A 72,089-nucleotide genomic window follows, 5' to 3' on the forward strand; every position below is an offset into this window, starting at 1 on the left:
TTCGTTCAGCAGTGTGGTGGGATGCTTTGAAATCTGGGACAAGTAAATAAGTCGTGCGATGCTTCCTTTTTGAAGGTATTCACATACTCGTTTTGTTTCATTTGTGCGACGGGATGTTGAGAAAGTTCATTGCAGCTCAGACACCCGCTGCATTATCTTCCTCCTTGGTGTTGAAGTGTTAAGAGTTGATACTGCAGATATGATCAAAATCTTTACACATCTACAGAGGGAAGTATTATCTCTTTGATATCTGGGGGGACAGGTCAAGATAGTATAGGAACTGACATCGAAGGAAGTTTAACTCTATCAATTGATTGTTTCCTTTCCCTATTAATACGCTTCACGAATGACATTTTAAGTGCATATAGCGTCTAGTGCTCTGAATTACGACTAACTCGGAGCAAGCGTAGGCGGAAACATGGCGAATGTTTGCAGCCTCCTCCCCTCATCACAAAGAACGGAGAAAAACTGCACAAAATCACAAAGCTGTGAATTCGGCTAGACACTGGCTTTTGTTTTTGTTGTCACTAGTACCCTTTTATTGCTGACGAACAGAAGAAAATGAGTCAGTGGCACCCACATTACTTTTCGATGTAACAATAATACGAAAGGGGAAACATTTTAGGTATATTCTTCATTTTCTGACACCCTTCTCTGTTACACCAATAACGGCGGCAACGACGTCTTCGTTTACCAAGTTCTGAAAGCTTTCTAAAATGTGGGATGCATGTGACATATGTTCATGTAAACCACAGAATATATACCAGCATCAGAATCTAAAGAGACGAAACTGAGAGACTCTCAAACATACATTGATGACTTGCATACTCAGGACAAAGGTTAGACCTGACGTTAGCGGTCTGCCTAAAGACACGCACTGTATGGGTAACTGACGTGTTACATTTGGAGCGAATTAACGTCGCAGTGGAACAACGAAAGAACAATTACAGTCGCAGCGGAACTGCTAAAGAACGTAGAATGTACTCAGAAATTTTGTACACTTTCATACGGCAGCTCCATCTTCGTTCAGTGGAGATCAGTAACTGAGTGAAATTATATGGGATTGTGTCTATCAGTAAACGGTTTTGAGGATTTATCAGTCACGGTAGTCTCAATTAAGACGCTAAGTCTTTCCTTTCATTTTATCATGGAGTTTGGAAAGTGATTTACGCTTACAACGAATATTTTCAGTTACATGTTGCATACATTGCAAAGTGTGTCCTAGACACCATGTCCACTACGGTTCCCTCTAGTACCACGTAGGTTGTTACCTGAGGTCTTAAGACAGTTCCTAACATCCAGGTCCTTTCATATATTCTTAGCAGCCTACTTTATTTTCAGTACCTACGCAATACATCTCAAACGCTTCCGCTCTTTCTTCCCGCTTGACCCACTGCGTGTGGTTCACGTTCTTGCAATTCTGAGTTCCACACATACATTCTTGAAAATTTCATTCTCAAAGTAAGACCGTTGTTTGATATTAATATACTTCTTTTAGTGAGGAATGGTTTCATTGCCTGCGTTTTCGTGTGTCCTCCTTACTTCGGGCGTTGTGCGTTATATTGTTCCCAACATAGCAGAATTCCTTCATCTCTGACATGACCGTCGTTGTTGATGGTTAGTCCTGAATCTTAATTCTGCTATTTCAATCTTTGTCTGGTTTAGTCTCAACCCGTATTATGTGCTCAGCAGACTCATTGCTCCGTTCAACAAGTTCTGTAAGTCTTCCTCATTTTCACAGACAAACTCTCTGAAAGAACGTCAGTTTTTCGGCACAGGACTTGAACCCAGAGATTCACCCTACACGACGAAGCTATACGAAAGAGCCTCATGGTTGCACTTAAAAGTTCAGTCTGTTAGTATTTCTCCCTCATTGTTCCCAAATCCATGTTGTCAGACCGAAACCTATTATCGACCTGTGAAGCGTACCCGCACAGCTTCGTTGACAAGAGCAATGTTCACGAGAGTAACAGTCCAGGATAGTCGAGTGCCAGCATGGCAAACACTTGCAACCTGTTACCAAGTTTCATTATAGCGCAAACTCTGCTGCAGAGTGGAAGATTAAATCTGTAATCAAGTTCTGTGTTGCAATGATCTTATGCAAATGAGATAGGGTGACGGTCCCGTCATTCGATTACAGCAAAGAGTAATAGGTTTGTCTGTGTTACTGCAGCTGAACTGTAATTGAGAGTGCGGCAACAGCACGGAATGGCTTGTGGTGGTGATGCGAGCGTCACTGCATCGGGCAGAAGGTCACTGGTCGACAGCTGCGTAAACCCTGACATTTGCTCAGTTGGAATAACGAATTTGCACGTATAGGTGTTCCGCACGTAGTGGTCTCTTCCACTGCATCCATCAAAACTGTGAGTAGAGCTCGTAAGCCGATAAGGGTGGATAAATCCCATAAACCGTAATATTAAAAGATACTAATTTTCATTTCAATTTTAGATGTTCTGTGACCAGCAGTTCCGACTCATTGATGTTGGTCTTGTACTGATGTACGCTGTTATTTACACTGCCTTTCAGAGTCTTGTTTGTCGAATACGATTATAACTATATTAGCGCGACTGAAAATATCGACGGTATGTAGATGATTAATGAAGACTTCAACTGCATTATAATCCCTTTATTCTGGAATGGGAGCCACTCCACTCCAAACTCTGCGTTTTTTCTGTACTAAAACTAGTAACGATACATGTTTGTTGCTTACTGCTCCTTGCACTTGCATTAATTACACATACGTTCATTGTCCAGTAACATACAAATAATCAATCTCTTGCAATCACTATATTGGGGAACCCACTGTGCACACACTATACAGAGGTTGTTAAACTGACGACAATAAATGACTATTAGGAGGGATATATCTTGAGAGAAGGCAAGGTTGGTATTCTTACTTATCTTTTTTTCTTTTTTAAATGTTCTATTTAATGCAAATTATTTCATTGTTGCTTAGCTAATTTCGTTTCCTTGAGTAATATGAAGTATCATCTGATAAAAATTAAGTTTTATCCACCCATTTAACAGCAGGACATGTGGATAAACTGGAGCGTGTAGCGTACTTCTCACGTAATGTTACTCGATAATACCCATAAGAGTGAAATTAGGTAGTCACTGATTGTTCATTTCAAATAAAGTTGGAGCTTGACATCGGCAAATGACTTCTTTCTGGATATTTAAGGCAAACTGGGCAAGGAAAACAAAGCTATTACAGTGGAATAGACCGACACAAATCCTACGGATTCGAACACAAATAATAAATGTGAGCATTGAGGACTTCATCGCCCAGTGTTATCGGTGGAATAAATCTTCCTTTCGGACGGGAAATACAACATTTTCTCCTGTAAAATGTTTTCAAGGTATTCGTTTTTGAAGCAATGAGTCACAGCATACTCAGGGTCCAATACCACATTTCCAGCTTCAGCACATTCTGCAATAAAAGGTGAAGAATTCTAGCAGTCAGAAACGTGCAACAATACTAATTTCGTAGCAGATGAGACTACACATACTAAAGGAAGATTACAGGTAAACGTCCCGTCGCTGTTGGGGTCATCAGAGAAGTGAGAGAGTGAACGACTATAGAAAGAAAACCACACTTAACTTTTTTTTAAGGACCCCTACCCGTGATCCAAAAGGACGAATGTTTGGAATCATCTGTCCCCAGATGCACCATACCTCAGCTGGCTCAGCAGGGGTGGTACTATACTGTTAAAACAACGAGAGCTACACGACACTATAGAAAGCAACACTATAGAAAGCTACAATAAACACATCTGAGTCGATCCGTATGTATCCAACAAATATAGCAGGAGATACAATTTGACAGTGCATTACTATGAATGGAAAGGGCAACATATTTAATTAGAATGTTGTGTAATTTTGAAGTTGGAGTCACCTATAAAAAATTGGGGCATTTGCCCCAGATTATCTGGCCAGCAACGTAGTTTTGATAAGTATTTGTAAAGTTTGCGGCGTTGAATATGGAACAGTTTGAGTGAATCTGTTTATCAATAAATCCCTACCTCCGATTCACTAAGGAAACAAACTCCCTTGTATAAATAGACTTAGAGCGTTTCATTACAGACCGGTTAATATGTTAAATATTTCAGTTTAGAGTGTAAGCGAGAATATGCATAGAAAATGTTTGAAATTATGTTTAAAGTTTGTTGGACGTGGCTAAGTGGTATCAATATTAAACAACGGATGACTACAGTCCGGGTAATTTGCTCTCCGTTTTTAGCAGAAGCTAGTTTTCCCACCTCTCATTGCTGCTGACTTCATATCTCGTGAAATGTGAGTCATGCAATAACATAATTTAACAAATAAATTCAGTGCTATATGCGGGTAATTATGCAAAATGTGTTACAAACAGCGTTAGTAGTAAAGATGTAAGACATTAAAGCGTCATGCCTGAAGCGGAAGTTTCACTGCACACACAACTAAAATGGAAGAAGCGATAACCTTATCTCCTTTCTTCATATCATGGGAGTGGGAAGGGACGGAAGGTATCAGAGAGAAATAATTTCTGAAAGGTTGGAAATTATGAGTTAAATTTGATGGGAGTCGCTAAGTGCTCTCATTCTCAAATATTGGATGAATAAGTCCAGGAATTTGCACACCGTGAGTTACTCTGCCCAAACACAAGTATTACAGTTGATAAAATTTTTCTGGGTTTGTTACCGCATTGTCAATAAGCAAAACCACGCTAAAGAAGGTCACTTGCAACCGTGACGGAAACTTCGGTAGTTTTATATATTGATAACGCGATCACAAACCCAAATAAAATTTATTGACTGTCAAAATGGCCGCGGAAGCCTACGTTTATATACAAGTATTACAATTAGAAACCGTGTGTGTGACTGTAATTCGGTCTTACTGTGTTAAAATTTTAATAAAATATTATACCTGTTGTTGAGTAAATTATGACAGCCTTTTCAGATTCTAAATTAGGTCAGTAATTATGCGAAGTACTAAGAAATCAATTTCTTCTTGCCCCTGCGTTAGACAGGCAACCTGGAACTGCGGTAATGCCATATGAAACATGAATCGGGTTGCTCAATTAGTATAGAGAACACGCCAAGTATTTACGGCAAATGCGCCTCTAAATCACACTAGAAGCATTTATGGTAACTGCAAAATGACTTTTGATAATGATTTGTCGTAATATGGGTTAATCGAGTTACTAATAGGGAGGTACTTGTGGAACAACTTGACTAAGAAAAGTGATTGGCAGCATCAAGGAATAGTCCATTTGGAGAGAATTGTGGGGGGGATAGAAAGAATAAAGGGAGGTCATGGCTTGACCACAATAAGCACCTTATGCTGGAATGGGTTAGATCTCCATGGAGAACTGCATGGAAACAACCATCGAACTGCCGGCCGCGGTGGTCTCGCGGTTCTGGGCGCGCAGTCCGGAACCGCGCGACTGCTACGGTCGCAGGTTCGAATCCTTCCTCGGGCATGGATGTGTGTGATGTCCTTAGGTTAGTTAGGTTTAACTAGTTCTAAGTCCCATAGTGCTCACAGCCATTTGAACCATTTGAACCATCGAACTGATGATTACAAAACAACAACAAATTTGTGATCGTCTTCCCTGACTTGTTCTGCAAACATCAACATTGTTAAGTGCAAGTAAATCAACAACCACGAATAAACTGTGCATGTCATACTAATATGTATGATTTATGAAACATATATTACTATAACATTACGTGATCCAAAAAACTTAACAAGGATAAGAATCTACTTAATGCGTCAATATAAGTTATACTGTATGATTGTGACGTTATCCGTGCGATACGTAGAAGTATCCAAAAGATACACTAAGCTTTCCTCTCAAATGGTTATTTGGAATTGCGCAAAAACTTGTGAATGAGATGAAAAATGTTCCTTAGTCCTGTGACCAGGTGTTCACTTATGATAACATTTTTCCTATCCTGCCCACCAGCACCGAGTAAAGCTCGTTTAACATGTGCTCCGGTAATCCAGATAAACACATGATCCAAATTTTACTACGAATTTCGTTTGGGGACCTAGACGTTTGGTGAGCAACTCGTTTCGCAAGAAAAGCTATTTCTTAACATCCTGAGCCACTTGCCACGTCGTTAAAATCTCAGTCTAACCAAGTGACCTATTTCATATACACACATCAAAAAAGTTTTGCATCATCTCGGTTCCGAGAGTTCCGGAACCTGTACAGAAAACTGGAATAGAGATCAACATAAACATCATTTCCGTCCTTTTTGTTGCTCATGAAAACCACATATTGCGTGTTGTATCACCATACAGAGAGACCTTAAGAGGCCGTGGTCCAGACTGCTGTACACATCGGTACCTCTGATACACAGTAGTACGTCTTCTTGCACTGATACATGCCTGTATTCGTCGTAGCGTACTATCCACAAGTTCATCGAGGTACTGTCCAGATTGTCCCGCTCCTCAACGGCGATTCGGCCTAGATCCCTTAGAGTGGTTGGTGGGTCACGTCGTCCATAAACAGCCCTTTTCAATCCATCCCAGACATGTTCCATAGGATTCATGTCTGGAGAACATACAGGCCACTCCAGTCGAGTGATGTCGTTATCCTGAAGGAAGTCATTCACAAGGTGTGCACGATGGGGGGAGCGAATTTTCGTCCATGAAGACGAATGCCTCGCCCATGTGCTGCCGATATGGTTCCACCATCGGTCGGAGGATGGCATTAACGTATCGCACAGCCGTTACGGCGCCTTCCATGACCACCAGCGGCGTACGTCGGCCCCACATAATGTCACCTCAAAACAGCGGGGAACCTCCACCTTGCTGCACTCGCTAGACAGTGTGTCTAAAACGTTCAGCCTGGCTGGGTTGCCTTGTTGAAGGCATATGCGACAGTCATCGGTGAAGAGAACATGATGCCAATCCTGAGCGGTCCATTCGGCATGTTGTTGGGCCCATCTGTACCGCCCTGCATGGTGTCGTGGTTGCAAAGATGGACCTCGTCATGGATGTCAGGAGTGAAGCTTCATGTCACAAAGTAACAATGCGGACGCGATCGAACCGCGGTATTGACCTTCTAGGCATGGTTGAACTGCAGACAATACGAGCTGTGTACCCCCTTCCAGGTGGAACGACTGGAACTGATAGGGTGTCGGACTCCTCCGTCCAATAGGTGCTGCTCATGCAAGGTTGCTAACATCTTTGGGCGTTTTTAGTGCCACATCTGAAAGTCAAAAGGACTGTGTCTGTGATACAATGCCCACAGTCAGCGTCTATCTTCAGCAGTTCTGGGAACCTGGGTGATGCAAATCTTTTTTTGATGTGTGCATTTAAGCTTCTTCCTCACTTGCATTAACTGCTCAGCTGAAAGGCTGAATATTTCAACCTCTACTAAATGGCTGTTGTATCTGGAGTACAATAAGAGAAAAACATCCTACAGTCACGAATATTTCGCAACGACATTAAGGATGTGGCGTGAATTGAGTGCCTAGAAATACAGAGAATGATACTTGATATAACGCTACAGATTAATCGAAAGATTAATTATGCATACCTGAATATTGAAAGCTGAGGAATGGCGACTCGAAATTACTAACCACGACATGTACATCAATGTCTACTTAACTCCTCTGCGATTCACACTTAAGTGTCTCGCAGAGGGTTCAACGAACCACTTTCACATCCTATCTCTGCCATTCAACTATATAACAACGCACGGGATAAATGAACACTTAAATTTCTCCGTGCGACCTCTAGTTACTCTTATTTTATTATGTTGATCATTTCTCCATATGTAGGATGGGCGTGGAATTATAGCAAAAACGTAGATATAAATTCAGAATATAATATTTCGCAACGACATTAAGGATGTGGCGTGAATTGAGTGCCTAGAAATACAGAGAATGATACTTGATATAACGCTACAGATTAATCGAAAGATTAATTATGCATACCTGAATATTGAAAGCTGAGGAATGGCGACTCGAAATTACTAACCACGACATGTACATCAATGTCTACTTAACTCCTCTGCGATTCACACTTAAGTGTCTCGCAGAGGGTTCAACGAACCACTTTCACATCCTATCTCTGCCATTCAACTATATAACAACGCACGGGATAAATGAACACTTAAATTTCTCCGTGCGACCTCTAGTTACTCTTATTTTATTATGTTGATCATTTCTCCATATGTAGGATGGGCGTGGAATTATAGCAAAAACGTAGATATAAATTCAGAATATAAATAAAGAATTAAATAATATATTAATTAGTGTAAGCCACATTTGTAGGATGGGCGTGGAAATATAGCAAAAACGTAGGTATAAATTCAGAATATAAATAAAGAATTACATAAGATATTAATTAGCATGAGCGGTTGTATCGACTGTGGCGTGCAACCGCTGAAACATTAGAATAACTATTCTGTTCAGTTGTCTTGCCGAGAAGACGGCCCACGTTTTGTTCTGGAAGCCGTCTTGATCGGACGCATATCTGCCATCGCTGCAGATAATTATTTGGCACACCGCCATTATTATATGTAATGAGACGCAATCTCTCTAGGCGTCTTGATAGTTGTACACTTCAACAGAATTAATGTAAGTGTCTGTGTTATTCAATTTAGTATAATATTTTGTGAATACAGTGATATTAATTAATCTTGTGTTTCATTTACGTTGCAAGCTATTGTTCCATTTTAACGGCATCTTGATAAGGCTCAAGGTTCCGTGTTACAAATTATATCAAAGGTCCAGTATGAGCCAAACTTGGGAATTATTCAGCGTACGAAGTCGGATATAGAATCACACACGCTCAAACTTACAATGAACGGACCTTACGCAAAAAGCCATTGTCAAGCGCGCAAAGTCTGTGTAAACTGATCACTACTAGTATTAATAATTATTATTATTTATCTAATGTCTGATATTCACAAACCAGACAGGAAAAGCCACCGCCATTAAAATCGAAGTGACAAGAAAATATTTTTGCATTAAGAGGGGAACATTGGATATTGAAATTTCTTGTTATGATCTCGTCGCAACGAAAATCGTCTTTGCTTTTGTGATTGCCATCACATGTGTCATACCCGTGACACTGTCTCTCCTTTCGCGGCAGTACAAAACGATCTATTCTTCTTGGAACTTTTTCGCTGTCCTTTGTCAATCATGCCTAGTAAGGATCCGAAACTGTACAGCAGTACTCCTGCACAGGGCTGGACAAGTGTAATACAAGCAGTTTCTTCCGTAAAACCGTTGGATCTTCTATGTGTTTTTTCAATGAAGCGTAGTCTTTGGTCAGTGTTTCCCACAACATTATCTACGTGATCGTTGTTCGTAATTGAAATTTCCCGATATTTTGGTGAATTGACAGCCCTTAAATTTTTGTGGTTTGTCGTGTAACTGAACCTTAACGGATTCCTTTAGCACTTACTCGGACCATCTCACACTTCACATTATTTAGGGTCATCTGCCACTCATCACACTATGCAGACACCTTGACTTACTCATGCAGCAATGGTTTTGATCTTATGATGAATTTGGATGATCGGATTACGAGGTTACGAGTAGTACACTTAGCAGCTGTCTTAGTGACCGAAAGAATCGATGATATGTTTTATATAAATTGAAATGAGTACGACATTAGCCCTTGTTAACATTGAGTAACACGATCCCTGTGAACATTTTCTCACTTAGAAGAGAATGAGGTATATTTATCCACATAATGACACCAAAAATATCCCGTGTCGTCTCTCGTGGCTTCGCCTTCGATGCCGCCAACCCGCAACGCATCTATACTTAGCGGTTTTCGTCAGCTTGGCCCATGCGTTCAGGCAGGTTTCCACGGTGTCCGTCCCAGCCTCCAGAGGACCTGCCGGCAACCAACCAGAGGGACCAGAAGGGAGCAACAGGGGTCGCTTCAGACACGCACCTCTTGCTGCATCCGACAGCCAATACGAAAACTGTAATCATCCAGCACGCGAGTATTTCTGACGCCCTCTAGAGCTAGCTTCGTCTTCACCAGCAAGCGACTGCACTGTCACCTTATGGGCATCGCCTCGGACCGGACGTCGCCTTCGGCACAGGACGGTTGGGATCTCGCGACGTGTGCTCCGAAGATTGGTGTTCTACGCCGTGAAGTGCTGCTTGTGGGATACAACTATGAAGCCGTACTTCGTTTTGGAGACAGACTTATCGTTAGTCAAGTGAACGGAATCTACGCTCCAAAGAATCTATTTCCGTTTCGATTAAGAGCACTTGTTTACAACGTATTTTTCCTTCATATTACTGAGAAAAATTTCTAGAGAATATTTATTTTCTTTTGTTATATTACACCAGAAACATCAGACTGTGTTAGAAGCTCAGCTAAGTTTAATCACATCTACCTGTGATCTTGTGGGAGTATTCCGAATCAAGAATACTTCCTTCTGTATAGCAGATTACAATGGGGTATACCTTCTTTGGAAATAACATTTTGTCTTGAACTTCTGCATGTAGATTACTGTAGAAAAAGAAACCAACATCCGTTATTTCTCAGACCACATTGGAACATAGAAGTATCCAAGTATTTTCTACATTACTCAATTCTAAACCATTTTTTAAAGCAGTTGGTACTGCAAATCTAACCCTATTTACAAGTGACTTGGAGCTCCTGTTCAGTGCAAAGCATCACGTTATTCTTCGTCGAGAGACAATGGAAGGCAGAGACGAATTTTAGGCTCCTTGTGGTCTCCATTCTTCATTTCGCAGATTGGTTTCGTTAATCTCTTCACAGTAATCTGTCCCATGCAAACCATACCTCTACATAACCGCAACAACTTAAATCCATTTGAATCTTGTAGCAGAATTATTAATAAGTATCTCCAGGGTTGCAGAAGATGGTTGCCTGAAAAGAACAAGACACACAGAAAACTGACACTAATCAGTGGTTAGAGCATCTCTGGAAGTTGTTAACCCGCATTACACTTTTCCAGTATGGGCACCGTCGGTAATATGGCAAACATCAATGAGTGAGTGCAGTTTATTTAAGTAGTTGTCTCAAACTTCTCGGGAAAGCCCAAGGGCAACCCGCTTTGTAAATCTGTTGTCTGATGCTTACATTGAGGCACGAGCTAGTTCTATACGACATTGTGGAGTGGACAATCTTGCATGTTCTGAGACGCCTTCACTTCAGTATTCGCTATGGCGCACCTCAGAAATCGAAACATGGGATGATGTTACATACTCTGATACTTGTCATTTGTCTGTCTTGTATTTTTCGCACACTAGTCTTCTGAACTGTGGATATTGTTGAATAAACTTGTACTTGTTCCCCCTCTACAACAGCCCCTAACCCTTCTATTATTCCGTTGCAAAATTGACAACATAACACTTCTTTTAGCAATTTTGAGCTTCCTCATTATTTATACAAAATATTTGCCTAAACTTCAGCATTCTTCTGTAGCATCATATTTCTTAGCTAATATTCTCGCTTTGTCCCTACTGTTTGTAATCCACTCACTTCCAAATGACGTTACGCTTAACACAAATACATTCAGAACTTATCCGCTAGTTCGATGTGAATAAAACACATCTTTTTTCAGGAACGCGTTTCTTGCTATTTCAAGTATGTGGTGTGTTTCCTTCCAACTTCAGCCATAACCTGTTGTTTAGCTGTGCAAATCGTCAAACACGTCGGTGACTTCTAGTGCGTCATTTCCTAATCTAACGATATCAAAATTACTTAATTTCATTGGAGTACATTCCATTATCATCGATCTACTTTCGTTTGCATCGATTTCATGACCTCTTTTCAATAAACAGTCAACTGCATTCACATGATCTTAGCAGTCGTTTGCCACCTGTCATGTGAGTGTTTTCGATAAACCTTAAAGCTTCTCTTTCGGTTGAAGTTTAGCCCTTTTTCCGAGTATCCGCTTGCCTTTCTGTACTGCTTAGTGAGTAAACAGATTAACATGGGATACAAGTCATAATCCTGTGTAGCACACTTCTCAATTACTGCTTCCCTTTTTTGCCCGTCAGCTCTTATAACGCAGTATGGTTTCCTTATAAGTTACATCCAGCCTATTACTTCTAGTTTGTATAAGTTGATAATTTCGAAGAATGTCCTCCACTCTGAGTATGCACGAAAAATTTAAAAACTGTCGATAAGACGACTATTATTTCTACAAAATATTATTATCTTTTCATAACAGCCTCAGTTATCAAGTATTAATAGACATTTAAAAGTTTCAGTAGTATGGCTGTAAATATTGGCATGTAATCCCCAAGCAGCCAAGTTTTTCATTTGGTTCTGAATAGAGAGAAATATAAAAATTTGGAGTGCACAAAATATAAGTGAACAGAGAGAAATGTAAGATCTTGGAGTGCTCATAAGTCATATAAGTTAATAGTAACCATTACTCTGCTGAAAACTGCGTACTCCTTGATGCCCCTGGTGGTGTCTGTCAGCCTACCCCATTTTGTAGCCAAGTTGTGCCGTAAAGCTCTTTCCTGAACTTTCAGATGTAGTACGTCGTTACCAGTTACTCGATCTGCCAACTTCAAAAAAGTGCGAGTGAAGAACAAGCTTAAGTATATAAAATAAGTCGCTTGCATAAGCTGATATTTTAAAGGACGTGGCAAGTGGCTCAGGACATTAAGAAATAACTTTTCTTGCTAAACGAGTTGCTCACTCAACGTATAGGTCCCCCTATGAATTTCGTAGCTATATTTGGGTTAACTATCTATCTGGATTACCGGAGCACATGTTAAAAAGGTTTAACTCGGTATCTGATGAACAGGATAGGAAAAAGTTGTGTAAAGGCAACAGATAGTGACTGCACTAATGAACATCTTTCATTTCATTCACAAGTTTTTGCGTAGTTACAAGAACCATTTAACAGGAATAACTTAGTGTATCTTTTGGATACTTCTACGTATCACACAAATAAAGTCGTGTTGATAGAAGGTAACTCACCCTGATACATTAAGTAGACATTTATAATTGCTAAGTTTTTTGGATTACGTAATGTTATAGTAACGTATGTTACATAATTCATACAAATTACAAAGACATGCACTTCACTCCAAATTAAGTTCTTCTTGATGCACCCAATCAATCCTTTTAGTCACGTTATGCCATTTCAGATCTTGTTACCACAGTTATATTCCATACCTCTCCATTAATTACTCGATTAACCCACATAACCTTCAACATTCTTCTGTAGCAACAAACCTTCTCTGTACTCTCGACAGTGATTTCCGTATAACTTAAGGCATACTGCCGTGTTCTGAAGTTGCAGGTCGCCAAATGTACCCATCACCTGAAAGTCCCTTAATACAGTACTGAGCTGGCGTACCAAAACACCATTTCTGATATTTTCAAGTCCATAAGCTATAAGAACGTAAAATTACGCTCTGATCATTGTTTTCCTGTTTATGACGTTAACAGAGTCCAATATTTTCTGGCTGTCTAGGAAGAGTTTCTTGATCACGTCTTATTCCGAAACAGTTCCTGTCATTCTTCCCCTTGAGATGTTAACGTCAGCTTTATTTGCAGATGCTCTTTTGGAACGAACGGACCTGAATTTGCATTATTTGTTGCGGTAGACCACTGCTTTATAGTTCAGAAACTTATTTTCACCTCATAGCTTGGGAACAGTTTAAATATATGTAAACTTCAGACAATAATTCTCAGTTTTCTTCACGCATATTGACTATCTTCGAATTTCGTTTTCACATACTGGGTAGCTTTAAATTTTTTGTATCAGTATTAGCTATGCAGTGGTGGTTGCTCCTGTGGATGATTAAGTTGAACCACTAGTAAGCTCTAGGCAATTATACGTCGAGATATTGCAAGGATATCAAGAATTCTAGTTTCGCTAGGTTCAAAGTAAAATTTTAAATGCTGATGACTACAGAAGAAAGACGTGCTTCAATAGTCTGCGGTTAACATAATGACACCGTTATTATTAGATATTATTATGAGAGTAGGACCGAAAATATCTCTTAAGAAAAGTTGCAGTGAGGCTTTTTGTCGCCCTGTGTACTCACCACGTTGTCAGATGAAAATAGGTAACTAAGAAAATGTGTGAAATGCGCACGTTATCAGAATCCAAATAAGTGGAACCAACCGCACTACACGAATCCGCTAGTGCATGAGGCTCACGGTAAGTAGATTTAAGTATGAACCCAACACATATCACCACAAAGCACGATTATCCTACCTAAACGCTGCAAGTGACGAATAGTTTTCAGTTAAGGCCTGCCGTGACTTTATACCCCTGGACGGGTCTCACGACTTGAAAACGTTATATTTTAGTCAGAGAAACGGTCTGTTTAATACACTACAGCGGTTCTTTTGGGCGGCAACGCTTTGTTCCGTTTTTAGCAATGTACGGCCTGAAAAACTCTACTAAGTACGTAGCGTTTTAATTCTGAAACATTTTTTATATGAAATGCGGCAGAATCCACTGATATAGCGGCTTGCTCTCACGCTCGGCTTGGCTGCAGTGAGGTCAGCGAGGCAAACTTCAGAGGGGCAGCCAGCGAGGCAAAAGAGAGGAAAATTAAAGCGGGCCCTGAGTAAACGCTGTTACACTGTATTCCATAGGGGCGGCTAAAGTAGAGTGTCGCTTAGCGAAACTCGAAGGTTAGAACAGAGTTTTTTTTTTTAAAAAAAAAGAAAAAGAAATCCATTTTCACCATTGTCTACCAGTTTTCTGTGGCCACTTGTTCATTTTACTGACAGCAGGTTTCACTGTAGAAAAGCGTGAGTGCGATTCTGCGGCGACATTGTCCATCAGAAACAATGAAGGGCATGTGTAGCCCGCGACAGTAAGTGGATCTATTTGTTAATATAGTTATCCGTTGCAAGTACTGTGACTCAAAAACACCTAAATATAGTTCTGCCATGTTTAAACATGATGAATATCGTACTACTTTATTAACAGTTTGTGTGGATAACTGGCTACAGCTGTGAGATCTCTATAGAAAATCAATTTTTATTGGCCATCAGTTGCATAAATTATATTTATTCTTGACCGGTTTCGGTTGTTTCAACCATCATCAACTGGATGAATGAACAACCAGAAAAAATTATATTTAATATACACTGACGAGTGTCGAAAAATTATCATACCTCTGAATATCAACATCATACACAGTACTTACAAAACTGTAAAATCTGTTGTTTTATAAACGCTTGTTTAACATAGAAGACACTTTCATATACCAAATGTAACAATGACAAAATGAGGAAAACTGCATAACCTGATTTTGAGTAAATATTGAAATGCTTAGATAAAGTGCACATACACTCCTGACAATTAACACGCGACTCCCATTTCAGGCCTGTGTACCCTCAGATGACCAAAGAGTGTACTGCCACTGAGTAAAAATATAAGATGACCTATAATATGCAATCACTGGTGAAGTCAGAGGGAACAATAGTTAACAAGATTAATTTCACCATTGGGACTATGCGGTACTGCCAACAAACAACTTTCTTATGAGTGTATCATACGGAAACAAAGACTAAATTACGTTAACTGCAAAACATATCAAACAGATAAAAATGTACACTCTAAAATAATGTGTCGCAAAAGCCTTTTAATGGTACAATACTTGAGCTTGTCATTGAATGAGGATATTTCAGAATTACAAATTTGTATTACAGTACCATGTGTCATATTTATCGCCAATAAAATAACAGGTCAGCAACCATGAAATATAATGCATGAGAATTTTTTGTCAAATCACATGTTAGATGAGAAAATGAGATTCTATATAAATTTATGAAAGCAAAATATTTGTTTGCACCTTTGATATCGAGTGCTCAAAAGAACGACATTACACTACTGTATGCATAATACAAAGAGTTTACATACAAATTATGTTTGATAATACACTAACATTATAGACCAATAATACATGCACGTGGCACAACGTAGGCCTTAGGCTACAATTTACATGAGGCTAAGACCTCAGGCTACCAGTAACATGAAACCTATACTCTAGGCCACAGCTGTACTATACATTAGATGTACCTGATAATAAATCACAACAGCAACATTTACTTAACATTGGTATCAAAAACAGAAGCATGTAAGTGATAATACATAATTGTGTCAATTACAAACAAACCACATCTGAAGAATAAAATTGTATACAAATAAAAATACAAACAAGTGTATGATAAGATCCTTAAGTTCAGCGTCGTAGTGCAAAATTTACACATACCGTGCGCTACATATAACTCCATATTAAACATACAATAACAGCGACCAGTTTGTATCAACCATGCGGTGGCAGAGGACATATCCAGGGGTGCTACAGCACTGTGACGTTGTAATCCAAGACTAATGAAATTTTTTCTACCCACCCCAACCAGCAATTCCGCCTTCATAACCACCATACCACCACCTCTGAAGCGTAGCGGCTCCTTTCACCAGCAGGTTGCACTAGTATATTACTTGCGGTCGTAGGTACACGTGCTACTTGCACCAAAACACGACATGATATAACGCCGTATAATCAAAAGTATAGAGTTAATCAACATTAGAGACGTAAAAATGTTACATTAACATGTATCTTTGACTAACTATGCGGTTCGTGCGATGAACTTTATGATACTTACTTAAATTTAAAGTGTCCGTCTCAGTAATTAGTACATCTCGAAATGTGACTTGAAGCCTTTACCGGAAGATACAGGCAGAAACGCTGAACTACTGATTCAGTTCCACAAGCTATAAACAGCACTTGGCCGAAATGGGTAGTGGTTTTGGGTGTACTGATTGAACGTGCGGTGTTCCGGAGAGTTTGTTTCAAACATTTTTCATTCAATATCCCCGTTTTCCCTCATTGATAGTATGTATTATGTCCGTTTCATATCATACATGGCATTGACGAAATTTTCGCTTTAACCACAGTAGTGATCAAATTGAGTACAATGTGGGGTTTACATGTACGTATATTAACCGTATGCGTTAATACTAATGACAGCATTTTCCTGTTATTTGATTGATTCTACTTATATACATCATTTGTTGTGCAACTGTAACAAAAAAAGATGTAAGAGCAAAAATAATATTGCGAAGTAGTTTGTTCTGGTGATAAATAATTATTAATCTAAAATAATAACAATGTATGGGCAATGTAGCTCCCAATCATCTGCATTTCATAATAATTGTAATGAATTATATTACAATTATCAACAACAAAACTACATTCACAGTGCATTTCATACGCAACACACACACCACCAGAAACGATAAGCTGGCCGCTGCGATCGTGCAGTTCTGGCGCTTCAGTCCGGAACCACGCGGCTGCTACAGTCGCAGGTTCGAATCCTGCCCCGGTCATGGATGTGTGTGATGTCCTTAGGTTAGTTTGTTTTAAGTAGTTCTAAGTCAAGGGGACTGATGACCTCAGGTGTTAAGTCCCATAGTGCTTAGAGCCATTTGAACCAATTTTTACAAAATATGGAAGTTTCCAAACTCTTTATGACGAAAAGAAAGAGAAAAAGAAATATTGCAGAAGAAATACAAATTACTAATCATTTAAAAAACAGCCAGGAACTTTTATGGAGCTGAAGGTACCTCGTTAGCGTTACTGTCAATCTGTTAATTGATAATCAAAGTAGCAATTCCATTAGAACTTTCAACATTGAGAGGTAGGATGATTTATATTGTTTACATATTTAGTGAAATAATTGATTGTTTCTAAGCACCGATTTTGTAACACCATATCGTGGTGCACTGACTAAAAATCCAAACATCCAGGTCCTGGGTTAAAATACTGCCACTACTGAGTAACAATCAGCGGCATTGACATCCAAGAAGTTCCACCATATAATGCTGTTCTGCCAATGGCGTTGTCAAAGAGAGTGAAGGAGCAGACAGTTTCAAGACATCCTTTTGACCTCGGGTGAGAAACTACCCCTAAAAGATGCCTGAATCAGCAGTGGTCATCGGCATGAGCAATGTTATGGAAACCACTGGACTACAGGTATGCATTGTGTATCATTGGACCATGAGGCCAGTAATTAGAAAAAAGGGCAGAATTGTGCGAATGGGAGCATGGAATACCAGAAGTTTGAAAGAGATAGGAAATCTAGAATTTTTGAAAAGAGAAGTGAAAGAATTAAATCTTGATATAGATGGGGAAATACTGTGAATAATTCAGAGTGTGGGCTTTCTTCATCAGAATAGACAACAAAGATATTCCACTAATAACAGTTCAGTCGTAAGTAATAACATAATAAAAAGAAGACAAGAGACAGAGAAAGTATATTGAGACATTGAACGGGTAATTCAGTACGTAAACGGATATTATAATCAAATGACCACGGTGATTGGAACACAGAAGAAAGGAGCGGAACATACGAAACAGTTGAGGGATAAAATGTGTTTGGTAGTAGGAATAAAAGAGGGGAAAGACTGAGTGCTGTAACAAATTTCAGACAGTAATAGTTAATAATCCTTTCGAAAAATCAAAGGCGGGACAGATTTCCCTGCACAGAGACATGGGAATATTCCAGCTGGCTAACATTATGGCCAGGCGGAAATTCCGATATTATTTATTGTTTTGTAAGACGTACCTAGAGGAAAACATAGACTCAAATCACAATTTAGTAATAATAAAGAGTAGATTAAGTTTAATAAACTCGTCTGGAAGAATAAGTATGAAAGTAAGGAGAATGCGGAAGAAATGGGGAATGACGAGACGCGGTTGAAACTGTACCGTTAGATACTGCGATAATCGAGGGAGTAGGTAGTTCTGTTGAAGATTGTGGACACATCTAAAAAGGATAACCACGAAGCTGGACCGACAGACATAGATATATGTAAGGTAGACATAGATATAAGTAAGGTAACTGCAAAGAGAGGGAACAAATACTTCAACTGATCGACGAAAGCAGGAAGTGTAACAATGTTCAGAGAAAGACCGTAACACAGTATTTTAAGTCACATAGGAATGAAAAGGAAAGAAAGTGTAGATTGAAGAAACTGAAAACGTTTCGGTCATCGAAAGGGCTGATTCATTATATAGAAAATTCAAAACTACTGTCAGTGAAATTAAAACGAAAGGTTAAACACTAAGAATGTATAGGGAGTTCCATTATTAAACGTGAAAGAGAATGAGAAGAAGGGAGTGAAAACAGTACACTAAAGGCCGGATGTGTGTGATGTCCTTAGGTTGGTTAGGTTTGATTAGTTATAAGTTCTAGGCGACTGACGATCTCAGCAGTTAAGTCGCATAGTGCTCAGAGATATTTGAACCACTAAAGGCCTCCACAACCGGATGACTTATCTGGTGACGTGGTAAAAGAAGAAAGGGTAGTCGATAAGGAAGACATAGAGGATTCAATATTAGTGTCAGCGTTTAACAGAACTTTGGAAAACTTGTCATTAATTCAGGGAGAAGGGATTTCTAGAGCCAATAGGGGAACTGGCAACCAAAACACTATTCATGTTCTCATGTAGACACTATGATACCACAGATACAATGTAAGCCTATGGAGAGGGAATCCTTCAGACATTTCTAACGATAGCTAGAGCAGATAAAGGAGAGAACTATTGCACAGTCAGTTTCATGTCTCGTGGATCCTAGTACACGGCAAGAATAACACATAGCGGAAGCGTAAATATCATTGGAGAGCAGCCAGACGGCAATCAATTTAGCTTTAGCAAAGGCCAGGGCAACTGAAAGGCAGTTCTACCTCTGTGCTGGGGAAGAGAAACATGATATTAATAAAATACTAGTCGACAAAGAGAAAGCATTCAACAATATAAAAAGGAGCAATAATTCTAAGGAAAAATGAGAACCAGATTAAAACAAGATGAGAAAGAGTCAAAAGAGGACAATAACCATGAAAGACCAAGTACGTAGTGCTCGGATTGAAAAGTGTTTAGGACCGGCATAAAGTCTTTCTACCATGCTGTTCAGTCTATATGTCCAAGAAACAAAACCGGATGTAAAAGGAAGGTTCAAGATTGCAATAAAAATTCAGGATGAAAGGATATCAGATTCGCTACTAACATTGTTCTCCTAAGTAAACGTGAAAAAGAACTGCAGAACCTGCTGAGTAGAAAGTATAGTCTAACGAGATCACGATGAAAGTTACGAGTAAACTGAAGAAAGTCGAACGTAATGTGTCCTAGAAATGAGATCAACGACAAACCCACCAAAATTGTTGATCATAAAGTAAATGATGTTAAGGAAGCAAAAATAGATGACGGACGAAGCGATAGAAGGACCTAAAAACAGACTAGCACAGGCAAAGAGGCCGTTACTGGGCAAAATAAGTATTCTAGTACCAAACACATGCCTTAATTTCTGAGAATCTACGTTTGAAGTACAGTAATTTATGTCAGTGAATCATGGACAATGGGAATACCGGAAGGAAATGAAGTGAAGCAGCTGATATGTGATACAAGAGAAGAAAGTTAAAAATTCTCTGTACGCATAAATTTAGGAACGAAGGGACTCTCCGAAAAAAATGTGGAAGGGAGGAAAATATGCAAAACACTGACAAGAAGAACGGACAGCAGGGAGATGAAAGACGTCAAGATCCTACCTCATGGTACCAGCGGGGTAAAAACTGCAGTGTAAGACAGAGATCGGAATACATCCATCCTCCTGATAACAAACAGACCCGAACTTTTCGACTCTGTATGTACAGAACAGGGAATCAGTGATCATAAGGCCGTTGCAGCATCCCTGAATATGGAAGTTAATAGGAATATAAAAAAAGGGAGGAAGGTTTATCTGCTTAGCAAGAGTAATAGAAGGCAGATTTCAGACTACCTAACAGATCAAAACGAAAATTTCTGTTCCGACACTGACAATGTTGAGTGTTTATGGAAAAAGTTCAAGGCAATCGTAAAATGCGTTTTAGACAGCTACGTGCCGAGTAAAACTGTGAGAGACGGGAAAAACCCACCGTGGTACAACAACAAAGTTAGGAAACTACTGCGAAAGCAAAGAGAGCTCCACTCCAAGTTTAAACGCAGCCAAAACCTCTCAGACAAACAGAAGCTAAACGATATCAAAGTTAGCGTAAGGAGGGGTATGCGTGAAGCGTTCATTGAATTCGAAAGTAAAATTCTATGTACCGACTTGACAGAAAATCCTAGGAAGTTCTGGTCTTACGTTAAATCAGTAAGTGGCTCGAAACAGCATATCCAGACACTACGGGATGATGATGGCATTGAAACAGAGGATGACACGCGTAAAGCTGAAATACTAAACACCTTTTTCCAAAGCTGTTTCACAGAGGAAGACCGCACTGCAGTTCCTTCTCTAAATCCTCGCACACACGAAAAAATGGCTGATATCGAAATAAGTGTCCAAGGAATAGAAAAGCAACTGGAATCACTCAATAGAGGAAAGTCCACTGGACCTGACGGGATACCAATTCGATTCTACACAGAGTACGCGAAAGAACTCGCCCCCCTTCTAACAGCCGTGTACCGCAAGTCTCTAGAGGTACGGAGGGTTCCAAATGATTGGAAAAGAGCACAGATAGTCCCAGTCTTCAAGAAGGGTCGTCGAGCAGATGCGCAAAACTATAGACCTATATCTCTGACGTCGATCCCTTGTAGAATTTTAGAACATGTTTTTTGCTCGCGTATCATGTCATTTCTGGAAACCCAGAATCTACTATGTAGGAATCAACATGGATTCCGGAAACAGCGATCGTGTGAGACCCAACTCGCTTTATTTGTTCATGAGACCCAGAAAATATTAGATACAGGCTCCCAGGTAGATGCTATTTTTCTTGACTTCCGGAAGGCGTTCGATACAGTTCCGCACTGTCGCCTGATAAACAAAGTAAGAGCCTACGGAATATCAGACCAGTTGTGTGGCTGGATTGAAGAGTTTTTAGCAAACAGAACACAGCATGTTGTTATCAATGAAGAGACGTCTACAGACCTTAAAGTAACCTCTGGCGTGCCACAGGGGAGTGTTATGGGACCATTGCTTTTCACAATATATATAAATGACCTAGTAGATAGTGTCGGAAGTTCCATGCGGCTTTTTGCGGATGATGCTGTAGTATACAGAGAAGTTGCTGCATTAGAAAATTGTAGCGAAATACAGGAAGATCTGCAGCGGATAGGCACTTGGTGCAGGGAGTGGCAACTGACCCTTAACATAGACAAATGTAATGTATTGCGAATACATAGAAAGAAGGATCCTTTATTGTATGATTATATGATAGCGGAACAAACACTGGTAGCAGTTACTTCTGTAAAATATCTGGGAGTATGCGTGCGGAACGATGTGAAGTGGAATGATCATATAAAATTAATTGTTGGTAAGGCGGGTACCAGGTTGAGATTCATTTGGAGAGTGCTTAGAAAATGTAGTCCATCAACAAAGGAGGTGGCTTACAAAACACTCGTTCGACCTATACTTGAGTATTGCTCATCAGTGTGGGATCCGTACCAGATCGGTCTGACGGAGGAGATAGAGAAGATCCAAAGAAGAGCGGCGCGTTTCGTCACAGGGTTATTTGGTAACCGTGATAGCGTTACGGAGATGTTTAATAAATTCAAGTGGCAGACTCTGCAAGAGAGGCGCTCTGCATCGCGGTGTAGCTTGCTGTCCAGGTTTCGAGAGGGTGCGTTCTGGATGAGGTATCGAATATATTACTTCCCCCTATTTATACCTCCCGAGGAGATCACGAATGTAAAATTAGAGAGATTAGAGCGCGCACGGAGGCTTTCAGACAGTCGTTCTTCCCGCGAACCATACGCGACTGGAACAGGAAAAGGAGGTAATGACAGTGGCACGTAAAGTGCCCTCCGCCACACACCGTTGGGTGGCTTGCGGAGTATCAATGTAGATGTAGATGTAGCTGTAGAAATTATAGTAGTAAAGATGTAGGGTGCTACCTTCGGACGGAGAATTCGGCACAAGAGATGGTATCGTGGCAGGACGCAAAACACCATTCACTTTACCGGTGACTCCAAATCTTATATTTATTCTTTCAAAATGGTTCAAATGGCTCTGAGCACTGTGGGACTTAACTTCTGAGGTCATGAGTCCCCTAGAACTTTAAACTACTTAAACCTAACTAACCTAAGGACATCACACACATCCATGCCCGAGGCAGGATTCGAACGTGATTTTCGGCAAATGTTAAAGCGTCATGGAGCACGCATTTTTTGTTGGTTTAATATTTTTAGCGGTTGTGTAACGGAGATATTGAAACAGTACGGTTTTTAAAAATGAAACGGTATACTTTTTATAAATGCATTCGATAGCTCTTGAGATGGCAATTACAGTCATAGAGAGTTTGTTAATCTAAAAATTTAACGAATGTCCTAGAATATGGGAGCAAGGTGGCCGGAATCGGCATTAACGGTGCAAACACCACCAAGCAGAGCTGTCGTGCTACCTGCTACGGTCGTAGGTTCGAATCCTGCCTCGGGCATGGATTTGTGTGATGTCCCTACATTACTCAGGTTTAAGTAGTTCTTAGGGGATTGATGGCCGCAGATGTTAAGTCCCATAGTGCTTAGAGCCATTTGATTTGTCGTGCTACGCTGTGCCTTAATGTTAACTCATATGCCTGTTTACTTGTCTTCACAGCAGGCCGTTCATCTCTGCTTCAGCATTCGTTGCATCCAGAAATGTAAATTAATGAGGACAATTTGGGTATACTACATTTATATGGCGACTGTAATACAAATGCTTTAAAACATTACACCGGTGTAGGTATCCATGTCGCCAATGTCCGACGCGCCAGGCAGTGGCACGAATTATTAAGAAAGCATTGTGGACAGGCTGCTTAAACGTCAAAAAGGGAATAATAAAGAGGACAACAGAGAAGACTGCAACTGACAGAACACGAAGAAGGTGTTTGGCTACGACGCTGATAAATGCGTACTGTAGCACGAGAGCCGGCCGGAGTGGCCGAGCGGTTCTAGGCGCTTCAGTCTGGAACCGCGCGACCGCTACGGACGCAGGTTCGAATCCTGCCTCGGGCATGGATGTGTGTCATGTCTTTAGGTTTAAGTAGTTATAAGTTCTAGGGGACTGATGACATGAACTGATAAGTCCCATAGTGCTCAGAGCCTTTTCTTTATGGTACGAGACATATTGCCAAGGGAATGTTCAATCAGCCAGACGACTGTCATTCGCATCGTGCATCGACAGAATTTCCATCCCTACAATCTGTCATTTCACAATGCACTCGAAAACCGTGATTTCTAACGTCGTACAGAATTTTGACGGTTAGCCTTTCAGCAACAGAGACGACCCTACGTTTTTCCAACGTGTGCTCTTTACCTATGAAGCACCATTTACTAACCACCCTATCGTGAATACGTGTAACATGTGTTACTGATCAGGTGCTACATGAACGGCTGTGGAGTCTAAATTTATGTTGCTGAATCATAGGAAATTACATTGTGGGTCCTTACTTCATCTCTAGCGCTGTAAGTGGACATTCGTAGGCATACTTTCTAACGAACGTTCTGCCGGTTCTTCTAGAAGAGGTACCGCTGAAAATTTGACAGTGTATGTGGCTGCAACACGATGGTTTTCCAGCTCTCTCGTCCCGTGCTACAACGCAAATACTGAATGAGAACTTTCCTGGACGTTGAATAGGACGAAATTCCATTGCCAAATTGCCTGCGAGATCCCACGATTTGACTCCTCTTGAGTGTGCTCTTTGAGGAGCACTCAAAGATGCAGGCTATGACGAAGACTCAACTACACCAGACGATATTTGTCGTCGAATGGAAAGTGCATGCTCTACCACGCCATCCTTTGTAATGATACTTGTTCATTGTTATTTCGAATGGCGATTGCCAATCGCCTTTCAGTCCATGGTCAACGGTTTGAATACATGCTTAAATGAAGAGTAAAGTAATTTCTTTGGCAGACAAAATTTTTTATGTGATTTTGGTGGTTACCTAATCATTGTTTATTTAATTTACTTGTGTACGAAATTCCATTACAATGTCAAATACGTCGACAGCGTGTATCGCACATAGCTGTTAACACTATCATTTAGCGCTTACTTTCTGTATGAAACGTCGTTTCGCCAAGAAAAATATTTATTTTGTGGCGTGTAGATGGTCACAAAATGTTTAGTTCAACGAATGTATCCTAAGTCATGTAATTTATAGCAGTGTAGGTAGAGTCATCCAGCAGCATTTATTTTACTTTTAAGAAGCACACAGCCACGTACAGGAAAAGATAGGTCAAATCATCCTTTTGATTCTAGTCTACGTCGTATTTCGCTCATACAACATTCGTGGATGAACCTCCATCTAGGTAAGTTGCTTCAAGGGGAAATAAAGCTTTATCCTCGCAGCGCTGGCCAATCTTACGTTACACAATTACGCAACCTAGTCCGAGGCACCCGGCTGGCAGTGTTTGCACCGTTAATGCCGATTCCGGTCACCGTGCTCTCACATTCTAAGACATTTCTCGGTTTTATTTCACGAAGGGTTTCAACGTCAGTATTAACAAACGCTATATGACTGTAATTGTCTTCTCAAAAGCTATCGAATGCAGTTATAAAAATTGTGCGGTTTTGTTTTAAAAAAAAACGTAATTGCTTAAAAACGCACCTGCTTGATACAGCACTAAGAACATTGACTAAATAATAACATATGTGCCCCTCGACACTTTGATATTTGCCGCAAACCGTTTTGATATGTGTAACTGTTCACTAAATGAAAGGGGTGTTACGTCTTACGTGACTCATTATATATATGCTTGGAGGACATACAGCAGGGCGGGGAAGGGGCAAAAATATAAATCTGATAAAAGAGAAAATATGCGTTTGATGTAATAGTATCAGTGTTTGATCACCCCCACATCTCGTCTTTGGTGAAATTTATTTATTTATTTCGCCTATTTTCGATCGTATGTTCACCAAGTACATGTGAACCAGCGATAATTGTGAAGTCTGCTCACAGGAGGGACGAAAGCAAATAACGTACGGTGAAATTTTTATACTTATCACACTTTTCCTACGTAAATACTTACGCGTTAATTTACGTACACACCATTAACTTCCTGTTTCTTGATGTTCATGCTGTGTGCTTTTTATGCTGCTAAAGAGTGTATAATGGCTCAAAAAGCTGACACTAGTTGTCGAACACCAATAAAATACAGACTATGTTGAGAAACGTTGCATTCATTTAGTAAAATTAATATCTGTTGCAACGGGAGACATGAGAGAGGGAGGACGTTTGTTTGTTTGTTTACATTATTCAAATGCATTAGATCTATGACTATCCAGTGGTGTCAGAATACAATTTAGGAATGAAAACTTTTTTAATTAGTCTCTTGAGATTAATTTGACCTTGTTATGCCAGTGTTATGAGTGTGTGGTGTCACCGCCAGACACGACACTTGCTAGGTGGTAATATTTAAATCGGCCGCGGTCCGTTAGCATACGTCGGACCCGCGTGTCGCCTTTATCAGTGATTGCAGACCGAGCGCCGCCACATGGGAGGTCTAGTCTAGAGAGACTCCCTAGCACTCGCCCCAGTTGTACAGCCGACTTTGCTAGCGATGGTTCACTGACTACATATGCTCTCATTTTCAGAGACGACAGTTTAGCATAGCCTTCAGCTACGTCATTTGCTACGACCTAGCAAGGTGCCATATTCTGTTACTACGAATGTATTCTGAACAGATAATATTGTGAATCATGTACCATCAAGAGCGACGTTCATCATTAATGGATTGAAGTTAAGTATCAAATTAATTACATCCGCTTTCTGAATTCTAATTCCTTGTCATGTTCCAGACCTCACGTCAGTATAGTTCTTCCCTCCTCACGCCAGCCTGCGCGAGCTAAAACGCGTGCATTTCGGCCTCCACTAGTAACATGATGTTGACTCTTCTGCCAACACAACAGAATGTATTATGGTTTCGACAGAAGAGATGGTGATAAATGAAAGAGGAGTAGTGGATGAAAGGGTAGAATTCCCCGATTGGAGTATTGTGATTTGCCGGGATGTGTTCTGCTGGCGGTACCGGCAGCGCGACCTCAACCTCACGGGACACGACCGCCTGCCGAAGCGCTTCTGTCGCTGAAAGCCCGCAAAGCCTCAAAGAGGAGCGCCGCCTCAAGCACGTGCGGTTCTGCGGCGCTCTGCTGTGGCTGCGTTACAGCAGCCAGGCTGCGGCGGCACAGTGCCTGGCCGATGACATTGCTAGCAGAGTAATGATACAAGGAAGCACAGTGTGCGACACAAAGGAAACGATGAAACTATCCGATACGTTGTGAATGTACGAATAGGACCTCAAGTACCTGAATTTGCAATATACAGTGAAACTGTAAAAGACTCATTCGTTTTGAAAGTTCTGTGTTTTCCCAAGTATTACATGTACAAATACATTGCCAAAAAGAATTAGTGCACCGTTTTAGAGGTTTGGAATTCACCCAAGGTTTATTGTTGCGGTAGTGAAAATGAAGTACACGAAATGATTGCATTTATAGGTCAATAGCACAAACGCTTCTGAGGTAATTGCTGCCGACCCATGGTGAAACACCCTTATACACCCGTATGTGGTGTAGCCTCGACGGGTAGCAATGAATACCGTGTCCAGACTAAGCGCCTGCAACTCTCGCTTCCCGCGAAGCAGACCGGTACAGAGGGCCCCGGACCAAGTAGGGGTCAGCCTGGCCGGACACACAGACGCTTCCCAGAGACCACCAGGAGGCGTCCACGGCGCCGCAAGAGGTCGCTACAGCCGCGGACCTCTTTCCTTCCGCTCTACACATGACTGCAAATAGAGCCAGCCATATCCATGCGCCAAGCAGTATTTAGGCTGGCGCAGGAGCCTGGAGAGGCTACCCTCTCCCAAGGTGGCTTCCGCCAGCTCCCTCTCCCTGATGATGCCCTCCTCCCCTCCATCTACCCCACCTACCGACATTGATCCTCCCTCCCTTTTCCTGTGTTTGCTCCTTTGGGCACTATCCCACCTCCTCTCCCTCTTCCCTCCCTCCTCCGTTTCTCCCCACTCCTTCCCCGAGCTTCCCCTCCCATGTCCCTCTCCTCCTCCCCCATCTCCTCAGCCATTGGCATCCTTGTTCTCCCCTCTCCCCCACCTCACCCTTCTTCCTCTCTTGGCAGGTCCCCGGACTCGCACACGTTACGTGGACATTCGCGCGCCGGAGATCATCGCCATCAGTGTCTCGTGTGTGCCGTCGTGTTTTAGTGTTCAGTGTTCACCGTCGCACTCCATCGTTCACCTGTGTCATCGCCATCTTCAGTGTTTGTGTGTCGTGTCAACAGTTTGCAGTGTGGATTATTGTCGAGTGTAAACGGCTCCGTGTTTGTCTTTATGTGTCTACTGTTTTATTGCCCACCGTTCTGTAACTTATGTGTATTCTTTCTGTTTTTTCTCATGTGTATTCTATGGCTGAATAGCAGCGTAGAATGCTGCTGACAGCCAGCCTGTTGTACAGGTTTTAAAATAACAATAAAGAAAAAAAAGCCTGGAGAGGCGGTTCACGCCGAGCGAGTCCACTGGTGTCATCGTAGCCGCCGCGTCATCGTACACAGCCGCCAGCGTACCGGAGCCATCCTCGCAGGGCCTCTGAATGAATGAATGGCTCTGAGCACTATGGGACTTAACATCTATGGTCATCAGTCCCCTAGAACCTAGAACTACTTAAACCTAACTAACCTAAGGACATCACACAACACCCAGCCATCACGAGGTAGAGAAAATCCCTGACCCCGCCGGGAATCGAACCCGGGAACCCGGGCGTGGGAAGCGAGAACGCTACCGCACGACCACGAGATGCGGGCGCAGGGCCTCTACTCGTCCTCGGACTCAGGTGACGGCAACGTGGACTCCGCGCCGCTCTTCACGAGACGCCCGGGGCTTGGTTTGGCGAAGTTGTATGGTTACTAGAGACAGTTTATGTTTGGAAGAATCTCTGATTTAGTTATTGGTAGGCTTGGAGGATCAGTCCCACCTCACGAATATTGTTTTGTAAATTTTGAAGAAAGACTTTAGTTTAATAAAAACGCTATAACTCACACTCTGAGATTTTCCTATCCGCGGACGGCGGATATGTTATTAGAGGTGCTGCTTTGGCGTCCACTCTATCGTACAGTTGGCGAGCACTGTCCTGGAAGACGTTATGCCACACCTTCCTGACTTGTTCACGTAGTTCTGTAGGATTGGTTGATTGATGAGTCGCATGAGTCACTTCTCGTCCTATTATGTGACACACATGTTCGATTGTAGACAAATCAGGAGACGTGCTGACCCGGAGCAAGAACGGAAAGGGAACGGATCTCAGAACATTCTGGACGTACCGAGCGCTGGTTAGCGTATTTCAGAAACACCGAACGCGAACAGAAGGTGTAGCTAATCGCACTCCGTGCTATAAGGCCTGGCATGGGGCCAGTCTGTCTTGGACAAATGCACTCTATTGGACAACGCTCACCAGCTTAAAACCATACACACTAACGACAGTCATTTACGTGCACGTAGGATCTGCTTCCATTGCTGAAGGCCATGGCGCCATTCTACAACTACATGGCACATCTACATGGATACTCTGCAAATCCCATTTAAGTGCCTGGGAGGGGGTTCATCAAACCACCTTCACAATTCCCTATTATTCCAATCTCGTATAGCGCGCGGAAAGAATGAACTCTTATATCTTCCCGCACGAGCTCTGATTTCCCTTACTTTATCGTGGTGATCCTTCGACCCTATGTAGGTCGGTGTCAGCAAAATATTTTCGCATTCGAAGGAGAAAGTTGGTCATTGGAATTTCGTGAGAAGATTCCGTCGCAACGAAAAACGCCTTTCTTTTAATGATTTCCAGCCCAAACCCTGTATCATTTCTGTGACACTCTCTCCCACATTTCGCAATAATACAAAACGTGCTGCCTTCCTTTCAACTTTTTCGATGTACTCCGTCAGTCCGATCTGGCAAGGATCCCACACCGCGCAGCAGTATTCTAAAAGAGGACGGACAAGCGTAGTGTAGGCAGTCTCCTCAGCAGGTCTGTTACATTTTCTAAGTGTCCTGGCAATAAAACGCAGCCTTTGGTTAGCCTTCTCCACAATATTTTCTGTGTGTTCTTTCCAATTTAAGTTGTTCGTAATCGTAAACCTAGGTATTTAGATGAATTTACGGCTTTTAAATTAGACTGATTTATCGTGTAACCGAAGTTTAACGAGTTCCTTTTAGCACTCATGTGGATGATCTCACACTTTTCGTTATTTAGGGTCAACTGCCACTTTTCGCACCATTTCGATATTTCTTCTAAATGGCTTTTCAGTTTGTTTTGATCTTCTGATGACTTTATTAGTCGATAAACGACTGCGTCATCTGCAAACAACCGAAGACGGCTGACCAGATTGTATCCCAAATCGTTTATATAGATAAGGAACAGCAAAGGGCCTATAACACTACCTTGGGGAACGTCAGAATACACTTCTGTTTTACTCGATGACTTTCCGTCATCCCTCCCCACCCACACCGAAATGCCGCACCGTTGTCGGTTAGTGCGGCTGCGAACGACAATGTGGAGGGAGGCAGGACGCTGGACGTAGAGATGGGCCGGGGCCATGACTTTGGAGGAAGGCATACTCCCCACCGTACCCCGCCATCTGGCTTGCGAGGCAACAGGAACATCTCCGGACAACTGCTGCTAGGGCACACATCCAGACCTGAGAACGTGTGCTGGGGCGATGACGACGTGGATGGCAGGTCCATGGAGTCGGCAAGCGGGCACGGCGGGGGCGAGGGCGCATCATCCATCCGCTTCTCCTGGAGTGCCCTGGTGGCACTAGCGGGCGGTTGCGACGGCCACGCGTCGTGAAGCCATGAATCTGGGGAAAGAAATGCAGCAGAATCACGGAGAAACGGTATGCGTGAATTTGCTTCTGGTGGCAGCGTTGAGAACCATTGGGACCGGCAATTAAGTACACATATGAGCCAATGCGTTCTTGTTTCATGCCTTTTCCCAGCACCCACGGTCGCCATAAACCCTGAAAACAACTAGATCGCACGGCGCAGAGCGATACTTGCCGACCGTTGGCGGCGCAGGATTCTGCGGAGGGTGTAGCAAGTGTAGCAGCGACCGATGGTGGCGGCCGTGCAGAATTTCCGCCGGTGATGATACGTCTCGTGGGTGCGAGCCACAGAAGAGGAGAAAGAGCTGCAGCGCCTGGTGCCATGTGAGGGTGGTTCAGAGCTTGGCCATCTGTTGCTTGAAAGTGAATACGATGCATTCTGCTTTTCCGTGACTGTAGGTGAGCACTTGTTAGATGACGAATGCCGTTACGTTCACAAAACTGTTCAAAACTATGGGAAGTCAACTGTGGTTCGGTATCCGACACGAGTACTTCTGCTAACCTTCGATGCAAAATATTGAAGCAATTCTTGAATGCTGCTACGTGTGTGGTAGAGGTCATAGGCACTACAAATGGGAACATACAAAAGTGTCTACCACTATGAGCCAAGGAGTGTTCCAAAATGGTCCTGGAAGATCTATGTGCAACCGTTGCCACGACAATTGAGTCTTAGGCCAAGCTGCGAATGTCTGTGGCGGAGCGGACTGTTTCTCCATGCATGTGAGACACTGCGACGTCTTCTGTTTAATGTGGGCATGCATACCCTGCCAAGTACAGACCCGGTGCGCTAACTGCTTAGCGTGAACAATACGCCAATGTCCTTGATGGAGTAGTCGCAACATATCCTTTTGCAACACTTTGGGTAAGCACACAGGATTGTCCATTGTCATTTTGAGCTAGGATCACACCGTGTTGAACTGAAAAGCTATGCCGATGGGCAAAACATCGACACACAACTGAGTTCTGGATACTGTTCAATGAACGAGGCCAAGACGTGCGAATATAGTGCAATGAAATCTTGAGGTCTGGGTCTGCTTCTGAGTCCTGTGCAATTTTTCTGTAGTTCAAGTGAATATATTCCAGCATTTCAGAGTCCTGCCCATCGATTTGACAACAAGTTGCGGCAGATGCATCAAACTTTGAGCCGATGGGATGGCCAGATGGGGCGTCTGCATTGTCATTATTTGCCGTAGGTCTGTACACAATTTTATACTGATATTGCGAACGGAACAAAGCCAAAAGTTACAATTTTTTAAGCAGTACACTTACGAACCGGCTGTGACGGATGAAACAAGGACTGCATAGGCCAGTGATCTGTCGCTAAATAGAACTTTCGCCCATACAAATAGTGATGGAATATAGTCACACCATACACAATAGCGAGAGCCTCTTTTTCGATCTGAGAATAATTGTACTGAGTTGAGTTAATAACTTTAAGGTAAAAGCAATAGGTCTGTCTTGAGCATCAACTCTGTGCTAAAGCACAGCGCCGATTCCGTAGGAAGAAGCGTCGATTTGCAACACTACTGGATTGGCAGGTTCTAAATGCACTAAACATCTGTCACTGAGCAAGGCATTTCTGAGTTTCTGTAATGCGTCTTCACAGTCTTTAGTCCACACGAAAGGCACAATTTTCCGATACAAGTAATGCATCGGAAGCGCGATCTGAGCGGCATTATTTATGAAACGAATATAGAAAGTCTTGCCTAATAATGACTGCAGTTCAGTCACATTCCTAGGAATAGGTAGGTCACGGATGCAGGTGAATGAGATTGGAGGGGGCTCACACACTGACTATTTATCACATGACCTAAGTGATGTAGCTCAATTTGAAAAAAGTCACACTTTTCGAGATCACACTTGAGTCCTGCTTCTGACAACGCTCGAGAAAGAGCACGCAGATTGGCATAAGTCCGTCTGGTATATGACGTGAGACGACAATATCGTCACGGTAGTTTGAACAAAATGGCACTTTTGCAGTCAGCTGTTCCAAGTAACGTTGAAAAAGGGCGGGTGCGGAAGCACTGCCGAAGGGCAAACGCAAATATTTAAACATTCCTAAGTGTATATTTACAACAAACACTTTCTGTGGCCGGCCGCGGTGGCCGAGCGGTTCTAAGCGCTTCAGTCCGGAAATGCGCGACTGCTACGGTCGCAGGTTCGAATCCTGCCTCGGGCATGGATGAGTGTGATGTCCTTAGGTTAGTAGGTTTAAGTAGTTCTAAGTTCTAGGGGACTGATGACCTGAGATGTTAAGTCCCATAGTGCTCAGAGCCATTTGAACCACTTTCTGTGGTACTTCATCCAATGGAATTTGCAAATAGGAATCACGCAAATCTATCTTAGAAAAGTAACGTCCTGCACCAAACCCGTCCATGAAATCCTCAGGGTGAGGTAACGGATTAGTGTCAACTACTGTCTGTGGGTTAACGGTAGACTTGAAGTCAACACAAATGCGAATGCGACCAGAAGGCTTAGAAAGCAAAACTAGTGGACTTGAACATTGACTAGCTTGAATGGGGGCCATTACACCATTATATGCAATTCTTTCAGTGCACTGGCTACTTTGTCTCTTAAAAGATTTGGAACGGGGCAGGCGCGGAAAAACTTAAGCTGTGCACCATTCCGAATATGCTACTGAATCTTCCTTCCGGGGTCTCCCAGCCATTCGCACCGCCCAACTTCACTTTATGACACACTTGGCGCCCTTATGGAAGGAGACATGGAAGGAGACATGGAAGTCGATAAGGGAGATACAGTGTTAGAGTTTGTCAGAACTTCAGAAGCCTGCGGATAAGGCCTAAGGCCTTTGGAATTTGTGAAAAATTTTGAGAAAATTGCATTCATATCGCTATCCACGTTGTTGTGGAGAAGCTATTGTAATGGAGACATACCATAAGACTCTAGCAGAAATATCGTCCACACAACCCAAAAGACAGTAAGGGCAGTTAAAACGGCATAACTCCCGTAGAATCAGTTTAACAGCTTATGCACTTTGGTATGTATGTTTAGAGTCATTTTCTGATTGGTTCTATGCGGCCTGCCGTGAATTCCTCTCTTGTGCCAACGTCTTCATCTCAGAGTAGCACTTACAACCTACTTCCTCAATTATTTGTGCGATGTATTCCAACCTCTGTCCTCCCCTGTTTTTGCCCTCCACAGCTCCCTCTAATACCAGGTAAGTTATTCCTTGACGTCTTAAAACATGACCCACCACCTTGTGTGTCCTTCTTGTCAGTCGTTTCCACATGTCACTTCGTCAGCGGCTCTGCGGAGAACCTCCGAATACCTTATTGAGTGCACATAATTATCAACGTTTATCTATAGCACAGTATCTCAAACGTTTCGATTCTTTTCTTTTCCTATTCTCCTAAAGTCAATGATTCACTGTCAGACAGTGCTGTGCTTCAAATGCATGTTTTCAGAAATTTCTTCGTCATATTAAGTCCGTCTGTCATGTGTTACTCATCTTCCAAAATAGCTTCATCTGCGTCTTGGGCCCCAGTGTTGAAGTTTGTAATGAGTCTCATCACTTTTGTCTTTCTTCGGAATGCTCTCGGTCCATATGCCGTACTCATCAGGCGGCTCATACGATTCAACACGTCCTTTAATTCTTGCTCTGTTTCACTGAGGATAGCAATGTCACAAACGAAACTTATCATTCATATTCTCCACCTTTCTTGCTCGATGTACAGATCGAATATCCTTGGCAAAATATTACATTTCCGACTCTCACCCATTTAACCCAAGAACTCTTTGGTTATTGGTCGTTGGTGTACCATTCTTACTGCTCAATCTTGCTTCTTGTAAATTTTTTACATTAACCGCCCTTCCCTGTGGCTTACTTCCATATTTCTCAGATTTTCGAATCGCTTCTACCATTTGACACTCCAGAGCTTTTTAGTCTTGCTTCTATTATCAGCTGCCTCATTTCTAGTGCCTTTGCCTTTTCGTTAGACAAGTTGGCCATCGAAAACATCTTCAGTTTCTTTTGCATTCTGCCGTATATTATTGTTCTTAGCAATTAGGATGCATGGACCGTTTATCTGATAGTGCGGTAGTTCTAGCAATTATTTACATTGCTATTATGTGGATGACATTTCTCCGAATGCCCGAACACGTGTTTCTAGACTCATCGATTCTACGCAGCAACTTGAATGGTAGCTTGGCTACCGATTCCCACATTGTTTTCAGAAAATCTGAATGGTGATCTCAAGCCTACCTTATTTGATCACCGGTCCTAAAACTCAATTAAATTCTCTAACACAGCATGCCTTATGTCTTCATTATTGGCTCATATTTATACCAGAATCATATCTTCAGACTGTCCTCCCCCACGTAGAGGCCTTCTTCACATTTTTCCAGGAGCCATTTCGTTTTGCCATCACTGCACTTGCTATTTTTCATAAGCTGGTTACATTTCTGTAATCCGGAATTTCGCAGAATATTTTTGCTCTTCGTTCTTTCACCGATCAATTGAGGTGTTTGTTCTGTTACCGGTCCTTCACAGTTACCATCCACCTATGTATCTTTGTGTGATTGACTACTGTGACTGCTATTTTTAGAAACGCACAATCATTTTTATCTTGTATTTCTACTGTGGTACTAGTTATCACATTATCTGTTGACTTAGAAAACTTCAAATTTAACTCATCATTCCTCAGTACTTTAGTTGCCCAACGATTCTTCCGGAGAAGACTCTTAACCTACTGTTCATTACCATTTACAATCCAGTAAATGAGTTCGGAAACTGATTATGAACTGATCCAGCTGTAATCTTCCAGTTTCTCCGGGCCTTATCCAAATATTACACCTCCTGATTGTTTATTTGCTGTTACTAATAAAAATTTTAATGCTTATTTGCTGTTACTAATAGAAATTTATTGCGGAACTTCGTCTTTTTCAGCTATCCTCCCTATTACCAAACTCACATTTTCCAGTAACTCTGTCTTGTGATCCTTCCCATAGTATAGCTTTCCATGCCTCCATGATTGTTAGCTTATGCTTGATACCTTTAATTTCAGGAGCTTGGAGTGTAAGTGCCAGATCAAGAAGATATTGATCGAAAAGAATGTTTTTAAGCCAGAACTGCATCACAGAACTAAAACGACATATGCTTATACCAGCGTGACTTAAAACAAATAGAAATAATTTATTGCGTGCCGCAACGGCACTTCAGGATGTTATAATAACGTGCTTCAGTGCCGGCAGTGTACACTTAGAATCCGTCTTCTGTCTCCAAGACTGAACGTGTTCTCCGTTTGGCATTGGCCAACTTGACAACTTTAGTTCAAATGGTTCAAATGGCTCTCAGCACTATGGGACTTAACTTCTGAGGTCTTCAGTCCCCTAGAACTACTTAAACCTAACTAACCTAAGTACATGAGACACATCCACGCCCGAGGTAGGATTCGTACCTGCGACCGTAGCGGTCGCGAGCAATTTTAGTCAGTAAACCAGCCGCACATGATAGCTACAACGATTAAAACGCCATTCTCATTGAACATTGAAATGGAAAAAGGGTACACAATAAAGAAAATATGAAAACAGACTATTTAATATTACCCACAAGTCATGTAAAAGCCCAAGAATCTGAAAATATTGATTAAGGACCTACTAACTTTCAAAAAACCACAGAACAGGAAAAAATCAAAGCCGGTACATAATTAACATAACCTAAGTTGGATACATGTATATCAGACATAATGGCAAACTTCAGATTGTATTAAGAACATAACTTCAGCTTGGCCGCACTGCCACGAGAGTGAAGAAACCAATGGGCATCTCGATTTTAATAGTAGGTTTGTGCCTAAGTTCACAGCATTTTTTTTTCATGTTGGTATTCCAACTGCCACATGTTTATTTATCGACTGTCAGTTTTTATTTGAACTTCACTGTCACTATTTGAGTTTACGTGTTGCTATTTTCTCATTTGGAGGTAGTGTGTGGAGCTGTGGTCGCAAAAGATGGAATGCCAAGTGAAGAAATCGGAACATTTCTATTATTTTCTTCTGTTTGAGTTCAAGTGATTGGTGACAATAGCGGAGGTAGCCAGCAGCATTTTCGCAGTATATGGGAATAATGCCATCGTACAAAGCACGGCAAGATGTTGGTTTTCTCGGTTTAAGGAGGATCGTTTTGACATTAGTGACTCCTTGTTCAGGACGACCTCAGGGTTTGGTGAAGATCTTTTAAACACCTTAATCCACAATGACTCACGTCATGGTACTCTAGAACTTGCAAACGTGATGAACTGTGATCATTTCATCATCGTGCGACATTTGCATGCAGTGGGAAAGGTTCGAAATTCGGTTGTATGGCTACCCCATCTCTAAGCCAAAACCCACAAAAATCAGCAGGCGGCCATAAGTGCATATCTACTTGCTCGTTATCATTCATCCATTCATATCCCGTATCGTTACCGGTGACAAGAAATGATGTTTTTAAGCTAACATAAGGAAATGATGGGGAAGGCTGAGCCCAAACAAAGCAGCAATTCCCCGCAAAAGACCTGAGCGTATCCACAAAAGATAATGTTACGCGCCTGACAAAACTGTGACGAATTGTTTCTCCGAAGTGTAGCTATCACTGCTGACATTTATTGTCAATGACTTCCGGCATATGAAGTCAGCCCCATTCTCCCAACAGCCTTGTCAAAGAGGGCGCAGGAGCGGATAGAGGTTCAGGGCACTCTCTTGTCCTAGGGTTGGGAAATTGCCCCTAAAGGCGGAAGAATCAGCAATGATCAACGACATGATGCAGAAGGCAATGGAAACCACTGCATTAAAGACAAGTAACGTGTATCCACAGGACATGTGGCCTGTATTTGAAGAAGTGTCATGATGATCTCTCCATTGGCAAAAGATTCCGGACTAGTCCCCCATTCGGATATCCGGGAGGGGACTGCCAAAGGGGAGGTTACCATGAGAAAAAGATTGAATAACCAACGAAAGGATAACGTTCTAAGAGTCGGGGCGTGGAATGTCAGAAGCTTGAACCTGGTAGGGAAACTAGAAAATCTGAAAAGGGAAATGCAAAGGCTCAATCTAGATATAGTAGGGGTCAGTGAAGTGAAGTGGAAGGAAGACAAGGATTTCTGGTCAGATGAGTATCGGGTAATAACAACAGCAGCAGAAAATGGTATAACAGGTGTAGGATTCGTTATGAATAGGAAGGTAGGGCAGAGGGTGTGTTACTGTGAACAGTTCAGTGACCGGGTTGTTCTAATCAGAATCGACAGCAGACCAACACCGACAACGATAGTTCAGGTATACATGCCGACGTCGCAAGCTAAAGATGAACAGATAGAGAAAGTGTATGAGGATATTGAAAGGGTAATGCAGTGTGTAAAGGGGGACGAAAATCTAATAGTCATGGGCGACTGGAATGCAGTTGTAGGGGAAGGAGTAGAAGAAAAGGTTACAAGGGAATATGTGCTTGGGACTAGGAATGAACAAGGAGAAAGACTAATTGAGTTCTGTAACAAGTTTCAGCTAGTAATAGCGAATACCCTGTTCAAGAATCACAAGAGGAGGAGGTATACTTGGAAAAGGCCGGGAGATACGGGAAGATTTCATTTAGATTACATCATGGTCAGACAGAGATTCCGAAATCAGATACTGGATTGTAAGGTGTACCCGGGAGCAGATATAGACTCAGATCACAATATAGTAGTGATGAAGAGTAGACTGAAGTTCAAGACATTAGTCAGGAAGAATCAATACGCAAAGAAGTGGGATACGGAAGTACTAAGGAATGACGAGATACTTTTGAAGTTCTCTAACGCTATAGATACAGCAATAAGGAATAGCGCAGTAGGAAGTTGAAGAGGAATGGACATCTCTAAAAAGGGTCATCACGGAAGTTGGGAAGGAAAACATAGATACAAAGAAGGTAGCTGCGAAGAAACCATAGGTAACAGAAGAAATACTTCAGTTGATTGATGAAAGGAGGAAAATCAGGAACACAGAAATACAAGTCGCTGAGGAATGAAATAAATAGGAAGTGCAGGGTAGATAAGACGAAATGGCTGCAGGAAAAATGTGAAGACATCAAAAAAGATATGATTGTCGGAAGGTCAGACTCAGCATACAGGAAAGTCAAAACAACCTTTGGTGACATTAAAAGCAACGGTGGTAACATTGAGAGTGCAACGGGAATTCCACTGTTAAATGCAGAAGAGAGAGCAGATAGGTGGAAAGAATACACTGAACGCCTCTATGAGGGTGAAGATTTGTCTGATGTGATAGAAGAAGAAACAGGAGTCGATTTAGAAGAGATAGGGGATCCAGTATTAGAATCGGAATTTAAAAGAGCTTTGGAGGACTTACGGTCAAATAAGGCAGAAGGGTTAGATAACATTCCATCAGAATTTATATAATCATTGGGGGAAGTAGCAACAATACGACTATTCACGTTGGTGTGTAGAATATATGAGTCTGGCGATATACCATCTGACTTTCGGAAAAGCTTCATCCATACATTTCCGAAGACGGCAAGAGCTGACTAGTGCGACAATTATCGCACAATCAGCTTAACAGCTCATGCATCGAAGTTGCTTACAAGAATAATATACAGAAGACTGGAAAAGAAAACTGAGAATGCACTAGGTGACGATCAATTTGGCTTTAGGAAAAGTAATGGGACGAGAGAGGCAATTCTGACGTTACAGCTAATAATAGAAGCAAGGCTAAAGAAAAATAAAGACACTTTCATAGGATTTGTCGACCTGGAAAAAGCGTTCGACAATATAAAATGGTGCAAGCTGTTCGAGATTCTGAAAAAAGTAGGGGTAAGCAATAGGGAGAGACGGGTCATATACAATATGTACAACAACCAAGAGGGAATAATAAGAGTGGACGATCAAGAACGAAGTGCTCGTATTAAGAAGGGTGTAAGACAAGGCTGTAGCCTTTCGCCCCTACTCTTTAATCTGTACATCGAGGAAGCAATGATGAAAATAAAGGAAAGGTTCAGGAGTGGAATTAAAATACAAGGTGAAAGGATATCAAAGATACGATTCGCTGATGACATTGCTATCCTGAGTGAAAGTGAAGAAGAATTAAATGATCTGCTGAACGGAATGAACCGTCTGATGGGTACACAGTATGGTTTAGAGTAAATCATAGAAAGACGAAGGTAATGAGAAGTAGTAGAAATGAGAACAGCGAGAAACTTAACATCAGGATTGATGGCCACGAAGTCAATGAAGTTAAGGAATTCTGCTACCTAGGCAGTAAAATAACCAATGACGGACAGAGCAAGGAGGACATCAAAAGCAGGCTCGATATGGCAATTAATCTGAGGAAGAAATTTCTGAGGATGTACGTCTGGAGTACAGCATTGTTTGGTAGTGAAACATGGACTGTGGGAAAAACGGAACAGAAGAGAATCGAAGCGTTTGAGATGTGGTGCTATAGACGAATGTTGAAAATTAGGTGGACTGATAAGGTAAGGAATGAGGAGGTTCTACGCAGAATCGGAGAGGAAAGGAATATGTGGAAAACACTGATAAGGAGAAGGGACAGTATGGTAGGACATCTGCTAAGACATGAGGGAATGACTTCCATGGTACTAGAGGGAGCTGTAGAGGGCAAAAACTGTAGAGGAAGACCGAGATATTAGTAGATTTGTCTTGACCATAAATGCCATTTTTGCCATAGCGAGTCTGCTTTTGATGTCCTCTTTGCTCCGTCCGTCATTGGTTACTTTACTGCCTGGGTAGCAGAATTCCTTAACTTCATTGACTTCGTGACCATCAATCCTGATGTTAAGTTTGTCGCTGTTCTCATTTCTACTACTTCTCATTTCCTTCGTCTTTCTTCGATTTACTCTCAAACCATACAGTGTAATCATTAGAGTGTTCATTCCGTTCAGCAGATCATTTAATTCTTCTTCACTTTCACTCAGGATAGCAATGTCATCAGCGAATCGTATCATTGATATCCTTTCGCCTTGTATTTTAATTTATCAGGAAAATATAAACGAAAGAGGAAGTCGCTCTAAGAACTAACCGTGACAAGTGCGTTCTTCTACTGTCTCGTGTTCCTATCTTCTGCCGGCAACACTGTATCATTTCTTTAAACTAGTGTATTAAAGAAACCACTGCTACCATCTCAACATGTTTTATGCAGCAACGGTGCCCTCGGTCGCACAGCTTGCCTTTATAACTCAATTAACAATGGAGTTATTTCTGCTAGCTCGCTACGATGCTGTGGAATGTCAAAGTCAAACGGTTGGTCGGTGTAACAAAAACATTATGCTGCTTTACGGAAGTGTTTCGGATTTTGCTGATTCTGCCGATTGAGGACAGGGGAATTTCAGTTTCACAGAGAAACAAGTGGAGTGGAAAACGGATCTTAAGTTTTATTAAACCTATTTAAGAGATTATAAACTTTGCTAAATGTGCGTACTACAGTTGTAGAAAAGTAAAGTTGTAGAAAGGTGGTTTTACAGAGAGGAGGCGGAGCTGTTCTTTCTGGCTCAGCCATGACGGTATGTAGCAGTGTGTTGCAAGCGTTACAAATTACTCGAAAGCAAGCCTAACTGCAGACGATTCGGAACCGCGTGCGGTGTAGGTCGCCCTCTGATGAGGGGCGGCAGACTGTAATGCATGGAGTTTCGGCTGTCAGGCAATCAGACGTGCTGGTGTTTGAATGACACCCTTACGGCTCTGGCCGGTGGCCTCGCCTTTGTTTCTGCCGCAGACCGCCAGCTACAGTGAGGGTGTGGGGGATGGGATGCAGTGTCCGGTTGCGGCGCCTGTGTCCACGTAATTATGGCCGAAGCGTCGGATCGGCCGTGACGGACTGCAGCGGGCTGGCGGGGGTGACAGCGTGGGCTCCACAACCCCTAACGAGCACGAGGCGGAAGCGTGCGGCCAGGAGGAGGGGTGGAGCGGGCGGGCAGAGTCAGTAGGGGAGGTCTCAGGGCAGGCTGGCCGGGAACTTAATCTGCAGGCTTACGTCGAGCAAGAGACTCCAATTAGGCTCAGAAACGGAATAAATGAAGTCGAAAATTGGAGTCGGTTGTTATGCACAGCTCATTGCCGAGCATTCAGACTGTGGACGCAACGCCACACACAAGTAATGAGTTGCGAAGAGAGATCTGACTTCCTGCTTGGCTCTTAAATTTTCCCTACATTCAGTTTCTTACGGAATTGACGACCGAATTGTTTTCTCTGTGGTTTATTTTTAATCTGAGCCTTTTTTACCCTTCTTCCATGCCACTCAACATCAGACTTCATAGTACCGAGTTCTCCATTACAAACCATGGTTGCTAACGAACTGAAACATTATAAATTCAGAAGTTTGTTACTGTCGAATTTAGCTATTTTTCATATGTTATGAACTTTTCTTGTTTCTCTTTTTGTCCTTCAAAGAAATTGTCAAGATCTCAACGGACACAAATGTTTTATGTACTTCCAATTATGTCTCCATACATGTAACACTGCGGTACAGGACTTCCTTTAGCAGATATTTACTTCTGAAGAAAATGAATTTTCTGTGTTGATTCATTTCGTTTATCTAGTGTTCGGTCAGGGTGAAAGATAAAAAGATTAGTCTGAAGTATAAGAATACTGACTTTACAGTACGACACTCATCTGAAATGTCGACTAGTTGCTCATATTTCAGATTTTAGATGCAATTATGATGAAAATGATCTGCTTCTGTTTATCAGTAGATAGCGTTTCGGTTGGTATGCCGAGGACCAAGGTGGAGTTCCCAACATTGCAAGGGATTTTATCCTTGGTGGAAGGACTGGAACGGGGTGCACTCACCGTCGTGATGATAACTGAGGATCTACTTGAGTGGCAGCTCCATTGTCTGGAAAACTGGCAACGACTTGGAATGGGTTGTGTTGATTTGGGGGAAGAGATCAAAAAGCGAGGTCATCCGTCTCATCGGATTAGGGAAGGATGGTGAAGGAATTCGTCCTGAGCCCTGTCAAAGGAACCACCCCAGCATCTGCCTGAAGCGATTTAGGGAGATCACGGAAAAGCTAAATCAGGATGGTCGGACGAGGGATTGAACCGTCGTCCTTCGGAATGCGAGTCCAATGTGCTAACCACTGCGCCACCTCGCTCGGTCAACGAATTGGAGAGGCATATACCCATTCCTCTGCTACCGCATCGGAATGACGCCACTAGCAGAGAATGACACCGACCACGGTAAGTAGATTAACGGTCCGTCAGGCCATGCGGAGTTGCTAGTGATAAAAATAGGTTACACTCTATAATCCGCTCTGGCTGTCGAAAGAAAATATTCTGCAAACAGTCTGCATAGTTAGTTACATGTTTCATAGATCATTTGAACGGTTCTTTTGTTGAAATGATGTGGAACGAGTCGGTTTGCAGTATATGTATACATGATGAGTATTAACATTAAAGAACACATTATTATCTTCGTGCCAGTCATGCAACTACAGTTAAAAACAAGGGTTCTTTTCCTTTCTAGGTACCAGTTTTTTAGGTAGAAATTCGTCAACGGAATAGATGGACCTGCCAGTGCAAAACCCTTCCAATTTGATTTAAAACTTGCTTTGCTACCTGTCAGACATTTTATGTCGCTTTATTGGGAAAATGACCAAAGATTTTTGGCGCTGTAAATTTGTATCTTTTCTGAGCTACTGACAGCTTTAAGCATAGGTAAGGGAGGTAATTTTCGCCTCTGCTGCTGTAGGTATGGACATCACTGTTCTTCTCAAATTGTGGTTTATTGTTTATGAGGAATTTTCTTAGCTAATATATGCATTGTGATGGTGAAGCTAAAATGCCTAACTTGTTGAAGAGGTACCTACACGAATGTTAATGGCTGAAGACCACATGTTACTTTTAGTGTCCGCTTTTGTGCAATCAATATTTCCTCTCTAAATAACGATTTATCCCAGAATATTATACCGTAAGACATTATTGAGTGGAATTATGCAAAATATGAAAGGAGCTTGATTCGCTTGTTTCCAAGATCAGCAATTATACCAAGAGCAAAAATAATCAAACTTAATACTTGGAGATACTCAGTAATGTGCTTATTACTATGCAAGTTTGCATCAATGTATATATACCCAAAAATTTGGAGCATTCTACTCAATCTACTGACTGCTGCTCACGTGCTACATCATTTGTTGGTACGGCGCCATTTGTTGTGTATAACCGAAAATGTGGTTTTTGTTCATATTCTGAGAGAGAGTTCATTTTCCAAGAACCTCTTTGTAACTCTTTGACAAGTATCATTTACCACCTCTTCTGTTGTAGCTGAGAGGTGGCACACTACTCTATCACTTTAACAACATTGTCAGTCTTTAGATAGAGGTGGAGCCGCTCCACGCCCACGCCGGCATGATGGCCAACACAATAGGTCACTACCATCTCTGCATAAGCGTTAGTTTTCTCTAAAGTGAGGTCTCACAGGCTGAGGTTTCTGCGATATTTGTGTACATCAGGTTAAGGTTAACCATTAATACGCCCTCATCTGGAGATAGATTGGGTCGACAGTTGAACGAAGGATAGCGATTTGGAGGGCAGAGAGAGAAAAGTGATAAGGCAGGATCCTAGGGAAAGAAATCCTCTTAGATAGCTGGGTCGGGCTGTAACAGCTGTAGCGGTTTTCTTGCTGTCTGCGACAGGTCATGCTAGGCTAGGCTTCGTTACTAGTGGGTATCATGGAGGTCGATACCTTTATAGTTGTGCAGTGGTGTTACTCGGCGGTTGCCACTGGATGCCGGTCTACATCTACATCTACATTTATACTTCGCAAGCAACCCAACGGTGTGTGGCGGAGGGCACTTTACGTGCCACTGTCAATATCTCCCTTTTCTGTTCCAGTTGCGTATGGTTCGCGGGAAGAACGACTGTCTGAAAGCCACCGTGCGCGCTCGAATCTCTCTAATTTTACATTCGTGATCTCCTCGGGAGGTATAAGTAGCGGGAAGCAATATATTCGATACCTCATCCAGAAACGCACCCTCTCGAAACCTGGCGAGCAAGCTACACCGCGATGCAGAGCGCCTCTCTTGCAGAGTCTGCCACTTGAGTTTGCTAAACATCTCCGTAACAAAAATGGTTCACATGGCTCTGAGCACTATGGGACTCAACTGCTGTGGTCATCAGTCCCCTAGAACTTAGAACTACTTAAACCTAACTAACCTAAGGACATCACACACATCCATGCCCGAGGCAGCATTCGAACTTGCGACCGTAGCAGTCGCACGGTTCCGGACTGCGCGCCTAGAACCGCGAGACCACCGCGGCCGGCCATCTCCGTAACGCTATCACGGTTACCAAATAACCCTGTGACGAAACGCGCCACTCTTCTTTGGATCTTCTCTATCTCCTCCGTCAACCCGATCTGGTACGGATCCCACACTGATGAGCAATACTCAAGTATAGGTCGAACGAGTGTTTTGTAAGCCACCTCCTTTGTTGATGGACTACATTTTCTAAGAACTCTCCCAATGAATCTCAACCTGGTACTCACCTTACCAACAATTAATTTTATATGATCATTCCACTTCAAATCGTTCCGCACGCATACTCCCAGATATTTTACAGAAGTAACTGCTACCAGTGTTTGCTCCGCTATCATATAATCATACAATAATGGATCCTTCTTTCTATGTATTCGCAATACATTACATTTGTCTACGTTAAGGGTCAGTTGCCACTCCCTGCACCAAGTGCCTATCCGCTGCAGATCTTCCTGCATTTCGCTACAATTTTCTAATGCTACAACTTCTCTGTATACTACAGTATCATCCGCAAAAAGCCGCATGGAACTTCCGACACTATCTACTAGGTCATTTATATATATTGTGAAAAGCAATGGTCCCATAACACTCCACTGTGGCACGCCAGAGGTTACTTTAACGTCTGTAGACGTATCTCCATTGAGAACAACATGGTGTGTTCTGTTTGCTAAAAACTCTTCAATCTAGCCACACTTCTGGTCTGATATTCCGTAGGCTCTTACTTTGTTTATCAGGCGACAGTGCGGAACTGTATCGATCTCTCGGTCAGCGTCAGTATACCTGTAACACGTTCATCATCGTTTTGTGTCCGGTATGCCATATATCAGTTCCAAGGTGTAATGTTATGTTGGCGGTTTGTCTGAGCATCAGTGTGCGAGCTTTGTCGGTTTCCCTGCTGTAGCCTGTTGGTCGGCTTCAATGGCAGCTGGCATATCCGGTCACGTTGCTGATATGCAGGGCTTGCCGACTTTGTCGCTTATGGTTGAATATTAGCTTGCCGTAGGTGGTTGTGCTCTAGCTAGCAGAGTGTTTGGCCGCTTACGCTTCCGTCTATGTTTATGATCATAGTTTCCCAGAGTAAAGTTGAAGGGCCTGTTCGAGTGTCTTGAGTTTGGTGTGTATCTTTGAACACTTCCTTGAGGGTTTCAAGGCGGTATTCATTCTGAAGGTCAACGGTGCGTGTGTAACGTACAGCATTGCTAATTATGTGTAGCACTTTGTTCTGTAAGATATGCAGCCAGCGCAGGCGTGTAGGAGCTGCGTATCCCCAGACGGAAGCTGCGTACGGCATGTACGGCAGTTTCATGTATATGGACGGTGTCAGTCTATTAACGTTCATATTCTAGATCATAATATTGGTGTTCCCCATTACTACATTTGGTATGGGTGGCTTATGAGATTTTTACATGGGGAAATGATGGGCAGAATGTTCTTGTAACTACATGGGCAACCTGTAGAGAACTTGTACCCAGGGGGCCATAGTGGAGATGATGGAGAACAGGGAGGGAGAGAACTAAGGGCCGTAAATGCTGAGTGCAGTGAAGTAGCTGTAAATAATTCTTGGAAGCAGCGCTCAGTGGATCGTATCTGCAGAGGGACGCGAAGATGGCCTGTTGGCTGAAAGTGGGTCGAGAGAGACTACTGTAAACAGAGCTTTTGTGCATACATTGAGAAGGTCATTAAACTCCATAAATCTCATGTTCGAAGCTGTGACGATACGGACAGAGCAGCTGGTGAACGTGTATAGTGGAGGCAAGACTGTCACCCCCCTTTAACTCCAGGAAGTCGCCAGGATGTTTCAGGGAGCCGCAAAAACATATATTTCACTGGCATAACTGTTTAGGAAAATTAACAGCATTCTTTCAGAAATTGGAATTATTCACCCTGGTAAGATTTCATCCCTGCATAAATGAGGGATTTTGGTCCCGTGTAGGTAGATGTATTTTTTCCGAAAATATGGCCATGCTTCTCTGAGAACGATGCCTTCCTAGTCTAAAATCTTCTGACACAGCGCACCACTCCTCGCCCACAGCACGCCATATTGTGCTGCGGCCTGAATAAAAGTGTAAGGATAAAATGCTGCTGAACTAGTGTAGGGTTCTTAAATGATATTCACAGCTCCCTGTTCTCAGGTGAACCATGGTTCGTGGTAAACTTGGTCATAGTTCATTGTTTTTGAATAGAGTTGGGCCTCACAGTTGATTCATGTAAACAAAGTAAGATTGCATTGTAAAAGCAATTAATTCGGTGGAGAGTTTGTATAACTTCCGCTCCGGTGTATACTTTGCCAATCAAACACCATTTTGTGTTTGTCATTTTTGCGTAGAATTCATCAGGTAGTTGTAATTACAAAAGGATTAATAAAGCTTGTCATTATTTTGTATGCTTAAATACGGCAGTGTTCTCATTCATGCTCCCACGATTATTCATTGGTTTTATTTTATTGTTTTGGTAGATGGGCACACCAGCAGCAACTTAAGGTTAAATCATATTTAAGTAATTAATTCGATTATTACACTTCTTAAAATGACCGCAGACGTAGGCAACGAAGGTGCCATGATTAAATTTATTACTTAATACTTAAGAATTAAGCGCCTAGCTCACGATTTTATGTTAATTGAGAAGATAGTAGTTTTCTTTTTGTGAAAACAATAACATTAAGGCATTACTCAAACATAGATTTATGACTAAACCAAGCGAGGCTTGCAAAGTGTGGTATCTTGCGAAACAGCCCCTTTTTTTTCCTATTTTCACAATGTGACTATGGTGCACTGAGAGCATTTAGACTTGGATTTGGCATGATGCGGTGTATCTCAACAATTTGTAGTATGTTGTAGTCATTTTATTTCAGTGTATGTATTGTTTGTGTTTATTTTGTTTGTTTCTCATTGTATCTTCTCAGCGACTTCTGCGTCGCTTCTTGTCTGATGTTGCGTCGTTGCCATCAGCGTTGTGCAAGCTTTTGGCGAACAAATTTGTTTTTATTGGTATGTGCACGACATTTTAGAGCAGATTTCGTGTCATGGACTAAGGCACAAATTTGTGCATTATTCAAACAAAGATCAGAGTAGAGTTGACAAGAGTGATGCTTTCGAATAGGAAACTGCGGAAATAGCAATCGATACGAATGGCTACAAAGAGGAAAGCACGTTCATATTGCGAGGAAATCTGTACACTAATGTCGTTCAAAATGGAGCATGAGTCAGGAACTGATGCAGCCAAACATGGAATTCATTTACAACAGTCTGCATACAGGGCGAAAATGTCATATGCAGAATATTCCCAAGATGAGAGTTCTCTTTACTCAAGAAATGAATATGAAAACGATTTCGAGGCGGCGCGTCATTAAGGTACTGTATATACGGAATTAGGTCCTGTCAGGGAAAGTAACAGTTCGATTTCCCGGACAAAGTGTCATACAGCAGTTGAGTCGCATGTGTCTAGTCCAGGGTACATTGATGGAAGTTTGCTACTAAAATTGATCATTCAATTTATACAAGAGACCGAGAGGAAAGGGAAGAGAAGAGACGACAGGAGGAGTAAAACGAGAGGAGAGAAAGGGAAGAAACAAGACTGCAGGAAGTAGACGAAAGACAGGAGATCCTCATTAACGAAATTAGGGAAGTTCACAAGCGACAAGAGAAGGAGAAAAAGAGACACGACTAAATTAAAGGAAATTAGGAAATTCATAGGAGCCTGATGAGTTTGTCGGGAATGTAAATAAGGTCAGCAATGAAATTAAGCGTGTAAAAGCTGGGAAACGTCAGATGAGACGCGAGAAGTGGCGGTGGAGTCGAAACGTGAGGCTAGGAGAGCCATATTAGTAGCACAAGATGCGCCAATAGTGTCCAAATTACAGCACTGGCAAAGGTCGAAGTGAGCACAGCCAAGAAGGCTATTTCTGCTCTCAAAAAACAGGGACAGACAGCAGCTGGAAAGAAACGATGGAAATCAAAGAGAAGCAAACACATCTCATTAGCGAGCAGAATGAGCTGGCGGATGAGATGAGACAAATGTGCAAACGTGTGGCTCGTGTAGAAATTCAGCCCGAAGCAACAGCACGTTGCCCTGAGTTCGTTGGTCACCAGAAATGTCAAAGGCAAAATTTTGCAGCTCACTCCGTAGCCACGTCCCCGGCAGAGGCCATCATACGCCAGGAACGCCCTCTTGACGGGGTACGAATGTTGCGCCGAGCGCGCGCTGTCAATGGTGCGTAGCGAACCAAGTACCGACTCGGACCACAATTGTGCGCGACTCGGACGTACCGAAACATTACTACATGACTCCGATGACACGAGATGAGGGTACTATAGCATTCAGTGATCAGTCGGCTATGAAATCTTGGATGCACGAGCGCCTGATGTTAGAGGAAGTAGAGCGGCGCATAGGTATGATTATTTAAACATTTTCTCTCAGTCCAAAGTTTTCAGGTTTACATAGAGAACCACAGTTCATTGCTACCCAACTCATGGATTGCACAGTATGATAGGGTACGACCCGAGTCATGGCCACTAGTGTAAAAATCGGAATTTTGTCTGTGGATACCTGGAAGGTTCACTAGCAGAGCACATTCGTAGCGTTGCAGTAAACTGCCGCAGTTACGGAGAATTACGAGAGGCTTTCCTAAAGTCCCACAGGACACACAAGAAAGGATTAAACAGGAGATTATGTTAGGGACGTATTACGAAGCATCGTGGTGCGCACTTCGGTAAAGTTTTTCGAGACGCTTATCAACAACAACCGTTACGTGGATTAACCGTACAGTGACAAGGAGATAATACGAAACTGCTACGTGAAACTGTCATTGAGGTACTGCTCACTGGCAAATGTAATGAGACAAAAGCAATTCAAAACCACTCTACGAGAGTTAGACCGAATGAGACATAATAAACGAAATTCGTATGGTGCGTCTGGTGGAAATAATGATGGATAAAATACAAATTGAAACAGGGCAACAAGAAATCAATACCAAGGCCAAAGGTTTAATAATGAGCCTCAGTTGAATGACTGAAGCAGACGGGGGACGTATGGCGATAACTTTCAAGAAAACAGAAATAGCAACAGGAGGGAAAGGCAAAATTCTAACCACTTTATGCATCCAACATGGAACTTAGGGCAAACAAGGAATAATGCAGGGAGTCGTGATAAAGAAATAAAAACACCTGCTGCCGTCCTTATTATTTTATTTTATTTTGTCGCTACTGACTGAGTCAGTTGGCTGTTGATGGTTGGAGTGCTGACACATTATCTGCGTATCCAGTAATGCTGGCAGCTGATGTGTTATGCATGGGGATCATATGAACCTGTATCGCATCAAAAACAGCCTTAAGATGACGCACTGAAGCGTTGAAACTGGTAGCGACAAAATAAAATAAAATCATAAGGACGGCTGTAGGTGTTTTTATTTCTTTGTCACGATAGTAAACGGCCGTCGTCCCAGAGACCTCCTGCTAAAAGGATGGACATACAAATGCAGGGATTGGTTGACGAAGTCTACAGTATGATCACTAGAATGACGTCGCCCAAATCAGACCACCTAACTCCTCAATCAGAAACCGCAGCAGAAGTCCGTCGATCTCATAATATCGGTAAACTATGTCCTTGTACAACTGTACAAGTTTTCCCGTAGAAGTAGTGTTAAGAATCATTTGTTTCCATTTCATTTATGGAGTCGTTTAGTGTACTGTCCTTTATTTGTTTGTATTTGCACTTCTGGATGATATGCGGGGTGTTACAAAAAGGTACGGCCAAACTTTCTGGAAACATTCCTCACACACAAATAAAGAAAATATGTTATGTGGACATGTGTCCGGAAACGCTTAATTTCCATGTTAGAGCTCATTTTAGTTTCGTCCACCTACGCTTAATGGAGCACGTTATCATGATTTCATACGGGATACTCTACCTGAAAGTTTGGCCGTATCTTTTTGTAACACCCTGTATTATTATAAGCAGAGGGTAAGATCTTCTCCTGTGACGTCTGATGAATGAGTTAGGCGTTTGTTGTTTTCTGTACAGCCTCTGTACTTTGATAGTTTATCGCAGATTTGTGGCGTATTGGTGTCCTCTCATGTTTCTCAGATAGAAAATTATTTCATTGATAGGGATGTGCCGATTTCTCGGCCAATAACTGTTGGTTTTAATAATAAAACTGGTCGGTTTAATACTTGAGCAGTGCTGTATTAGTACTTTGCAACGCAACAGCAAAAGTATATATTGGAACAGATAGAAAATTGCCATTTTGGTTCAGAAATAATTGCACAAGTCTTGGACAAACAATTACTCTCAGAATTCATCTTGAATGTAGTAATGGTCTGGTTTCTTCTTGTGTGCAGCATTGCCGATGGGGCGTTGTACGTCGCGTTCCACCATTGGGAGCAAGGAGGCGATCGTGGTGTCACAGAAGATGATTTGTGATCCGATAGTGGACCTTGGCAAGATTTGGTTCATATAAGCGATACCGATGGGGGAATCTCGCGATGTTACACGGGATGTCCACGTGAAAGTATGTCCTTTTTTTTCTCGCTGTGGTTCGATTAGGATTATAGCCAGTGGAGCGATGTGTTCTCGTTGGTGATTTTCGAGTGTTGTTAAACTTATGAATAATCAACTTTGGTGCAGTATTTTTCGCTTGTATTATTGTTTCGTCTGAGGTTATCGCTTATGGATAAACGTCAGTAGTGCGATGATGGTTGCCTCGTGGCATTTCCACTGCGGCTCGCCAGCGCCAGAGGCGCGTGATCGGCGATATTTTGTGTTACTCGGCGTGATCATATGGAGTGTGTCACGGTAGTACATTTCTAGATGAATAAGAAGGAAATACTAACGCAAATTCATTACAGACGAATGGAAAAACTGCTAGAAGCCGACCTCAGGGAAGAACAGTTTGGATTCCGTAGAAATGTTGGAACACGTGAGGCAATACTGACCTTACGACTTATCTTAGAAGCTAGATTAAGGAAAGGCAAACCTACGTTTCTAGCATTTGTAGACTTAGAGAAAGCTTTTGACAATGTTGACTGGAATACTCTCTTTCAAATTCTGAAGGTGGCAGGCGTAAAATAAAAATTGTTCAAATGGCTCTCAGCACTATGGGACTTAACATTTGTGGTCATCAGTCCCCTAGAACTTAGAACTACTTAAACGTAACTAACCTAAGGACATCACACACATCCATGCCCGAGGCAGGATTCGAACCTGCGACAGTAGCGGTCACGTGGTTCAAGACTGAAGCGACTAGAACCGCACGGACACACTGGCCGGCAGGGGTAAAATACAGGGAGCGAAAGGCTATTTACAATTTTGTACAGAATCGAGATGCCAGTTATAAGAGTCGAGGGGCATGAAAGGGAAGCAGTGGTTGGGAAGGGAGTGAGACAGGGTTGTAGCGTATCCCCGATGTTATTCAATCTGTATATTGAGCAAGCAGTAAAGGAAGCAAAAGAAAAATTCGGAGTAGGTATTAAAATCCATGGAGAAGAAATAAAAACAGCAAAGGATTTGCAAGAGCAGTTGAACGGAATGGACAGTGTCATGAAAGGAGGGTATAAGATAAACATCAACAAAAGCAAAAAGCGGATAATGCAATGTTGTCGAATTAGGTCGGGTGATGCTGAGGGAATTAGATTAGGAAATGAGACACTTAAAGTAGTAAAGGAGTTTTGCTATTTGGGGAGCAAAATAACTGATGTTGGTCGACGTAGAGAGGATATCAAATGTAGACTGGCAATGGCAAGGAAAGCGTTTCTGAAGAAGAGAAATTTGTTAACATCGAGTATAGATTTAAGTGTCATGAAGTCGTTTCTGAAAATATTTGTATTAGAAGTAATTGTGTGAGAGTACTTGAAGTACGAATGTGCAGGCTTAGCTCATAGGAGTGATTAACTGTTGTTGGGAAACTAATAAAACAGTAATATACCCTACAGCAGCACAACTTAACTGCTATAAAATGATTAGTTTATGTCTTTTAGATGAGCGATTCATTATCAGTGATATCTCAATTTTCTTTAAAACAACGTTAGTAGTAACATTGTTTAAACGAAAGACGGCAGTAATGCACTTTTTGCATTAATCATATAGTACAGTTTCAACTGCAGACAGTTCTTATTTTTGTAATCATTTTCTATGTATTTTTTTTGTAAACAGTCATTGTATAAACACGGCACTAAAAGATGTGCTAATGATTGTGCAGACAACAAGCGAGAAGCGGACCATGGCTGGACGTGGCTGGGCTCAGGGAAGGCTCCGCATATCGCAACGCGGCTGGCTGGGCTGGGGCGTCGTAGCACTACCTAAGGTCACAGCTACTGGCACGATGTCTGGCACGATGTCATGGCAGGATGACTACCTCAGGCGAGTAACCAGCTGATGTGACGTCACCGCATGGCCACATCGGCAGCTGTCAGGTAAAGCTATCGCCCCATCGCCGCCCCCCGCTTCCCCCCCCCCCCCCCCCACCCATTCCTAAAGCGACAGACCAGGCAACTGGCCGACGTGATAACAATGGCGACAGATGTGTGCGCAGAGTACCATTAGCCCCTTTCGCTCATACCGATGGAGAGTGAGACGAATTCCACGCACTGCAGCTCAAAGCATCAACAAGGGACCATCGCCTGCTGCCAGCAGGTAACAGAGGCTTGATCCTGATGTCACGCGACCACCTGGAGCTACCGCTGTTGACGAAAGAGGCAGAGAGGCCAGACCTGAATGTTAAGCTACGGCCGTCCAGAAATGACAACTGTTGCTGGAGGACAGTCTTCAACATGAGTGACAGTTTGTCCACTGCTGTCCCATCACTGGCCTGCCAATGATCCAGATGGATACCTGTTGCTCCCATGGAGAGGAGACGGGTCCGTCCACATACATTGCTGCCACCACTGATGTTGTTAAGAGGGGGATAACCCTTCCCTTAGCACCAACTAACCCCCTACATCTGCCATATCCAACCTGCTACTCACCTCATGAGTACAGTGCTGTGTTTTATGGTGTGAGAAATTTAAAGTTAATTTTAGGACTCCATAAATGCCCTTGAGAAGGGAGCCATTGGAGAGTTAAGATTTGTTGGTGTGCCTTTTTCCTTTTAAATTTTTTGTGTATTGTTGTATTTATTTTGTTGAGCTAGATGTAGTTTTTCACTTTTCTTTTCTATTATGTTTTATCATGAGGAACAGACCATTTTCAGATGTATACTGGGATACAAGGTCTCTCTCATCTAAAATGTAAGGTTGATAAAAGATCACACACAACAAATACAATAATATTCAAACTACTTTTTAAAACAGACTATTGTTTTTATTTTGTATTTTTCATTTGTATGACATCTCAATATGTTTCACAGGTTATTTAAGTTTATCATCTAGTTGCAGTTACAAAAGGATTAATGAAACTTGTCAATGTTTTGTACACTCAAATACGGCACTGTTTTAGTTCATACTCCCTCAGTTATTCACTGTATTTTTTTTTTTTTTTGTGGTACGTGGACAAACCAGCAGTTTAAAAATTTTCAAATTTGTGTGAATTCCTAAGGGTCCTAACTGCTGAGATCATCGGTCCCCAGACTTATACACTACTTAAACTAACTTACGCTAAGAACAAAACACACACACACACACACACACACACACACACACACACACACACACACGTCTGAGGGAGGACTCGAACCTCCGTCGGAAGGGGCGTGCAATCCGTGACATGGCGCCTGTAACCATGCGGCCACTCCGCACTGCATCAATTTAAGGTTCAATCTCATTAAATTAATTAATTTGATTGTTAATTTGAGTTTGAAAGTGACCCCAGGCATGGGCGACAAAAGTGCCATGAGTAAATTTGTTAATTTATGGATAAGGTGTAGCTCACAATTTGATCCTTATTGAGAAGGTAATACTTTTCTTTTTGTAAAAGTAATAACATTTATCATCACTCAGACATAGATTAATGTATGCGATAGCTTGCATAATTTGAGAATACCTTGGACTGCCTTGTCTAAAGACATTTTTCCGCATTCAGTCAAGGAATATGTGAACCATATTTGAATTATTTGGCACTGCACTTAAAGCTTATATGAATGAGGCATATATGTACGTTGTTATATTGACAACGATCAGCTTATATGAATGAGGCATATATGTACGTTGGTATACTGACAACGGTCAGCGCTTCTAAAACGGTGGTGGTCGTACAGAATATCTATAAGGCTTTTAAAATATGAGAAGACACAGCTGTCATTGTCTGCCATTCCGGACGCCCTCCAGAGTGCCATTCTCTGTAACATTCCGTGTCGCCTATCTGAGCTCAGCACGTTCTGCCTTCCAAGGCACGCAAAAGCAATTAGAAAGCAGTGAGACCTTCACTATGCTTACAAAGGAAATTGCATCAGTCAGGTGGTCCAAATGTTTTTTATAGATATTTTCCTATTTGTAAGCCTTACTGTAATCTCTTTGCAGAAGTCATTTAATTACCCTTCTTTCCCATGCACCCAGACCAAAAAATTTCTCTGTTCCCCCCCAATAATGACTCAAACTGTGTACAACATGTATCAATTTCCACAGTAGGAAAATGAGAACATGGTTCCTACGAATATAGATAGACTATGTGGAGGTTAGTCTTTTAGTAATTACAGCTAGAACGAAGTTACCCGTGACAAGTCGATGTGAAATGTGACACCCCTCTGCTGTGCTGACATGCACTTCACGTATGAGGACTAGCCATGCAGTTCTAATTATCACCTAGAAAGTACAAGCTATTTAATAAATTTACATTATGTTCTGTTTATTTGCAGGTACGTGTCCGCAGTCGTGGTGCGCACTGAAATCCCAACTCAAAAGACCGTAGTACTAAGTTAGAGAAGCCCGAACAAAATGGCGAAACTCATCTCCATTCTACCAATAAAATGCGCCATTGGGTTTGGGCCGTGCTGTCATACTTGGGCGCTGGGATTTCAGTGGTACCGGGGCAGCGGACACGTATCTGACAATAAAAATAACATTAATTAAATTAAGTAAAATTAACTAATTAATTACTTTATACTTTCGTGGTTATACTTCGAACTTCACGACTATAGCTGTATAGTACAGCCAATTTACGAAAGTACCGCATTCACTCTGAATGATTAAAAAACAAGACGTATCAGCACGATTATGTCATTAGCTACAGACCATATGCTGCACTGATTGAAACAATGATATTGTCAACACGTTTAGTGCAGTTATATAGTACTTTTCTTTCAATTTCTAAAATGCAACCCATAGAAATGCCATTAAATTAAAAAGCCAGTATAGAAAATACATGGAAAGCCCTCGTCATCAGGCTTCATCATACTCATATTCAAAGTTTTTCACTATTTGACTTTTCTACTCTTCTCCAGGGATCTTCAGAATTCAACTGGTACCGTTGGATGGTTATCAATAAACAGGTCTGAAGAGGAGTATAATGCAGCCTAACGACGCGAAGATTTTTATTTTCAGTAAAAAAGATCATCACACTTACAGATGAAAGTAGGTAAAAAATTCTAGAAAAATGGAAAACAGGTATAGAAAAGTTAACGCTAAGGTTTGTGATTTCATTCTCGAAGTATATATCTGTCATGTGAGAACACACAGTTTGCATGTCTCTGGCAGAAAAGAAATCTGCTGCCATCTCATATCCTCGCAACAATGATTAACAACTGTGTATGTGCCTCGTTGCTACGACAACGAGGTAATAATGCAAGGCGAGGCATGCATATAAAAACAGTCACTTCCAGAAGATCTGTATAATACTCAGCTATAGCGAACTGTCAGGTAACACTGAACCTGAGTGACAGGAAACAGGGATTTGGTTCCCGATCTAACAGTACACAGCTTTTCGTGCAGCGTATAATTTATGGCGCTTAGTGTGCGGTGACAGTAGCCACGGCGAGCACGTGTGGGAAAGCAGTAATCCGCTTAGCAGCATTTGCCGTGCACGTGTACACCACGCGTAGCCGCACAATTGGCGTTGCGCAGACGGGCGGCAATCCGCAGCCAGGCAGCGGCGTCGCACCCACTCTGCGCCTATCGTTTCTATAAAGAGAAGTGCTGGTCGTGTCCAATGACTTAATTCTTCAGGAGTAGTTAACTTCTGATGAGCTCATGCCTAATAATTTCTTATAGCTATTTCATCATTTGCTCATTTTTTCATGTGATGTGATACATCCTGACCGTTGTAATTACTTGTTCTGTGCTTTACGGCGAGTCCTTGGTGGAATCCTAGCGCATTAAGTCAATTGCAAATTTTTGACTTTGCACTGTGATTAGTTAAATCATTCTCAGACCACTTGCCAATGAGAAAAGTAGTATAATTTGGTTCTGTACAACGTACAAGTTAATGCAATCTACACTCCTGGAAATGGAAAAAAGAACACATTGACACCGGTGTGTCAGACCCACCATACTTGCTCCGGAAACTGCGAGAGGGCTGTACAAGCAATGATCACACGCACGGCACAGCGGACACACCAGGAACCGCGGTGTTGGCCGTCGAATGGCGCTAGCTGCGCAGCATTTGTGCACCGCCGCCGTCAGTGTCAGCCAGTTTGCCGTGGCATACGGAGCTCCATCGCAGTCTTTAACACGGGTAGCATGCCGCGACAGCGTGGACGTGAACCGTATGTGCAATTGACGGACTTTGAGCGAGGGCGTATAGTGGGCATGCGGGAGGCCGGGTGGACGTACCGCCGAATTGCTCAACACGTGGGGCATGAGGTCTCCACAGTACATCGATGTTGTCGCCAGTGGTCGGCGGAAGGTGCACGTGCCCGTCGAGCTGGGACCGGACCGCAGCGACGCACGGATGCACGCCAAGACCGTAGGATCCTACGCAGTGCCGTAGGGGACCGCACCGCCACTTCCCAGCAAATTAGTGACACTGTTGCTCCTGGGGTATCGGCGAGGACCATTCGCAACCGTCTCCATGAAGCTGGGCTACGGTCCCGCACACCGTTAGGCCGTCTTCCGCTCACGCCCCAACATCGTGCAGCCCGCCTCCAGTGGTGTCGCGACAGGCGTGAATGGAGGGACGAATGGAGACGTGTCGTCTTCAGCGATGAGAGTCGCTTCTGCCTTGGTGCCAATGATGGTCGTATGCGTGTTTGGCGCCGTGCAGGTGAGCGCCACAATCAGGACTGCATACGACCGAGGCACACAGGGCCAACACCCGGCATCATGGCGTGGGGAGCGATCTCCTACACTGGCCGTACACCACTGGTGATCGTCGAGGGGACACTGAATAGTGCACGGTACATCCAAACCGTCATCGAACCCATCGTTCTACCATTCCTAGACCGGCAAGGGAACTTGCTGTTCCAACAGGACAATGCACGTCCGCATGTATCCCGTGCCACCCAACGTGCTCTAGAAGGTGTAAGTCAACTACCCTGGCCAGCAAGATCTCCGGATCTGTCCCCCATTGAGCATGTTTGGGACTGGATGAAGCGTCGTCTCACGCGGTCTGCACGTCCAGCACGAACGCTGGTCCAACTGAGGCGCCAGGTGGAAATGGCATGGCAAGCCGTTCCACAGGCCTACATCCAGCATCTCTACGATCGTCTCCATGGGAGAATAGCAGCCTGCATTGCTGCGAAAGGTGGATATACACTGTACTAGTGCCGACATTGTGCATGCTCTGTTGCCTGTGTCTATGTGCCTGTGGTTCTGTCAGTGTGTTCATGTGATGTATCTGACCCCAGGAATGTGTCAATAAAGTTTCCCCTTCCTGGGACAATGAATTCACGGTGTTCTTATTTCAATTTCCAGGAGTGTATATAACGTGCAAACCCACTTGAATATACATATATGGGAAAGGAAACGAAAGACGATACGCCACTGAAAGCAAATTATAAGCTTTCCCAGTTCTTCAGTCGAAAGACAGAGCAAACATTTTGGGCAAGGGCCCCTTCGATCTGTTTGGCTTGCAGATACGAGACAATGTGTCGCCACTGAAGGCAATGTGTTGTCACTGAACTCTTTTGTGCCTAATGGCAGAGTTTCTGAATCATGTAATGCGTTTAGTGGCCTATTTTAGAACGCGTTAGGCAAGGCAATTTTCATGTGCATGTAACTCTGAAAGACAATGCGCAACCCAAACTCTTTCGCGTCTGGCCTGTTTCGCAAGCCATAACAGAGGAAACAGCAAAAGAATTACAGAAGCGACAAAATCAAATTACTGTTCAATCCATTACTGCAAGCCTATGAGGTTCCCCCTTATTAATTTATAGCAGAAAACCTTGTACTCTTTAAAAAATAAGTACACAATTAATGATGTGGTTTGTTTCTGAGTGTTTGGAGACCCCAGTAGAATGGAAAGCGGCATAATAATTAATGTTTTTGGACTAGCTACGTTTACAGTCGAGGTTCCGCCGTTGTACAAAGAAAGCATTACAACCAAATTCGTGTGTGTCGTCTGCGTGATCCTGCCTCAGATTTTTCAGTTTCAGATGCAGTGTCACACAGGATCACGCAGCCATTGCCGTCCATGCCTCCAAGGACGTTGACGCCGCTCCAGTGACGTCACCGCAGCACCCAAAGTTTCTGACGTCGGTGGCACAGCAGGACCGCCCGACCACCACTCTTCACGACACCGGGGATCCACCACAGGATGTCGAAATGCCCAAGAACGAAAATAGGCAACCTATGCTTTGTTTTTCGGTTGATTTTCCCGGCGATTCGCAAGGCAAATGCTGAGATGCGAGTAGTGCCGCTCAATCAATCCTAGTTCAGGCGCCTGTTCCATCAGCGACACTTGTGAGCAAATCTTCCCTCTTTCGTTTCACCTACTGCACAACGACGTTCAGAAAGAGTTCGGAGGGGGAGGGGGGCGGGATGCGGGAGAGAGGGAATGTGGTGTACTGAGATAATACAACACAAGGAAAGTTTGCGACGATTGGTACCAAAATAACCGTGGACGCCCGTTCGCAGCAGGAACGTCGTTGCACGCTAGCCAATCACGCTGCCCGCGAGAATCACGCCTCCTGCAGCGGCGACACCACCAGGAAAACAAGACAGTGAATCAATTATATGAAGATGGTATCTGTTGTTTCGGACATATCCCTTCCGAGTGTAATGGGCAGGAGCACTGCGAATGTAGTGTGTGGACATCAAGCTGGGAATGTGGGACTTACGGGGAGCGTACAAGGGATTAATGCCTGCAGTCGCACTATCATCTGTGCCCTCGGTGGCTCAGACGGATAGAGCGTCTTCCATATAAGCAGGAGATCGAGTCCCGTTCGGAGCACCCATTTTCAACTGTCTCCGTTGATGTATATCAACGCCTGTCGGCAGCGTAGGGTCTTGGGGTCTTGATTTAATTATCATTTCAGTGAATAAATTATCGTATACAGTAAGAGACCGCCACCTACAGATTTAACTGAGTACTAATAGTTTGTAACTGTATTTTGAATAGTAAATCAAGGCTGATTAGTTTTCTTCTGACTTCAGTTCAGAGAACCTTGTGTTGTTTGTGTTCATGGAACTGTAGTCAGCGTAGGACAGATAGGCTAAACCTGCATTGTGCAATTGCTGTAACCCGCGCTACCAAAGCTGAATAATATATACCATTATCGCTGTTCTGTAACACTTTCATTGTGTGTGTACTGCCCTAGAACCCATGCATCCTTCCTTCCAGGACACGTTCATTAGCCTTTTTTAGCGACAGTGGGACTTCTGCAAAGTGGGCGCCCCAGTTCACTGCGATAAGCACATTTGTTCAGTCGCTGACTCTAGCAAATATGGTCGATGGATGCTCTGGTCATTGACACACGTATCCTTCGGGGCCATAAATTACATGACATAAAAATACAGGCAAACGTGATTTAATGCACAGCTGTTCCCTACTGGCACTGAGCCGCCAACATGACGGGAGGGGGGGGGGGGGGGTGCAGTGCTGTGCGATTTTGTGAATGGGCGGCGTTCGTACTGAAACACTCTTTTATAATTCAATTTCAAATTTCATAGGGAGGCATCCGGCGTCTTCAGTGTGAATCTTGCGCCAGACGTTAGAATCTGAACCAACTAGAGCAGTCGGTTCCAGTGATGGGGCGAATCACAGATTTATTCCTGTAGGTAGAATACATGTGCAAGAAAGTAGCCATTTTTCTGTAACAGAGACGTTAATAGCAATGTAAAATATTAAACCTTTCAGCTTCGTACTCACTCCGACTAACCGAAAAATTAGCTAGCAACATTCATATTTAAAACACACCGGATAAGGAAATGCAATTAACAACTAAGTCAAATTTTTAATCAGCAATGCGTTCAATGTATACTTCAAGGAACTGAATTCCTGGCACCAAAGAATATTAAATGTCAAGGCACATAAAACACTTCAAGTTCTAATTATACAGTCTAATTATAGAGCTGTTGGTAATGAATATCATCTTCAAATAGGTGCGTGGCACTTCGCACAAACTCAACCCCCTGGTAGTATTGATTACTACACAGCTTAAATAGTAGCCACAGGTTACATAGCACATATAGTTACATAATAAAAGACAGATATTATCATTTACCCGGATAGTGGCAATGGTTTCTATGATTTAGTAAACAATTACGAAGCCGTGCTGAAACTTATTCCCACGGAATGGAACATGATGCATGACAATAATCTTCACGTAACTAAACACGCTACGACATCGCTCAAGCGAGGAACTGATGAAAGGAAGGCTACAACTTCGAAGGAATGCTGAAACTTAATGCCTCCGAGTGTATTAAGTGGAAACTTACAGATTGGAAAATTGCGCAGGTCGCACCTGTGTTTAAAAAGGGTAGTAGGAGTAATCCATCGAACTAGAGACCTATATCATTGTCGTCGGTTTGCAGTAGGGTTTTGGAACATATACTGTATTCAAACATTATGAATCACCTCGAAGGGAACGAGCTATTGATACGTAATCAGCATGGTTTCAGAAAATATCGTTCTTGTGCAACGCAGCTAGCTCTTTATTCGCACGAAGTAATGGCCGCTATCGACAGGGGATTCCGTATTTCTAGATTTCCGGGAAGCTTTTGACACCGTTCCTCACAAGCGACTTCTAATCAAGCTGCGGGCCTATGGGGTATCGTCTCAGTTGTGCGACTGAATTCGTGATTTCCTGTCAGGAAGGTCGCAGTTCGTAGTAAAAGACGGCAAATCATCGAGTAAAACTGAAGTGATATCAGGTGTTAACCAGGGAAGCGTCCTGGGACCTTTGCTGTTTCTGATCTATATAAATGACCTGGGTGACAATCTGAGCAGTTCTCTTAAGTTGTTCGCAGATGATGCTGTAATTTACCGTCTAGTAAGGTCATCCGAAGACCAGTGTCAGTTGCAAAGCGATTTATAAAAGATTGCTGTATGGTGTGGCAGGTGGCAGTTGACGCTAAATAACGAAAAGTGTAAGGTGATCCACATGAGTTCCAAAAGAAATCCGTTGAAATTCGATTACTCGATAAATAGTACAATTCTCAAGGCTGACAATTGAACTAAGTACCTGGATGTAAAAATTACGAACAATTTTAGATGGAAAGACCACATAGATAATATTGTTGGGAAGGCGAGCCGAAGGTTGCGTTTCATTGGCAGGGCACTTAAAAGATGCAACAAGTCCACTAAAGAGACAGCTTACATTACACTCGTTCGTCCTCTGTTAGAATATTGCTGCGCGGTGTGGGATCCTTATCGGGTGGGATTGACGGAGGACATCGGAAGGGTGCAAAAAAGGGCAACTCGTTTTGTATTATCGCGTAATATGGGAGAGAGTGTGGCTGATACGATACGCGAGTTGGGATGGAAGTCATTAAATCAAAGACGTTTTTCGTCGCGGCGAGATCTATTTACGAAATTTCAGTCACCAACTTTCTCTTCCGAATGCGAAAATATTTTGTTGAGCGCAACCTACATAGGTAGGAATGATCATCAAAATAAAATAAGAGAAATCAGAGCTCGAACAGAAAGGTTTAGGTGTTCGTTTTTCCCGCGCGCTGTACGGGAGGGGAATAGTAGGGAGATAGTATGATTGTGGTTGGATGAACCCTCTGCCAAGCACTTAAATGTGAATTGCAGAGTAATTATGTAGATATAGATAAACAAGAAAAACGTTATTTACATACTACATCTTTATTAATCATGCCTCTGCCACTAGAGGGCTCGCCGGCCGATGTGGCCAAGCGGTTATAGGCGCTTCAGTCTGGAACCACGCGACCGCTACGGTCGCAGGTTCGAATCCTGCCTCAGGCATGGATGTGCGTGATGTCCTTAGGTTAGTTAGGTTTAAGCAGTTCTAAGTTCTAGCACTATGGGACTTAGCTTCTAAGGTCATCAGTCCCGTAGAACTTAGAACTACTTAAACCTAACTAACCTAAGAACAGCACACACATCCATGCCCGAGGCAGGATTCGAACCTGTGACCGTAGCGGTCGCGCGGTTTCAGACTGTAGCGCCTAGCACCGCTCGGCCACCTCTGCCGGCAAACAGAGACAAATCTGACCGAGTGATAATTTAACAAAAGTCGTGTAATCGATCTTAATTTTTATCTCCCCGTTCAATTAAGACTGTTTAACATTTTAAACAGTACAACATGAGTGACTGACTAATCGTTTTCTCCCCGAATGGTGGTGCAGAATTCATTCATCATCACTAAAGCCATTTTCCGAATCATGGTATCAGTAATACAGCGAATCAGTATAAGATTCTTACTAGATTCCTGAACCGGAAAGATTTCAAAAGACATATTGTAGTACAAAACACTAGACATATCAGCTGTATTGCAATCTGATTATCTGTAGCCGGCCGCTGTGGCCGAGAGGTTCTAGGCACTTCAGTCCGGAACCGTGCTGCTGCTACGGTCGCAGGTTCGAATCCTGCCTCGGGCATGGATATGTGTGATGTTCTTAGGTTAGTTAGGTTTAAGTAGTTCTAAGTCTAGGTGACTGATGACCTCCGACGTTAAGTCCCACAGTGCTTAGAGTCATTTGAACCATTTTTTGAACCTGATTCCCCATGCAGCTCGCATCCGGAAAGGAAACGTACATGTCGCTTATTACCAACCAGTGGTCTTTGCAGAAACAGCCCAAACGAGCTGAAACTAATTTCCCAAGACATCATATCGTAAGTGAACAGGATCACGTGTGCTCGCTGAATTCACCACGAAATTACGTGGAGATCTGCCTGTGGATGCCCGCTGCTGCAATCAGACACTGAAGTACAACTGGTAGAATATGACCGATGTTAGCCGGCACTTTCACAATTCGTGAATGTAAGTGTTAACAAGCCATTGGATAGCGCCGCGCGGGGTAGCCGAGTGGTCAATCTGCTTTCCACAGCGCTGCGGCGAGGACGTCTTGTTTACGTCCCGTCCTCGCGGTCGCGGGTGTCCGTAGTTCTTTACCGCTTCGTCGCCGCTAGCTTAAATTCCATCACTACCGACGTAGGTAATAATGCACATTCATACAGACAAACCACGATCAGTTTTCAACCCAATCATGCACGGCCGCGACCTTTTGAAGTGGAACGTTTTCTACGTGACGACGTTATAATTGAACTGCAGGACCTAATTGGTATCCATCTCTCTATCACGACCAGTGTTGTCTACCTCACCTTAGTAAGTGAGGAGGTGTGCAACAGAATCGTGCGCGCACATGCAAACGATCTTAAATTCAGACATTCTGACGGCCATATTGGGGCAGTCTCTATCGATCACGCGGGGCTTGGCCTTCTTACGATACGAGTCTTGGAACTCCGAAGTACCTCCGGACGTTGTCACCGCTGCTTTCCAGCCTTACGACAGAGTGGTTGGCCACATAGCCGAAGAATGGACCACCTTTACAACGTACCCGGTTCTTAACGGGGTACAAAATTGAACTGACAGAACATGTACCATCCTAACCTGTCATCGGCGGATGTAGGGCGATCATTATGTACGATTACCAACCACGCACTTGCTCCGGTTGTGGGCAAGAAGGGCACGTCATGTCGGATTGTCTCTGACGACGGCTTTCTCAAATCCCGACAGGACTCTTCTACGGTGTCGATCCTTCCTCTCAATTATGCAGGGTTTGCACGGGCGACCACCATTTCCGATGACGACCACATTCGTCGGAGAGGCGCCCCCGATAGCGAGGCCACGATGGATTCTTGCAGTACCGATTCTAGCCACTACAACGGCGCTCCGTCCTGAGGACAATCACCGACCGACCTTTCAAGAAAACACGGGTGCCAGGGTCGACATTGACTCACGGGTTGTGCCAACAGCAGCGTTTCTCCCAGACACCGGAGCAGCTGAAGAGATCCACCCACATACGGATACTGAAACGTACGTCCGTAAACAGTGATCCTCGAGAAAACACGAGAGACGGCGACGCGCTTCATCGGACGAATGCTTGCAGCGAACGTCTGACATGGACTGTGGATAATCCGACGACGGTGTCGGCGGTTCATAGGCCACAGTAACATCCCATCCAACAGATGGGATGTTACGGCTTCAGTCCCTCCGACCACGCAGAACAGCAGGATGACATGCAGACAGCCGCTGCCGATTACCAGCTAGTAACGCCTAAGGAGTCTGCGCCGAGTGCCGCAGCAGCCACCAACAGCCTCCAGCAGCCGATGGTATTTCATGGCGACTGGGCGGACGACAGTGAGGAAAACTCCTTGCCCATCGTGTCGAAATTTATCGTGTTGAGACTATAAACATCAACACTATACGGACGCGCGCTAAGTTATCCATGCTTCAGGATATGTTGAATTCTGTTTCTATCGATATAGCCCTTCTCCCGAAGGTGTACGTCGACGACTCCCCAGGCATGTACGGTTATGACGCATGCGTCTCTCTAACTTGCCCCACAGGCAGCGGCGTCGCTGTACTTCTTCGGGAAGGGATAGTGGCGGACGATATCCTCTTTCAGCCTGGGGCAAGAGGAATGGCACTCACAGTACTGGGTGGCCGCCTTATCAATATCTACGCACCTTCAGGAACGGATAAAAGTTGCGAACGTTCACGATTCTTTGCAGAAGACGTCGCCCCGCTGTTCCAAGGCCGCCAGACCATCTGGTGTTTGGAGGTGACTACAATTGCTTACTGGCTAACAGAGACCAACTCCCACAACATAATCCGTGCCCGAAACTCCAGACGCTAATCTGAGACCTGCAGATGGTGGACACTTGGGAACATATTCACGGCCACCGACCGGGATGCACACACTTCACGAGTCACTCTTCCAGTCCCATCGACCGGATTTATGTCTAACGATCTCTTAACGCTGGGACACACGATGCGGAACTGTGGCCTGCAACTTTCTCGGACCATTCAGCTTACTCCTCTGCCATCACCCTACTGCGACAACAAGTGTAGAGAAGCCGCAGCCCATGGAAATTAAACGTCACTCACCTGTCGTACCCAATTGCCGCCTCCGCACGTATGCCAGAACGATCCGCTGGTGGCTGGACGGTGCACAACCGGCCCTGAGGCGAACGTTGATAACATACGGTCACGACCACGCTGCTTGGCGTAGACATACACTGGATTTTTACTTCAGGGTATTGCGAGACAGCGATTCTATGACGCCATCCCCGGAACGACAAACGGCGGTCAACCGTGCTAAGGCTCAGATCATCGCTAATATGCGACTCCTTCTAGAGGGGGTGGTCATCCGCTCGAGGACGCAGATTACGATAGCGAGCGAACGCCCGTCTATGATCCACGTACTTCGTGAACGTCAACGACGCCAGAGAGCGCTGATACGCTTCATCGACACAGAGGACAGTCGTCGTCTCACCACGCAACAAGACATAAGCACAGCATTCTAGTTCTACGATCATTATTTCCAGCTCTACTGAGGTGAGACCCTTGATCCGACAGCACTGGTGGACGTCTCTCAGACGATTTACGGCACCGTCAATCCGGCAATGGAAGCGCCTTGATGAAAGAACTTACGGGAGAAGAAGTGATCAATGCCATTCGAAAAGGAGCTCTAAACAAGTCTCTGGGCCCTGATGGCCACCCCTTCTAATTTTACCGGACTTTTCAATATTTATTGGCCTCCCGATTGACGGACATCTGCCGCGAACTACTATCCCCAGATGGCCCTTGTAGAAGGGATGATTCTTCCTATTCACAAACCGTCCGTTGGCTCCAGACTACCTCCCACTGACGCTTTTGAACTGCGACTTTAAGATCTTTTCTCGACTGTTGGCGGCGCGGATACACCAGACCTTACAACACGTCATCTCACCCGATCAAACGTCATTAGAAAGTGACAATGATATTCAAACAGCACTCAGTGAATACCATGACTTGATCTCACTGGCGAAGGCATGCCGTCTGAAGGGTGCGCTGGCGGCAACCGATTTCAGTCAAGCTTTCGATCGCGTGGACCACGGCTATTTGGAAGCGGTCCTCCAACATATGCGATATCCACAGCCATTTGTCACTGTCGTCATGTGACTCCTCCGTGGCGTGACGTCCAAGGTGATCGTCAATGGCCGACCTACGCAGCCCCTCACCGCTTCTCGATCGATTCGCCAATTCTGGCCTCTGTCCATTTTTCGCTGTGGCCATGGAACCCCTCCTCTGAGACCTGCGCCAACGACTAACGTGTATGACGTTACGAGGCCACACTTCCCGATGTAAAGCGTAATCTGAGACCGGGTAATTGTCATCCGCAACGGAGACGACACCGCCAGCGCACTGAATTTGACAGCTGCATATAGCATGGCCACTGGTAGTCGTATCAACGTCGCGGGATCAGTGGCGATGAACATCGGGGTCGGAATGCCTGAGGACAGCGTCACTCCCCTACAGCTCAGAGATACTTTGAAATGCCTCGGCATTGATTTCAGAGACGATATACGACGAACCGCTGCTCACAGTTTTCGACGGCTTCTACGAAATGTTCGAACTGGGATAGCCAATTACCGCCTACGAGTCTTGGACATCGTGCAACGGACCCAGTATGTAAACACACTTTTAGCGTCTCACACTCCCAGATATTATCCATACCGGTGATGTTAGCTCGCCGAATACTGGCGGCTTTTGGATCCTTCGTGAGTTCGGGAATGCTTTTCAAGATCAAATATGAGACTCTCACCCGTCCCCCGGATCAGGGAGGGCTTGGCCTTTATCATGCTTGAAATGCCTGGACTAGCAGGACAGAGCGGATTAGGTTGTAGAAAGGGGCTAAAATAAGTTGCTGTCAGTTTCACTCAGCATCCAAACTTTATTCATCAATACACAATGTTACAACAAGGATGCAAAACACTCACAACTTTAATCGACCTCCTTTGATTAACATTAGATCGGCTGAAGGCCACACTCAAAATCCAAGGCCTAAGCAAGAAATTGAAATACGAGGTTCTTCTGAAGGTTTCACCCAAAAATAGATTCTAGATCTTCAATCTAAACAGGTCGAAGGCCTTAGCAATTTAATTTTAATGGAACTTGGCTGGAGGACGGATATTAAGCAATGAGAGGAGTTTCAATTAAAAGGTAGAAGGCTTTATCTTAAAACAAAAGCATAACAATCTTATGCGTTAAGGGCAAGACAAGAACATTAAGTCAAGAGACATTAGGACTCTGCTGAAGGCCACACATCAACAAGTAATTTAACGACTTCAGGCCTAGTAAAAAGATTTTCAATTTTTAAAAGGCAGAAACCCTTATCTTAAGGCTTTTCATGTAAAATAGGGATAAAAGCCCCAAATAAAAGATTAAGAATCTCATGCCTTAAGGGCAAGACACGAACATTAATTCAAGAGATATTGATACTCAGCTGAAGACCACACATCAACCAAATAACTAAAACCCAAACAATGAAATTACTATGTAACATACAAGGAACGGCGCTCAGAAGTTTCCAAGGGTCGGCCTGAGATTGTAGCACTAACAATCTGAAGGCAACCCAATCGACAGACAGCCGACCGACCAATGAACAAGATCAGTTCCTCTCCCCGCAACCAGCAGAACAACCACAAGATTTCAGTACAACGACACACAGAATATTGGCGCCCACAACGACCAGCAACACCCCATCTGCCGAACTACACGCCGCGCTGGACAACAACAAGACGACGAGGAAAATACATTGCTTAAAATTACGTCAACGACCAGGGCAAGATACCGGAGCGTCAAAGGCCACAAGGTAGGAGATACCGCTGGTCAACTTCATTAACAGGGAATAAATTAAGTTAAACTCCACAGGAAGACGGCTGGAATCTTAGCCGACTTGAAAACACACACGTTGTTTCTCGCGGGAATGTCCCAAAGGTGACAACCAGGATCAGACGAAGAAATGGAAACAGCTGAGGCTCGATAGTAGGTTAAGTGAGGACTCAACTCTCATATCCAAGCTCGGTGGGCGACGAACTTCGTAGCCCTCGCAAGCAGCGCCTCACACTCCAACAGCGCGTGCACGCCGCCTGCGGCTCCGGCCCGACTCCGCGCGACGGGGACTTCGTTGCCGCTCCACGCCAACCGACTGACTCGTCACACACCGCCCAGCCGGAAACTGTATCCGCCACACCAAAGTCAGTATAGCTGCCTGTCACGGAGAGGACAGCAACATTATCGTGATAACAACAGGAATGCAACCAAGGTTTTACTGAAGAAAAGCATAACTCGAGCCAGCCAAGGCTCAACGTTCATGACAGAGCGGTCGCCCTATTTGTGAGCACGTTAGTTAAACTATGGCACTGCTGTCCGGACAGTCTGACAAGTTTTTTATTAGAAGAACTAGCACCACCCTCGCTCTCGCCACCTGTGCCAATGCATCACGTCCCCTCGTCCGTCTTCTACGTCGGTGTCTCTTGCCTCGAACACAGTTGCGATTGACTTGCTTTACCAGCGACTCGACTAGCGACGGCACGGATGGTTTATCGTGTCCTGCAACGTGGGCGATCCGATACCATCGTGGACAGGAAGCACCTGAACGTTAACTGGCGAGTGATGTGGAGGACGGTTCACCATGTAACACGGCGAAGTGGTATATGTCTGTCAACGGTAAGCAGATAACCAGATCAAGGCTACATGCGATCCATATGGTGGACTCACTCATATGCATAAGCTGTGGCGTTCAAGACAATGATGAACACCGTCTTAGCTGTTGCGAGTCTATGGCAGTCAGGCACTTAGTGACGCAAATGTCAGTGTACTTCCTTCGAGTGACACCGAATCATATCAAACCTAAGACTATCTTATTCCCAGATGAGGCGTATTACCCAAGCACGAAAACTAATGCTGTGACGTGGCTTCGTGGACATGCAGTGCATTATTTGTTTCAAGACGACAATAAGGACACTTACATAGACTTTTGGAACTATTTGCAGGAACGACATAGCAACACCCTCCATTATCCAAAGTATCGACAATATTTTTCCACTTATTTGTGGAGTGCGTTCCACGGCTCTCCGCGCAGCTGGATCATCACAGGTAAGAGAAGCTAAAATTACAAGGCGATGATAGAACAGTACACGGTTCAGCTTGGGATCTAACTTGGTAATTACGAGAAGTCGTACCTGGATGATAAAGCAGATGGAGAGTTTCGTCGTGACCCCTCGCACTGTGCAGCAGCCTTTGCCCGCTTTCCTCTTTTTGTCCCCAAGGTTCTTCGCAGTTTTTTTTTTCCCATCCGGTGCAAGATATAGTACCGCTTAATGGTGGTACGGATTCCATCCTTAGATTTTATTTAACGGCTTCCTTAGCCTCACACTTTGCTCCCTTTCTTTTTGCCCTCGCTGCGACTATCAGTAATGTTTTCAGTTAGTGCGTCTCCAATTCGACGCAACGAGTGTACTTATTAGTTTCAGTTACTTATTGCTTAAAAAAACAAATTGAATAACAAAAAAGAAGTAAACAAATAAAATTAAATGGAAATAAACATCGAAAACAATAAAACCATGCCATCCCTCGTACCACAACCGCGGGAATGGGATTGAGGAGACATTGTGGCCAGGCCTCGGGTTGTGATGCCTGCCCACCTTGTCTTCGCCACCCCACGGCCTGATCCAAATTCCATAAAAAAAAGCGGTCTGAGGCGCCTTCTCACGGTCCGCGCCTCTCCCTCCATCGAGGTTCGAGTCCTCCCTTTAGCAAGGGTGTGTGTGTTGTCCTTAGCGTACTGTAGTTTAAGTTACATTAAGTAGTGTGTAAGCTTAGGGAACGATGACCTCAGCAGTTTGGTCCCATAAGACCTTACCACAAATTTCCAAAAAAATTTCTATTGGATAGCTGAGAGAAGTAACTTCCAGCTCTATTGTAAAGTGAGGATGAACAGAAAACTTTCTATTTGCGCGCAATATTACATATATTAGGAATACGCTCGATTTCTTATTTTCGCGAAGGTGTCAGCTTCGAACATCTCCAGTGCACCGATATTGTTCGCACTAGCAAATCGGGCTTCGTATAATTAAATAGCAAGCCGGTTTAGATATAATTGTTACAATTCGTAGAGATCTCACTGAGACAGCCGTAATGGTGGCTACGCAGTCATCGCCCAAGCCGGTCATTAAACTTCATGTAATTAGTCTCACATACAGTTCCACTGTAAAATCTGCGAGTAAGGTACAATGAAACAATGCTTGTAGAAAAATGAGTAATTATTCTTACTTAGAGAAACTGACATCGACAAAAGCATCTTAACAGATCGCGATTAGGAGGGACGGTGGAGAGTGAACTAATAAGCGAAATATGTCAGACAGAAGGCGGATATTCCTCTCCAGTGATGAAATATTTACTAACTGACTAGTATACACGTCTCTCATTATGATTGTATCTTTCATACACGTACGTCTTTTCTTTATCACAAAAAAAATGAAACGAAATGGACGTATGGCCTAGTTGGTAGGGAGGCCCCACCTGGGGAAGTTCGGCCGCCAAGTGCAAATCTTACTGCAGTCGATGCCACACTGGGCGGCTTGTGTGAAGGCGATGAGGATGAAATGATGACGAGGACAACGCAACACCCAGTCCACGAGCGGAGAAAATCCCAAAATCGCCAAGAAATCGAACCTGGAGCCGCTTGCGCGGGAGGGAAGCACGTT

The sequence above is a fragment of the Schistocerca serialis genome, chromosome 2 (genome assembly GCF_023864345.2).
Source record: "Schistocerca serialis cubense isolate TAMUIC-IGC-003099 chromosome 2, iqSchSeri2.2, whole genome shotgun sequence".
Taxonomy (NCBI): domain Eukaryota; kingdom Metazoa; phylum Arthropoda; class Insecta; order Orthoptera; family Acrididae; genus Schistocerca; species Schistocerca serialis.